The 60,948-nt window shown below is 40.4% G+C and overlaps 5 protein-coding genes across 5 annotated transcripts; all 5 read left to right on the plus strand.

Moving 5' to 3' along the window:
- The first annotated feature begins 8,744 nt into the window (after positions 1-8,744).
- LOC100759941 (olfactory receptor 4D9-like) lies at positions 8,745-9,680 on the plus strand. The gene has a single exon (XM_027406812.1). It carries the CDS (start codon positions 8,745-8,747, stop codon positions 9,678-9,680), a length of 936 nt encoding a protein of 311 aa, XP_027262613.1.
- A 10,402-nt stretch (positions 9,681-20,082) lies between these two features.
- On the plus strand, positions 20,083-21,018 carry LOC100760236 (olfactory receptor 4D10-like). The gene has a single exon (XM_027406813.1). It carries the CDS (start codon positions 20,083-20,085, stop codon positions 21,016-21,018), a length of 936 nt encoding a protein of 311 aa, XP_027262614.1.
- A 12,308-nt stretch (positions 21,019-33,326) lies between these two features.
- LOC100760529 (olfactory receptor 4D10) lies at positions 33,327-34,268 on the plus strand. Its single transcript, XM_027406814.1, has one exon. It carries the CDS (start codon positions 33,327-33,329, stop codon positions 34,266-34,268), a length of 942 nt encoding a protein of 313 aa, XP_027262615.1.
- Positions 34,269-50,513: 16,245 nt separating this feature from the next.
- LOC100763716 (olfactory receptor 4D10) lies at positions 50,514-51,369 on the plus strand. The gene is given in 2 exon segments (XM_027406835.1): positions 50,514-51,259; positions 51,261-51,369. Coding segments are annotated over 2 exon segments (855 nt in total).
- Positions 51,370-59,386: 8,017 nt separating this feature from the next.
- On the plus strand, positions 59,387-60,322 carry LOC100764003 (olfactory receptor 4D11). The gene has a single exon (XM_035441575.1). The coding sequence runs from the start codon at positions 59,387-59,389 to the stop codon at positions 60,320-60,322; it is 936 nt and encodes a 311-aa protein (XP_035297466.1).
- The last annotated feature ends 626 nt before the right edge of the window (positions 60,323-60,948 follow it).

Consider the following 60,948-nt stretch of genomic DNA (forward strand, 5'->3'; position numbering starts at 1 on the left):
AGACCTGTACAATAAGAACTTTGAGACTTTAAAGAAAGAAATTAAAGAAGATACCAGAAAGTGGAAAGATCTCCCGTGCTCTTGGATAGGCAGAATTAACATAGTAAAAATGGCAATTCTACCAAAAGCAATCTACAGATTTAATGCAATCCCCATCAAAATCCCAACACAGTTTTTCACAGACATTGAAAGAACAATACTCAACTTTATATGGAAAAATAAAAAACCTAGGATAGCCAAAACAACTCTTTACAATAAAAGATCCTCTGGAGGCATCACCATCCCTGACTTCAAGGTCTACTATAGAGCCATAGTTCTGAAAACAGCTTGGTATTGGCACAAGAATAGACAGATTGACCAATGGAATCGAATTGAAGACCCAGATATTAACCCACGCACCTACGAACACCTTATTTTTGACAAAGGTGCTAAATCCATACAATGGAAAAAAGATAGCATCTTCAACAAATGGTGCTGGCACAATTGGATTCGAACATGCAGAAAATTGCAGATAGATCCATACCTGTCACCATGCACGAAACTTAAGTGCAAATGGATCAAAGATCTCTCCATAAACCCAGCCACACTGAATCTTTTAGAAGAGAAAGTGGGAACAACCCTTGAACAAATTGGCACAGGAGAACGATTCCTGAACATCACGCCAGAAGCACAGACACTGAGGTCTGCAATTAATAAATGGGACCTCTTGAAACTGAGAAGCTTCTGTAAGGCAAAGGACACAGTCAGTAAGACAAAACGACCACCCACAGAATGGGAAAAAATCTTCACCAGCCCCACATCTGACAGAGGACTGATTTCCAAAATATACAAGGAGCTCAAGAAGCTAGCCACCAAAACACCATACAATGAAATTAAAAAGTGGGGTGCAGAACTAAACAGAGATTTTTCAACAGAGGAATCTGAAATGGCTGAAAGACACTTAAGAAAGTGCTCAAAATCCTTGGCCATCAGAGAAATGCAACTCAAAACAACTCTGAGATACCACCTCACACCTGTCAGAATGGCTAAAATCAAAAATACCAATGACAACCTATGCTGGAGAGGTTGTGGAGAAGAAGGAACACTCCTCCATTGCTGGTGGGAGTGTGAACTTGTAAGACCACTTTGGAAATCAGTATGGCGGTTGCTCAGAAAAATGGGAATCAATCTACCTCAAGATCCAGCCATTCCTCTCTTGGGTATATACCCAAATACTGCTTGTCCATACAACAAGGACATATGTTCAACCATGTTCATAGCAGCATTGTTTGTAATAGCCAGAACCTGGAAACAACCTAGATGCCCCTCAACTGAAGAATGGAAAGAGAAAATGTGGTACATTTATACAATGGAGTACTACTCAGCAGAAAAAAGCAATGGAATCTTGAAATTCGCAGGCAAATGGATGGAACTAGAAGAAACCATCCTGAGTGAGGTAACCCAATCACAAAAAGACAAACATGGTATGTACTCACTCATATATGATTTTTAGACATAGAGCAAAGGTTTACCAGCCTATAATCCTCTACCCCAAGGAAACTAGAAATCATGAATGACTCTAAGGGATAAATGGACCCCAGGAATGGGAAATGGCATGAACTCCCGAGCTAATTGAGAGCATGAGGGTAAGGAAGTGGGTGCTGCCACAATAAGAGCACAAGATGAAGAGTAGAGGAGAAGAAATGGAGGAGCAGATATATTGAGTTGGGGGAAGAATAGAGGAGAGAGAGCAGGATGAGAGATACCATATCAGAGGGAGCACTATAGGTCCGAGAAGAGATCTGGAACTAGGAAGATCTCCAGAGACCTATAAGGATGACACGATCTGACAGTCTGGGCAGTGGAGGAGAATATGGCCTAGAAACCCTTCCCCTAGAATGAGATTGATGAATACTCTCTATGCTATTCTAGAGTCCTCATCCAGTGGCTGATGAGAGCAGAGACAGACATCCACAGAAATACACTGAGCTGAAATCTGGAACTCAGTTGAAGAGAGGGAGGAATGAAGAACGAAGGGTTCTGTACCTGGTTGGAGAAACCCACAGAAACAGTTGGCCTGAAAAAGGGAAAGCATATCGACCCCAGATGCTCTTTGGGAGGACAGTACAGGACTAATCCAGCCCCCTGATCATGGATGCCAATGGGGAGGCCCCTGCACTCCTGGAAGCCTCTGGAGGTGGACTGGCGTTTTGCCCTGGTGGGTGGGAGGGACTTCGAGAGCCCATCCCACTTGAAGGGATTCGCTCTGTCTCTGAACACATGGGGAGGGGCCTAGGCCCAGCACAGGAAGATTTGGTGGACTTGGTGGAACCCTGGTTGGGGGCCCTACCCTGCCTGGGGAGTGGCGGGTGGATGGGGTGTGGGGTAGGTTGGAGGTGGGGGAGAAGGAATGTGGGTGGGGGGAGGGAGAGGGAGAGGGAAAGTACATCTGAAAATATTAATAATTTAATAAAAAAATGCAAAAAAAATCCTCTCCAGAAACAATCAATGCATTGTAAGAATTTAAGATCAGAAATTTTTAAAATCTTAAATTCTCTTAGATCATACAATGCAATCAAAAAGTAAAACTTTATAATTCAAAGAATTTTAGTTGAATTTATGCAACCGATTGAACTATTCCCTAGGCAAACTATAGGCTGAATTTGCCTAATGTTACTATTTACTATGTATCAAAAGCATGCTTTGATATTGTGTTACTTTCAAAATTTTTTTCTTATCTATGTAACTATTATTACATCATATTTCAATAATGTTTAGCTCCTTTTTTTCTAGTCCTTTCCTCCTTTGAATGGTATCTTGTAGTGTCATCTTGATTTGCCATTGAACTTGTGGTAGTGTCAAAACCCTTTGGGTATGCTTTCAGGTGCAGACCTGTTTCATTATAAGGTAGAGTAGGGGCTGGCATAGTCTCTTCTGTTTGAGAGCATGGAAAGGCAGAGACTGCATCTTCTGGAGCACTTCTTTACTCTTACCTGTGTAAGTGCTTCCCCAATAAATACCTATTTATCATTAAAAAAAAAAGAAGAAGGGAGGGATTGGGTCCCATGAACCCCACCTCAATCCATGATTGTCTTTTGTTTTATTTTGGGGGGAAGGCTTTGAAGTTTCAAAGACTTGTCATTCTCAGTGTGTCCTCTGTTTCCCATCTGTGCTTCAAGATGTAAGCTCTCACCTATATCTGCTATCATGCCTTCACTCTGCCACAATAGATTCTAGTTCTCTGTAACCATAAGCCCAATAACATTCTTTCTTATATAAGTTGCCTTGGTCATGACATTTTATTGCAGCAGTAGAAACATAAGTAATATAGCATTCTTGTGGGGGGTGTGTGTGTGTGTGTGTGTGTGTGTGTTTGAACTACTAAGTTTAAAAAACATGCTGTTATGGTAGAAAGGGACTAGTAAAAAGGACAAGGGTAGGAAGGAGACTAGAGAGGGTGGGTGTGAGAATAATCAGAATGCATTATACACGGGTATGAAACTGTCAAAGAACAAACAATAAAAAATAATTTAGAGAGCAAAAATTGTGGACACTTTTACATGCATTTACGTGAGTGATTTGAAAGTAATTACTTAGAAACTCTCTAACAACTCCCACAGGGACCATGGTACTCAGAAGAATGTCCATACTATTTCAATGCTCACATCCAAATTCCCTTTGCTAATTTTCATACTGAATGTGGGGTTCATAAAACAGTGATTATGGGAAAGATAGTTTGGGAATAGGAAGAAAGTCACAACAATGTGACTCCCAAGACTTGAAGGCTAAAGAGATGACATTGAAGCAGGCCATAGATAATCTTCATAAGGCCTTCACCTACAAACACAATGTTTGCCTTCCTCATCTGCACTGAGGCCTAGCAACCCAGGCCTTAATGATATGGGCTCATGATTGGACACTGAAGAATTTAGGTAAGGACATTGAACTATTGGAGTGTGGAAAACTGCAGGATTTGCAGGATAATGACTGTGACATTGCAGAATAAATAGTGGAAGGTTTAACAGCTGTAAATAGAAACATTGTGTTAAGTATTAGGAAGTCGGGAATGCCTTCAGGAGAAGGAGCAACAGACATAGACTTAGCACAGCAAAAGAAAAGGAAGGTTTTACTAGAAAAAAATTAATTGCAAAGAAGGAACAGGTTTTGTTCCAGTTTCAGCCTTAGGATGATCCTTGAGGATCATGAAACCTTTCTCTGCAAAATAATCACCTCCTTTTAAAACCCTACATTCGCTTTTAAAACTGTATCCATTTCAGATGCATATTTGTATGCATCCTTTGCCCATGGCTGACTGCATAAACAGCAATATTCCCAAGCACACAGATCCAGCACCCAAGCCTTTTTTCTGCTTGATCAATCCCCATAAGAACATGCAAACAAAAAGAACAAATTGGCTCAAAGAGAAGTTTTATAGTGAGTCATTTTCCATTTTTGAGTGTCTTTGTATGCATCCCTTCCTTGGTAGGCAAGGAAGATGATGCTTTCAGAACAAAGGAAAAAAACAAGTTAATTGAGAGCCTATTTCATGCTAGGGACTTTACAAACTTTACCATATTTATTCTTTACATAGCTTCATGAAGTAAGTGTTATATACTTTGTCAGCTTACAAAGCAAACTGGGGGAACCTAAAGGATTCCTTCCAGGTAAGAACAAGAAGGAGGAAGAAACAAAATTCCAAGCAAGTGATGCCCTGTTCTTAAGCCCTTGACATGGTCCTGTAGTTAATACAACCAAGAAGCCAAGTATAACATTTCTCAAGGTCAAAGAACTACTTTGTAATCTGCATCAGAGAAAAACATCTCTATCTTGCATCTTTGAGGCCAGAGCAGAAAGATAAGCAAAATAGTTTCTTAGGGTCTGGAACTGCAGCTCAGTGGTAGAGTTATGGCCTTGAATGCTTAAGTACTTAGGTTCAATGACAAGAGATAAGACAGGTGAATTCAAATTCTATATCTACATTATTTTTCAAAGTCATTATTTTCCAAAGCTTTCCCAAGCATGCTTCCTAGCTGGACATTGAACTATATCTCTATGTGAAAGTGCCAGGTAATTACGACAAATTCAGATGCTAAACCTAAATATATCCCCCTCCTGTGAGTAAATGTTTACCCTTTTGTCACCATCATAAGTTTCCCAAGACATTATTGAGGAATTGAAAGGCAAAGACTGACTTCACAACTCACTTGCTAGGTGACTTTCTGCATGTCACTTAAGTCTACAAGAAATAGTATCTTTCTATAATTGATCTTTGAGCTAGAACATATTGCTCAGTCCTCACTGACCTGGAGAAAAATACATTGAAATAAAATTCCCCTCAGTTCCCCCACACACAACTTCATAATAAAAGAATGGACACACTACCGAGGGAAAAGTGGTGGCTTGCATTATGTCCACCTGTGGTAGGATGAAAGCCAGAAATTATAAATCCCAAGTTAAACAGACATTATTTGATATTTCTTCATTGGAAGATCAAAGAAGGAAATTCTCCTTACCAACGGTCTACATCATCCTGGTAATGTTAGGTTTGGGGGAGGAGAAGGAACAGAGGTTTGAGAAAGAGTGGGAGATTTTCTTCAGACAGATCAGCTCACACTGCAGCAGAGCAACATGGCAGGGGTTTGTGTAAGAAGCTCCAGTCCTGACAGGCAAAGAAGGTGTCTGACTTTAAAGGTTTCTTTTTTAAGATTTTAGTTTCTTTTTTTAATTATATGAATATGTTGAGGCTGTCTGTGCTCACATGAGTTCAGAGTCTAGAAGAGGGCATCAGATCTCCTGGGGCTGAAGTTACAGGCAGTTGTGAGCTGCCTGTCATGGGCATTAGGAACTGAACTTGAATCCTCTGCAAGAGCAGCAAATGCTCTTAATCTCCAAGACATCTCTCCAAACTCTGACCTTAACTGTTTCTGCAGGAAGGGGGGGTCATGCAAATTAGGGGTCAGGTCTACTTAATATATGGCTGTATGACCAGATGGGGGAACAGGACATGTGTAACTTAGGATACATGACCGGGGTCTCTCTCACTCTGAACATGGGAGTGGAGCTTGGTTAATGTGTGACCCAAGTAATTTGACAGCAGTCAGGCTTCCTCTGACCCTGGAGTAGCAGGTAACGGGGTATACATCTGCTTTGTTCACAGCCTTATCTGCTAAGGGACTGGTTAAACCTGTATTCCCCTCCTTTTTTTCATGTCTGGACCTTAGCCACTTTCTTCACTAATAAACTCATCTGTACGGCCATTCTTTTTTTTTTTTAACTTTCACAACTGCAATTTATTGGTTGAGGAGCAAAGTACACAGACATTTCAATTCTTAACACATGCACCCAATCTCTGAAGAGTCATACATTGTGTTCATGTACCCCAAGAGTCACGTGTTGTTTCTCTTTGAACTTATTTCAGTGATGTTCCAGCCTCAAACCTGTCAAGTTTTCCCTAAGACCGCACATAAAACCCAAATGCTCACAATCCTCAATTCCACTGACTCACAATTTTATGCCACATACAGCACATACTCAAAATGCCCACCTTTCACAGCATTATTATCACAATTGTTAGGAAAATGGACGGCTATGACCATCAGAGTCAGTTCTGACAAGGAAAGGACCGAGGAGTGGTTTTTTTGGGTTTTGGGGGGGTTTTGGGGTGTTTTGTTTTGTTTTGTTTTGTTTTTTGTTTTTTATTTTTTGGTTTTTAGGAAACAGTTCTGCTAGAAACATGAGACCAGATGTAACTGAAAATACTGCAGACACAAATGCACAACCAAGACCCCAAACCCTTAGTACGCTATATGCTGTAGGATATAAAACTAGCCCCCTCTACAGAATGTTATGGTGACCCCGAGACAGTCACAGCCTCTCCTGATTGAGCATTCTATTTTCTGGTTGTACCAAAAAATAAACAACCAGCAAATGATTTAACCTCTTTAAAAAATCATTTACACTTAAAAAATGGGATGAGGTGAGATTTCCTCCCACTTTTTAAAATGTTTCTAGAGCTACTAAAAAACTCGAATTTGCAAAATAGTTGATAAAAATATTCCTCTGGATTGTACACGAAGAGAGGCAGGAACCACTGACAGACATGACGAATGGTTAGTCGGACTTGGCTTCTTTCTCTTCTACCTCAGAGGCTGGACTCTGGTTCTCCGTTTCTCCGTTCTGTGCAGGCAGATCTGCAGTCTGCTGGTCAGCTGCTTCAGCCTGTTTGCCCTTTGCTCCCCTCTTCCCTTTTGTTTGCACTTTTTGTCTGATGATTTATCCTTTCCTGCTGTGTATGGCCATTCTTTGTCATCTTTTTTCTGTTGCTGTTTAAACCCCATCATTTACCGCCAAAATATGAGAATCCATGAAATGAAATTTAAAACTTAAATGGTATCATTTGTGTGACACAGCATGTAAGAAGTAAAAGAATTCCATTTCCACTGTGAAACAATTAACAATTCCATTGTGATGGGGAGAAGAAAAAGAAAAGGTGATGAAATTCACCCTTGGAAGTGGTTGGGAAAAGTCAGTAAGGAGGTCCTTACATAAATTGTTTTTAGATTTGTGTGTTCTGAAATTGATAGGAGTTGGTGGCAAATGCCTTTAATCCCAGCACTTGGGAGGCAGGAGGATCTCTGTGAGTTAGAGACCAGTCTGGTTTATAAGAGCGAGTTCCAGGACAGCCTCCAAAACCACAGAGAAACCCTGTCTCGAAAAACAAAAACAAAAAAAAGAAGAAAGACACAGGAATGAGGAGGTAGGAGAAATTTGTCTTATTTCTACTCTGCCATTGGCTTTCTATATGACTTTGAGGATTTTATTTTCTTTTATTGTGCTCAATTTGGTATCATTAAATTATAATTAATTTAATTTATATAATTATAATTTAATTATCATTAAATTATAATATCTACCTCAGATATATACCTTAAGCCTCAGAATGATGCTAAGAAACATATTTAAACATGTGGCAGGTTATAAAACAATAATAGCTCTCCATGTGGATCCCTATTGTGACAATTTATTCTAGTGACTTTAAGATAGATGTATAGATAGATGGATGATATATGATAGGTGATAGATAGATAGATAGATAGATAGATAGATAGATAGATAGATAGATGATCGATGGATGGGTGCATGCATAGATGGATGGATAGATAGATAGATAGATAGATAGATAGATAGATAGATAGATAGATATCACACAAATGAGAATACACAAATGATGCCACTGCCAGGGTATGGAGGTCAGAGGACAACTTTAGAAGTTTGTTCTCTCCTTCCATCATGTAGGCTCTGGGAAATAAGCTCAGGTCTTCAGACTTGGTAGAATGTGCCTTTACATGCTGAGCCATATCACCAAGATTTCCGTGTCTTTTAAACTATAGAACCAAAATGTAGTAAAATGAGGTTATGTGGATTTACAGAGCTGGAGCCTAGAACCTGTTCTGTGCACCCATATTTAAGGCTCTCTTTCTTAAAGTTTCTAGAGGCAAGTTTTAACAGAATCCAAAAAACCCACCAAGTTGGATATGAAAACAAATTGTCTAGTCTAAACTACAACTTGTACTAATAATAGAGCTGAGACAAGTAGAATCAAGTGCTTTTCCCAGGTAACAGAGCGGGTTACTGAAGAACATGCTATAGTGACAAAGTGCATACTTCTGCATATTCTGTCTCTTCAGGATGCAAACCTGACTTTATTGTTTCAGTGATACTGGCATTTCCTTCAACAGTGTGCCCAGAAGAAGGAATGTCACTCAATGGCACTGAGAAATCACACCAAGGTGACTGAATTTATTTTTTGTGGCCTTACCCAATCTCAAGAACTGAGCTTACTCTTGTTTTTCTTTTTATTTATGGTTTATTTGCTAACCGTGTTAGCAAATGTCACCATAATGGTCACCGTGACTTCAGATTCCCGCCTCCACACCCCCATGTACTTCCTGCTTCGCAACCTCTCTGTCTTAGACATCTGTTTCTCCTCCATCACTGTTCCAAAAGTCCTAGTGGACCTTCTTTCAATAAGAAAGACCATCTCCTTCAATGGTTGCTTCACTCAGATTTTTTTCTTCCACCTGCTTGGTGGGGCAGACATTTTCTCTCTCTCTGTGATGGCATTTGATCGATACATGGCCATCTTCAAGCCTCTGCACTATGTGACCATCATGAGTACGGGGCGGTGCACAGCCCTCATCGTGGCCTCCTGGGTGGGGGGCTTTGTTCACTCCATTGTGCAGATTTACCTCTTGCTCCCACTTCCTTTCTGTGGACCCAATGTTGTTGATGGTTTCTACTGCGATGTCCCACAGGTTCTCAAACTGGCCTGCGCTGACACCTTTAATCTTGAACTACTGATGATCTCAAACAATGGCCTGATCACTACACTATGGTTTGTTCTTCTCCTTGTATCCTATACAGTCATTTTGACAATGCTGAGGTCACACACAGGGGAGGGGAAGAAAAAAGCCATTTCCACCTGCACCTCCCACATCACCGTGGTCACCCTACACTTTGTGCCCTGCATCTATGTCTATGCCAGGCCTTTCACTGCCCTCCCCATGGACAGAGCTGTCTCAGTTACCCTAAATAGTATTGTTCCTGTTCTGAACCCAATGATCTACAGCCTGAGGAACCAAGAGATGAAGTCAGCCATGAAGAGACTCAAGAAAAGACTCATACTTTCTGAGGTAGAATAATTCTGGTTGTGAGAAAGGGAAACATATAAGTGAGTCTTTTTTTTTAACATTGGGACTTGGCTATGCACAACCAACAATAGTAATGTATACGAAAGATCTGACTCATAAATTGTTTGTAAGCACAGACATCAGTAGAAAACTAAACAAGAAGAATTTAAGCCTTGAAGAGAGACCAGCAGAAAACAGGGACTAAACATGATCTATAGTAGAAGTGCTGAGATGGCCCATCAATTGTCTTAAGGACAGGGTTTGATTTGAGACATATAGGTGTTAACAGGGTCATTTGTCTCAAAATTGCAGGTCTCCAGCACCTATATCTCCATTTACTGGCAGTTATTCTGTGACTTTAAGGGTTCTACTATGAGGTAAACACTGTTAATAATTTTGGCCTTCCTTTTTAAGTCAACATACACTTATTATAAATGGTTTTTAAAGATTTTCTGCTGTCATTCACTCCCTAGGACTCTCAAATTTGACTGTGAATTTGACTTGCAGTCTGTCTTTGTAAAATCTCAATGTATAAATACATAAATGTTGAGAAACTAGAATTACTTTTCCTACATTTAACATCCACCTTGTACATAATTGATTTGAGTGTTTGAAAACATAAAGACATACCCAACACAATAAATAACTTTTTTATTTTCTTATGCATGCTCCTTTGGGGCTTCCTTTACTATGGTATATTAAAATCCAATAAAGTTGTCAAATCAACAGATATAATTGCCCCTTATAGTTTCAATGTCTATATAGAACCCAACCCATTTACTTGTAGTAAATATCACTTAAATTTGTGGGATGGCAGAATCAAAGCCTTGTAAAAATCGATTCCAAACTCAAATCAGTCTTAGACTTTCCTATTTTGAGGATTGAGGTTGATTTTTTGACACAGGGTACCATTTGCTATGCAGGGTGGAGTGGAATGCACTGCCCTCAAACTCACAGTAACAATTCTGTCTCAGCCTCTCAGATGCATGGATTATGGGTGTCAAAAGTTAGACTCAAAAACTTTGCTAGACCTGTGCACACAATGGTATAATTACAATGCAGTCAAGTAGCGTTAGCAGAAATGTCTTCATTCCAAATTTCAAATAGCCTATGTATTGAGTAGAGAGAGCCCTGGAAAGTGAACTGCAGGTAATCACACACAGAAGAGCAAAATCATTTCCTTCTTCCTCCTTCTGTACCATTGTATCCAGAAAGACTGAAGTAAAGGGTCCACTAAAATGTATCTAATAACTAGTAATAGAGATGATCATATCTGATAATAATATGCAATCCATATTAATTTATCAAAAACAGATAGACTTTGGAAATTATAATTTTTGAGAGCTAGAGGATAATACTGTACACCTACTGCATATGATCATCTCTATTACTAGTTATTAGATACACTTTAGTGAATCCTTTACTTCAGTCTTTCTGGATACAATGGTACAGAAGGAGGAAGAAGGAAATGATTTTGCTTTTCTGTGCGTGATTACTTGCAATTCACTTTCCAGGGCTCTCTCTACTCCATACATAGGCTATTTGAAAGTTAGAATGAAGACATTTCTGCTAACACTACTTGACTGCACTATTTCCTTGTGGGAGAAGCTGAAACCAAAACCCTTTGATACTTCCATAGGAAATATGGGGCTAGTCCCAAGATGGATAAAAGTATATACAAATACTATCTGTGAATTCATGTTGTCTCAGATAAAATTGTGCCAAAAAGTTAGGTCAGAGTAAGTTCAAGATTTACTAGCAAGAAATTATGTTAGAGAAATAAGACATAAAAGATAACATAAATGAGCCAGGCGTTGGTGGCTCACACCTTTAATCCCAGCACTCGGGAGGCAGAGGCAGGCAGATCTCTGGGAGTTTGAGGCCATCCTGGCCTCCAGATCGAGTGCCAGGATAGGCTCCAAAGCTACACAGAGAAACCTGTCTCAAAAAAAAAAAAATAACATAAATGTGAAAACTTATGCATAGCTTTTTTAAATCAGTAAAAATGATACTGAAAGCAGTAGATTTATGGTAAGATTACAACAAAACATTTAGAAGTGAAAATTATAATGAACTGAAAACTAAAAAAGGATCACACATGGACAGAGACAGAACAATCGGTGCACGATGTGATTGGTGGACATGTAGAAAAACATAAATGAATGTGATAAATGCTAAGTCTGAGAGAAGTTCCCAAAGAAAATAGTAGTAACGTGGAAATGACATTTTAGGAGATAATAGTTGAAAATGTCCATAACTGATGAATTATACAGATGCCCAGATTCAAAATATATCAAAACCGAATACAAAAACTGAGCTAAAATGAAAAAATCCCTGTGATGACTCAATTGCACAGTTAAGCAAGCAGAAGAAAGAATTAAAATTTTTTAAAACATGGCCACTAAAACCACACTCACAAAGCACACCTGCATTTTTTCTCTAAAGAACCCAAATCTTGGTCCTCATGCTCCCTAGACTGGCACTCTACCAACTAGGCTTATTCCCCAGCTCCTGTAATAGCTTTGTTTCTTTATGAGGCTCATAAAATACACTCTAGGGCAGAAGTGCAGCTCAGCCATACAGCATTTATCCAGCACATATGAGGCCCTCAGTTTGATCCTTAAAGTTGACATAAAAACCAATAGCTGTAAATTAATCTCCTTTGTGCATATTCTTCATTGTCTTTCCATGTACTCAATGAAAACTGCTGTGCTAATGAGCTAATGGATTTACCTCACTGTTCTGGGCTGCCTCCCCACCATCCCACTATACTAATTCCACTTTAGTCAGAGTGGCCAGCTTCTCCCATTCTCCTCATTCTCACAGCTGGATTCTCACAGAGACCCACCGAGTTTGTTTCCCAGATCCCCTGTTGTCCCGGGGGAATCCAAGGCCTCTAGCAGCCACATTCACCTGTATACACACAACCTGTGATTAAAGGTGAAGGGTGGTCCCTACTCTTGCAGAGGATCTGAGGTCTGTTCTCAGCACCAACATTAGTGCCTGAGTGTAGCCACGCCTCCTTAGGGGCTGGCTACAGGTGTGCCTGACCACGCTTGTGAGGGCATGGTCAGAGTGACATAGTGTGACTGCGTTTGCTCTTTCGGTTTCACTTTGGTACTTGCTGCACAGACTGCTGCCACACCGACTGGCTAGGTCGCTCTATAAGTAAGGCTTTTCCCTATTAAATACCTTATATTTCTACCTGACTCCGTATTAGTAATTTCCCACTATACCTGAGCTATAACTTGAGCTCCAATTGGGTATGATGCTGTCTTCCAAATTCCACAAGCACCTACACTCACTCATGTGCACACATTTATAATTTAAAATAAATACTTTTAAAAACCATGCATCGTTACTAAGTTTCTCTCTGTTTTTAACTCTGGTTTGTTGTGTTTATGTTTTATCAACTAAAATAATTCCATAATTTTCTTGGCTTCTTGAGACAGGTCTCTCTATGTAGTCCTGTCTGTCCTCACTATGTAGAACAGACTGGGCTTGAATTCACAGAGATCCCCCTGCCTCTGCCTCCCCAAGTGCTAGGATTAAAGTGTGCCCCCACTCCAAGCTAATTTCATTTATTTTAAAATACCTTTCTCTTCCCACTAGAATGTGCATCTATCTCACTATCTCATTGCTAGTGCCTAGAGGTGTGTGGAAACGGGAATTGATAACATTGGGAAGAGTAGGAATCCTGTAGTTTGGGCTGGTCTCCATCTCACAGTGATGGGAAGGCTACCCGTAAAGTCCCGACCCTTCTACTTCTACCTGGAGTGCTGAGATTACAGGTGTGAACCACCATGCCCATTTTAGGCAATTGAACCCAGAGCACCACATATGCTGGAGAGGTATTCTACCAACTGAGCAATATACCCCGACTTCAGTAATGATATCATTGGATGAATACTAGATTTTACCTTTTCTGCATGCTGAATATAAACTAGAGACACCAGAGTTCCTATACCATTGCTAATGCTTTTCTTGGTTAAATGGCAGTTCCTGCTTCATATTCATTTATTTATTCTTGTTGCAATTTATTTTTTATTTTTTTATTCTTTATGACTTGCTTTTTTCTTTTTTATTAGTTCAAATTAGGAACAAGCTTGTTTCACATGTCAATCCCTTCTCCCTCTCCCTCCACTCACCCTCACCCCTCCTACCCCACCCCGATCTACCCCCGACCCCATTCACCCTCCACTCCCCAGGCAGAGTAGGGCCCTCCACAGGTGCTCCACAAAGTCCACCACATCATCCTGGGCTGGGCCTAGGCCCTCCCCCATGTGTCCAGGACAAGAGTGCATCTCTTCATGTGGGATGGACTCTTAAATTCCCTTCTTACACCAGGGAAAAATACTAATCCACTACCAGGGGCCCCCTAGAGTGCAGAGGCCTCCTCATTGACATCCATGTTCAGGGGTCTGGATCAGTCCTGTACTGGCCTCCCCAACAGCATCTAGGGTCAATGTGTTCCCCCTTGTTCAGGCCAGCTGTTTCTGTGGGTTTTACCAGCTGGTACTGACCCCTTCGATCTTCATTCCTCCCTCTCTGCAACTAAGTTCCAGAATTCAGTTCAGTGTATAACTGTGGATGTCTGCCTCTGCTTCCATCAGTCACTGGATGAGGGCTCTATGATGGCATAAAAAGTAGTCATCAATCTCATTTTAGGGGAAGGGCATTTAGGTTATCCTCTCCACCATTGCCTGGATTAACCTTCACAATATCCACAAGCAACATAAAATATCTTGGGATAACGCTAACGTAAAAGTGAAAGACCTGTACAGTAAGAACTTTGAGTCTTTAAAGAAGAAATTAAAGAAGATACCAGAAAATGGAAAGATCTCCCATGCTCTTGGATAGGTAGAATCAACATAGTAAAAATGGCAATCTTGCCAAAAGTAATCTACAGAGTCAATGCAATCCCCATCAAAATCCCAACACAGTTCTTCACAGAACTTGAAAGAACAATACTCAACTTTATATAGAAAAACAAAAAAACCAAGATAGCCAAAACAATGCTGTACAATAAAGGATCTTCTGGTGGCATCACTATCCCTGACTTCAAGCTCTATTATAGAGCCATAGTTCTGAAAACAGCTTGGCATTGGCACAAAAATAGACAGATAGAACAATGGAATCAAATTGAAAACCCTGATATTAACCCACACACTTATGAACACCTTATTTTTGACAAAGATGCTAAATCTGTACAATGGAAAAAGGATAGCATCTTCAACAAATGGTGCTGGCACAACTGGATTAGGACATGCAGAAGATTGTAGATAGATCCATACCTGTCACCATGCACAAAACTTCAGTGCAAATGGATCAAAGATCTCACCATAAATCCAGCCACACTGAATCTTCTAGAAGAGAAAGTGGGAGATACCCTTGAATGAACTGGCACAGGAGACGGCTTCCTGAACATTACACCAGTAGCACATACATTGAGATCTACAATTAATAAATGGGACCTCCTGAAACTGAGGAGCTTCTGTAAGGCAAAGGACACAGTCAGTCAGACAAAACGATAGCCCACAGAATGGGAAAAGATATTCACCAACCCCACATCTGACAGAGGGCTAATATCTAAAATATACAATGAACTCAAGAAGCTAGCCACCAAAACACCAAACAATGAAATTAAAAAGTGGGGTGCAGAACTAAATAGAGAATTCTCAACAGAGGAATCTGAAATGGCTGAAAGACACTTAAGAAAGTGCTCAAAATCATTGGCATCAGGGAAATGCAACTCAAAACAACTCTGAGATACCACCTCACACCTGTCAGAATGTCAAAATCAAAAATACCAATGACAATCTATGCTGGAGAGGGTGTGGAGAAAAAGGAACACTCCTCCATTGCTTGTGGGAGTGCAAACTTGTAAGACCACTCTGAAAATCAGTATGGTGGTTGATCAGAAAAATGGGAATCAGTCTACCTCAAGATCCAGCCATTCCTCTCTTGAGCATATGCCCAAATAATGCACATTCATACAACAAGGACATATGTTCAACCATGTTCATAGCAGCATTGTTTGTAATAGCCAGAACCTGGAAGCAGCCTAGATGCCCCTCAACTGAAGAATGGATAGAGAAAATGTGGTATATTTATACAATGGAGTACTACTCAGCAGAAAAAAGCAATGGAATCTTGAAATTCACAGGCAAATGGATGGAACTAGAGGAAACCATCCTGAGTGAGGTAACCCAGTCACAAAAAGACAAACATGGTATGTACTCACTCATATATGAATTTTAGAGCAAAGGATTACCAGCCTCCAATCCTCTTCACCAAAGAAATTAGGAAACATGAAGGACTCTAGGTGATAAATGCATGGACCCCAGGAATGGGAAGGGGCAAGAACTCCTGAGCTAATTGGGAGTATGAGGGTAGGGGAGAGGGAGCTGCCAGAATGAGAGCAGGAGAAGAGGAGAGGAGAGGAGGAAATGGAGGAGCAGAAATATTGAGTTGGGGGAAGAATAGAGGAGAACAGGACGAGAGATACCATATTAGAGGGAGCCATTATAGGTCTGAGGAGAGATCTGGCACTAGGGACATTTCCAGAGACCTACAAAGATGACGCAAACTGACAATCCAATTTTATTTTTATCTTCAAATTCCAAATCTTATATAACAAAATATATTGGCAGGCTTATTCAAATTCTTCAACAAGGTGTATTGCTTGACCTAAAGGCTCCTCTTACTGTCATATTATACTTAATTTATGAAACCATAAATCTCTTTGACAAAGAGGTACCCTAGTCTCTTCTCCCTGTGTTGATCCTACTTCTCTGTTCATATAAGCTGCTTTTTCATTAAATATGATAGATGATGTCTGGGAAAGAAAGAAAAAAGTCAAACTAAGTGTTCATTTAGCCCTGGATCACTTTGATGGGACAGAGTCCATGACCCTAGAAGTAGCAACAGATTCAAGAGCCTCTAATGTTTTATTGCTTAATGAAGAATTATGAGACCACTAGAGGTCCAGTCTTTCTCACTTCTTCACAGCTTGTTTCCATATAGATATATACATATGTATGTATAATATATATATATATATGTATATGTATATATATATATATAATTGGCATGCTTTAACAGAGCATAATAGACTGAGAATTAGGGGATTTGATTGCTCTCCTACCATTAGATAACCTGGATATGGACTACATAGTTTTTATGGGGTTTTTCCATAACAGGGTGCTGTTTCTTTACACATCAGTGTATCTGTCAGCAACCATTTAATAATTACCACTGAAATTCCACCACGACCAGAAAAACTAGCCTCTTCAATTCCACACCCTTGCCTAACAGCTACCCTCTGCCTAGCTCTCATAAAAGGCCTGTGACTCTTAGGGATCAGGACACAACACTGGTTCCCAGTGCAAAACATTGAATATACAATCAAATAGCTTCTTCCATGGCCTCTAAGAAATTTGTACACCAGCCAAAATGTGCCGGGCATGTGTGCACGCACATGCGAGTTTTGACAGCATTTTAATGAATCCCATTGAAACTACATCATCAAAACTAGAATCAGTTACAGCTGCTTCCCTGTCCAATGATATTTCCCTTGTCATTCTTACATTAAGCCTGAGGTTAAGGGATTTGAGCATAAGACAGGAACACTGTCCAAGTCCAAGAACCTCAAATAGGCAAATCCTTGAGTTTGCCGTCTCTCTCCTGAAAATGGAGCAAGGACACTGAAATCTTCAGTAGCACATTTTCTTTCAAGAATTAATGTTGTTGCATGCTGCACCTAATTGCGTTATTATTTTCACTTGAAGTTTTAGGACTAAAGACAATGAAGACATTTAGCAGGTATCTGGCAGTAAGGTTGTGTGTGCTGAAATTCAAATGCTGTCATTGATTATGTTTAACCAAGTTGACTTTGAATATTTTCCAGGGCTATCAGATATTTCAGACCACAGATGATCATCTCACCGACAAACTCATCAGAGGTAGGTTTGGAAATGAGGGTGTGTTTAAAAGGAAGCAGGATGTGGCACACTACATAAAAGCCATCTGGAATTGAGAGCCCTTTGGTTGCTTACTGTGTGGCTGCTACATGTTAAAACTGATGTAAGGAGTTTCTGTCAAATGAGCTTCTTCAGCCAGATGTTTTCAAAGGCCACTGTAAAACAATATGTGAAACTATAGAGCCTGAATTTGGAGGGGAGGGACAATGCATCTCTATTCTGTTTCCATCTTCTCTTGATTATGCAAGCCTGCTTGCATGAGATACAGACTTAGGAGATAGTAGGGCATAAATCAATCATTCATTTATCAAAAAATACCAAAGAGCCGCAGAATGCAACAATGAAACATGTATGAATGAGGCAATGAGGCAAGGGATCATCTGTTACCTAGAGAAGTGCTTTCATTGCACTCTTCCCTACACTGAGAGATTGCACAGCTTTTTTTTTTTTTTGCGTTCTCTGTGTGACTGTGACATTTCACCACTGACTGCTGTTATTTTTCCACCTCTGTTATTCTTCCAGAATGTAACAGTCTTTGTCTCCTCTAGGAGCCCTCCCCATACCAGCCCTAGATAGAATGCCGCTGTGGTTCCCATGGCTGTGGATACACTGAAATACTTGTATTTCCACCAGATTGAACATCTCTCCAGAGTGAAACCTTTGCTGCACTTGTGTCTGTGTTGTGAGTATAAATCCAACCCCGATGGTGCTGCAAGCACCACCAAATGTGTGAGAAAGGACTGAAGGATTGAATGTATACCTCTGAAACTCCTAATCAATTCAGTGTATACCTCTGAAATTCCTAATCAACACTGTGAGCAATGTGATTGACTGTGACTTGAGGAAGACTGGTCCCATTTTCTGAACATGGTCTCTGCTGCACAGCCTTATTGGGACTCCTGCAGATATGTAACACACCAGGTTTTTTTTGTTCTGACTCCATATTTATCTTACAACTGTTTAAACTGATAACTCATTTGAGACTTTTTTTTCTACTACCTTTACTCTAAAATTGAATTAAAGAAATAACACAATCCTGCTGAATCATTGTACAATTATTGTTGTGAGACATCAGATTGCTTTGGAAAGTAACATAATCATACTGAATTTTAGTTTCATAGTGTAGCAATGTATTGAGGTTGGGGAAATTAGTTCACCTCTCTTTCTTCAAGTACTAAAAATAATTAAAATCCCCTTCTTTGTAGGAACACACAAGAGAGTCGGTGACACGATACCTCCACCTTTGAGATGAGAAGACTGTCAAGAAACCCTAATTCCACAACTGCTCTTCCTCAGCAAACTCCAAATGAATATGATGGTGATGATGCAGACAGGAGAGGAGAATGAGGATAGTAACAGGACAGGGAAGCAGTTCTCCAGGTGGCGCCTTTCCTTTGGTAGAGGCTGAAGTGGGGAACCCACAGTAAGACACAGGAAGCTACATCTTTCTTCAGTCCTTGGCCTTTCGTGTGAGCCTCCCCTTGACCCAGCTTCCTCCTTCTCCCTGACTGCTCAGACCAATATGGTCCATATAGTTCACAGATGAGAATTCAGAACTCCTTTTGTTCAGCTAATCAGTGGCAGAACATGAAGGAATAAATCCAGTGCTACACTGTCCTAGTGCAGTGTATGTACTTTCCCCCCTTCTCTACAAGTACCGCTCACCTTTTAGGGAAAAAAATCGTGTTTCAGGTGTCCAAAACTTCCACCTGTCCTGTGTTCAAATGTGATCTATACAATGTAGAAAATGAATAATAATGTTAACACAATGGGGACACTTAAACACAAGAACCCAATGATGGTACTTACATTTCATGTTCTTAAAAAGTCAGCCTGTAGCTACCAATGTAAGATGAGTGGCCAAGAGACTTGAATAGAATTTTTTTAATTTTAATTGTGCCCTTGTGTTTAATCCATTTACATGAAATAGTTTCCTGTGCCCAAGATGGTAGATAAGTACCTCAGTAATGAATAGTGATTTTCTTTTTCATTAATTGAATTTTTTGTTTATTTTACATACCGACCAGTTTCTGCTCCTTCCCCTCCTCCTATTCCCTCCCCCTGCCTTCCTTCTACCCCTGCCCATCCACTTCTCCTCAATCTCCATTTCAATAGAATTTATTAAAGCAGAAAACTCATAAAGCACTAGACTTTACCTCAGTAATGTTTTCTTTTTAAAATATGTTGCTTAAGTGTCACTACCTATTATATTTTCTTTCTTAACATTGCTCTGTAGGGAAATAAGTAATGACTCCTTTCGCAAGTGGCAGTTTGATTTGATCACTAAATTGATTACAGTATAAAATGTGGAAACCTTGACCACTTTTAAGCATTATGGCAAAACAAAAGAACACAGTTTCATCCTAGGAGGCTAGAAAGGTAAGATAAACAGAGGGTTGAAACTGCCCAGAAAGGCAGTGATTTAATTGGAGATGGAAAATTACACCAGAGTCAAAGAACTTATTTTCCTTGGCCTGACCCAGAGTCAAGAAGTGAGTGTATTGCTGTTTCTTTTCCTTCTCCTGGTGTATGTGACAACTCTGCTGGGGAACCTTCTCATCATGGTCACCGTGACCTGCGAGCCTCGCCTTCACACCCCCATGTATTTCTTGCTCAGGAATTTGTCCATTGCTGACATCTGCTTTTCCTCCATCACTGCACCCAAGGTTCTGCTGGACCTTCTCTCACACAGAAAGACCATCTCTTTCAATGGCTGTCTCACTCAGATGTTTTTCTTCCACCTTATTGGAGGGGTGGATGTGTTTTCTCTCTCAGTGATGGCTCTAGATCGATATGTGGCCATCTCTAAGCCCCTGCACTATGTGACCATCATGAGCAGAGGCCGTTGCATTGGGTTAATAGTGGCCTCCTGGGCGGGAGGCTTTGTCCACTCCATCGTGCAGATTTCTCTCTTGCTGACACTTCCGTTTTGTGGACCCAATGTTCTTGACACTTTCTACTGTGATGTCCCCCAGGTCATCAAACTTGCCTGCACAGACATCTTTGTCCTGGAGATGTTGATGATTTCCAATAATGGCTTGGTTGCTACTCTGTGGTTTATGTTGTTATTGGTGTCATACACAGTCATTCTGATGATGCTTAGGTCTCAGTCAGGAGAGGGCAGGAGGAAAGCCATTTCCACATGCACCTCCCACATCACTGTGGTCACCCTGCACTTTGTGCCCTGCATCTATGTCTATGCCCGGCCATTCACTGCCCTCCCCACAGATAAAGCCATCTCTGTCACCTTCACAGTCATCTCCCCTCTGCTCAACCCCTTGATCTACACTCTGAGGAACCAGGAGATGAAGTCGGCCATGAGGAGACTCAGGAAAAGATTTAGGCCTTCTGGTAGAGAAGAGCAATAGCTCCTCCTTATAACCATGTTTGGAAACATTTGTATGTGAAATAAGATTTATTCTTTATACTGGTCATTTCCCTTCTCACAGTGGTCTAACACAGCCTCAAATTAATAGTTCTAATTCTCCTGTATACTTTCAGTTTGTCAAATATTATCTCATAGAATCACCATGCAAATTTCAATGTAATTTGTGAAATATGAAGAAAGAGATACATGGAAAAGATTATTGCACACTGTAATCATACTAAGGTTTTGCTTTGGTTTTTGTTTTGTTTTCTGAGACAAATTTCATTCTGCAGGCCTGTCTACTGTAGATAGAAATAACTGAGTCAGAAAGTGCTATGATTCCACACTCATGGCCCAGGTTCCATGTGTCTAAATCAACAATTAGAATTAAAAAAAAAAACACTGTTAGAATCTATCCACACAATAGTATAATTACAGTGCAGTCAAGTAGTATTTGTAGAAACATTTCAAGTTCCAATCAGCCTATCTTGTCCATACATGTGATATGCCCTGGATGCCTGACTCAGTATAATCATATACAGAAGAGCAAACTGTACTTCCTCCTTCCTCTGTATCATTGTACCTGAGAAGACTGGGGTAAAGGATTCAGCAAAGGATCCAAAACATCTAATATCAAATATTGCTACAATAGTTCAGGAAAGAATAAATTTTACTATAAAAGACTCTAAGTACTAGAATAATGAATTAGATAACATAAATATAAATGTTTAAAGAAAAATTTAAAAGAATCTTCTGTAGAAAGCTGTTCTGGTTACTTTTTATCAGCTTGGCCCAAGCTAGGGTCATCTGGAAAGAGGAAATCTTGATTGAGAAAAATGTTCTCATAAAACTGGCCTCTAAGCAAGTCTGTGGGACATACTCTTACTGATTGATGTGGGAGGGTCCAGACCACTGTGGCCTTGCCACATCTGAGAAGATGGTCCAGAGTTGTTTAAAAAGACAAACTGAGGGAACTATGAAGAATAGTCCAGTAACCAGAAACCCTCCAAATGGTCTCTGTTTCAGTTCTGTTTCTCCGGGTTCCCACCTTGAGTTCCTGTCCTAACTTTCCTCAATGATGGACTTTGATTAAGAAATGGAAGCCAAATAAACCCTTTCCTCCCCAAGTTGCTTCTGGTCAGAGTGTGTTTTTTTTTTTGAAGACTTTTTATTATTATTTTTATTTTATTAGTTCAAATTAGGAACAAGCTTGCTTCAGATGTCAATCCCTTCTCCCTCTCCCTCCCCTCCCCCCAACATCCCACCTGCCCCTAGCCATCCCCCCTCCACTCCCCAGGCAGGGTAAGGCCCTCAAAAGGGGCTCCCCAAAGTCTACCACATCATCCTGGGCCAGGCCTAGGCCCTTCCCCATGTGTCCAGGTCAAGAGAGCATCCCTTCATATGGGATGGGCTCTCAAAATCCCTTCTTTTTTTTAAGACCTTACATATTTAATACAGTGCATTACCCCTGTACAAATGGAAAAAAATTAAGTTCAACATTTCTAGAACAATATGGCTGTTAATTTTTGTACAATGCCAACTCAACAAGGTAAACTGGGATACTTTTTTCCAAAGTTGACAGCACAGCTAAAGTTTCCAAAAATTTAAATTATATATATATATATATATATATATATATATATATATATAGAGAGAGAGAGAGAGAGAGAGAGAGAGAGAGAGAGCAATAATGGCAGTATGTTATGCACCAATAGCAGCAACAGCTTTTCCAGGTTCTGCAGTCATTTAAACAAAATTGTAGAGACATCCAGCACTCTCCATTAAAAAAAAAGTAAAAAATAAAATCACAGAAAAACAGCACAGTTCTGTTACTCTTGTGGTACCTGGCACCATTTTTTTTAATTAGCTTCTCAATCAACATCTGGAAGGAAACCATTCTGAGCAACATCATTAAAAACAGCTCTGATAAAGCACGGTCACTACTATGTATCATAAAGCAGGTCCACATATGAGTGAGTACATATCATGTTTGTCTTTTTGTGATTGGGTTACCTCACTCAGAATGGTTTCTTCGAGTTCCATCCATTTTCCTGCAAATTTCAAGATTCCATTGTTTTTTTTCTGCTGAGTAGTACTCCATTGTGTAAATGTACCACATTTTCTCTATCCATTCTTCAGTTGAGGGGCATCTAGGCTGCTTCCAGTTTCTGGCTATTACAAATAGTGCTGCTATGAACATGGTTGAACAGATGTCCTTGTTATATGAATGTGCTTCTTTTGGGTATATGCCTAGGAGTGGAATTGCTGGATCTTGTGGTAGACTGATTCCCATTTTCTTGAGGAGTCGCCATACTGATTTCCAAAGTGGCTATACAAGTTGGCACTCCCACCAGCAGTGGAGAAGTGTTCCTCTTTCTCCACATCCTCTCCAGCATAAACTGTCATTGGTATTTTTGATTTTAGCCATTCTGACAGGAGTAAGATGGTATCTCAGAGTTGTTTTGATTTGCATTTCCCTGATGGCTAAGGATGTTGAACACTTTCTCATCTGTCTTTCAGCCATTTTAGATTCCTCTATTGAGAATTGTCTATTTAGTTCTGTACCCCATTTTTTAATTGGATTGTTTGGTGTTTTCGAGAATAGCTTCCTGAGTTCTTTGTATATTTTGGAGATCAGCCCTCTGTCAGATGTGGGGTTGGTGAATATCTTTTCCCAGTCAGAGTGTTTTCATCCCAGCAACAGAAAGCAAACTGGGACAAATGTGAACCAGTATAACCTGAAAGCAGAGGTAGACAAAAAAGAACAAAATGGAACATCTAGAAATGAAAACTATAATGAACTGAAGGCTGAACAGGGATAGAATAATACACAAAAAGGTGGTTAATGAACATGGAGAAGAAAGTAATGCTGAGCATAACAAGAGTTTCTGCAGAACATGATAAGGATGAAGAAATGCTGTTTTAGGAGATAATAGCTTAGAACTTTTCACAACTGATGAATTATACAAATGCAAAACATATGAAAACAGAATCCAGAAATGAGATGGTCTCTGTGAGGATTCAATTGCACAGTTAAGCAGGCAAAAGAAAAATTAAGAAACTTGAAAGCAAGTCCATTGAAATTATATGGTCTGGATTTGATAGGCACACCCACATTTAATCTCTGAAGATCCCAACCATGCAGACACCACAATGATCTTACATTATTACCTTAGTTGATTAGATGAAAGATGTACAGGCATCTTTTCAACTGGCCCAGACCTAGTGAGAGGGAATGCCACAGGACCACTCAGACATAGATGCAGCATCACCTCTACTCTATTGCACAAACTTGAGAAAGTGGCTAAAGCTCATTGAGGAGATGGGCATGATTACAAAGTGGAATGATATTAACACTATAAAGAATCAAATATGCATGAGTATAAAATTCACAGGTTCAATGAAGTAAAGTACTAAACCAGAAGTGAAGGCCTGTGTAAAATCATCCTAGAGACATAGCTGGTGATTGGGCTTTCAGAGCTTTGCTTCAGTCAACAATTATTTAGTACTTGCTGTATACCATGATAATAAATCAATCAATACTTTGAGAGAAAACATAAATTGTATAATCTGAGAAACAAAGAGATAAGCAAAAAAGAAATGAAGAGAGTCATAGACACTTGTGAGATACCATGAAGCAAAACAACCTATGCACGGCAAGAGTCCTAGGATAAAAGTAACAGGAGAAAGGAAAAGGGAATATTTAAATAAGTAATGGACTGAAACTCCCAACTTTTCTTATACATCTATAATATATATATATATATTATATATATACCAACTTTTGTATTATATATATATTTATACACACACTGCATACACACACACACACACACACACACACACACACACACACACATATATATATATATCATGGATAGCAACAAACATGGCATATCAAGTTGCAGTGAGACTAAGCACCTCCCCATGTTAAGGCTGGGCAAGGCAATCCAGTATGAGGGGTAGGGTCCCCAAAGCCAGTAAAAGAGTCTGAGACAGCCCTTTCCTCCACTTTTGGGAGTGCCACGAGAGAATCAAGCTACACAACTGTAACATATAAGCAGAGTGCCTAGGTCTGTCCCATGCAGGCAACCTGGTTTTCAGTTCAGTTTCTGTGAGCCCCCATGAACCCAGGTTAGTTGATTCTGAGAGTTTTCTTGTGGTATACTTGACCCCTCTGGCTCCTACAATCCTTTCTTCTCCTCTTCTTCGGGATCCTCTAAACTCCACATAATGTTTGGCTGTGGGCATCTGCATCTGTTGCCATCAGTTGCTGGATGACTCCTCTCTGATGACAACTGGGCTATGCACCAATCTGGTCACAGGAGATTGCCAGTTCAGGCTACATATCTGCTATTGCTAGGGGTCGAAGCCGAGTCTTCCTTATACATTCCTGGGAGACTTCCTTGCACCAGGTTTTTACCTGACCCCAAAATGCCCTTTCCAGGTGGCAGGAAATAATCAAACTGAGGGCTGAAATTAATAACATAGAAACAAAGGGATAAAGACTTTCTAATAAAATTCTGGTTGTTTGAGAAGTACAAAAACATTCAATACTTTGAAATTTATAAAGCAGAAAGGCTTTTGTAAAGCAAAGGAAATGGCCAACTGAGTGAAGAGGCTGCAAACATGATGGCAAAGAAACATTACTAGCCATAATCTGTCAACGCATTAATATATCCAGAATGCACAAAGAAATAAAAAAACTAAACACCAAGAAAATATGTGGGCCAGGTATGTTGGCACATGCTTTTAATCCCAAATATCGGAGGCAGTGGCAAGTGGAGGCAGTGACAAGTGGAGGCAGTGACAAGTGGAGGCAGTGACAAGTGGATCTCTGTGAATTCAAGGATAGCCTGCTCTACATAGTTCCAGAACAGCCAGGGCTACATGGAGAGATCTGTCTCAAAAAAAATAGAAAGATAGAGAAAGAAATAAACTAAACAAATACCCCCATAAATAATACAAATGACAAGTAAATACTTTAAATAAAAACTGTTCAATATCCCTAACCATCAGGAAACTGTGAATCAAAACTATTTTGAGAGCCCTTCTCACCCAGTAAGAGCAGCCTTCATTAAGAAATTAAGTGACCACCTGGGCAGCCAGGTGAGCTGGCCCTGAGGGTATGAGTTCAGAAGAGCTGGCCCCATCCATTGTCAGCTGTGTGGTGGCAAGGGCATGGGAGATATGTCCCCCCTCTGCCCCTCACTGCTGGAGAGCTGGCCCTGAAAGTGGGAGAGCTGGCCCTACCCTTCACTTGGGCAAAGCAGGAGAGCTGGTCCTGGTAGAGTGGGTACAGGAAACAGTCATGCTGACCAACTCAGCTACCATCTACCCCATCTAAGAACTGCTGGAGCATGTGAGAGGGGCAGTCCTGTAGAACCAAAGCTGCAGGATCTCCATGACACAGGGCAACAATAGGATATCTGAGAGGAGTCCCAGAGAGGATCCAGTATTAATATGGTAGCAGAAGCCAGAGGCCTTGAACCACACCTTTGCAAGTAAAGCTATCTGGGCAAACGAATATAGTGGATGATACACTGTGATGCACTGCAGGTTCCACGTTGAGATTCTGTTTGTCTTCTTTTTGTGGGGGCAGGGTGAGAGGGTGGGGGGAAGATTTAGAGGGATGGGGAGATGAGTGAGAGAGGGTACATGATGTAAATTCACAAAGAATCGATAAAAGTCAAAAAATAAAAGAAATCAAGGAGTCTAAACTAGTACCATCCCTCTGGAAATCAGTGTGGCAAGTCATCAAACAGCTAAACATAGATCTTCCATATGACCAGTTGTACCACTCTGAGACATATACTCTGTACCTTACAATAGAGACACCTACACATCCATGTTCATTGCTGCCCTCTAGCTAGGAAATGGACTCAATCTAGATGCCCACTAAACTATGAGTGGATAATAAAAACGCAGTACCTTTACACAGTGAAGTTTCATTCAACCATGAAGAAATAATGAAATGTGCAGGGAAATGGAGGGAACTGGAAAACATTATGCTGAGTGAGATAGCCCAGGCCGAGAAAGGCAGGGATCACATGAAAGAGAGTAAGAACTCTCTTCATATGTGTATTTTAATTTATCTTTGGGTTTAACTTCAAATGTTTCTGCAGACCACAAAAGATCTGCTTTGAGGAAATGAAAAGAAAGATGCTAAAGAGAGATAGGCAGTAGAGATGAAAGCAGAAGGGGGAATCCTTGGCCAATAAGGATTAAATGAGGAAGAGGATGAGGGAGATGAAGGAAAAGGTGAGGTGAATAGTAACCAAAACTAAGTATACAAGAGGATATATAGAAACCTACAAGTCTATAGCCTAATTTTAAAACACATTCTAAGTTTGAACAGAGGGACACTACACAAGTAAATACTGCCAATTCCAGAAGCGATGGGTGACTAAATGAACATCCCAGTACCAGCTGCAGAGTATCTCCCTCTGAGTTAGGTTAGGATGGCTTCAGAGGCTCCCAAAACAACACAGGACAACACCATTGCCCTTGTTTGCCCACAACTACATGGTAAGATCCTATTGCTGCAAACAGCATGCACCAAGATTGTAGAACATAATGAAGTCAAGCTGGAACTGAACTGTAAGATCATTCCCTGATGCCTACTGCACATAATACAAGAAAGTGCTGTGGAAGCTTCTGGGGGAAAAGTTATTAATAATCTTCTACAACTTTGAAGCCTGTGACCTAAAATACTAACCTGCCAGTCAAGATGTGTCCACTGATACAATAGTGGCATGACTATTGTGGAGGTAACTGACCACTCTTGGCTTGAACAGGGAGGGATTCCCTCATGATATTGTAAACATGGTCAAAACCCAAGCTTGGTCCATCATAGGCCCTGGGAGTGGAAATTGCTGCTAACATTTCACTAATTTGACATGTTGTTAAAATTCCCTTCTAAATATTTTTGTGTATATCCTTAGACAGACGCTACTCTAACCATAATCAAAGAGGCATCTCCTTATAGTGAATAAGAGTGAATTCAGAGATTTACTAACTTCTCAAGGTGCTGAAAATAAGTGGAAGTTGAGGTGTTAGCCCTAAATAAGCCATTTATACCACCCTTTAAGGTTAAGGGAGCATCACAGAAGAGGGAAGTAGCAGAAAGAAACTAAAAGCCAATGGTGGGAAGAAAGGCTGCAACAGGTTACCTTCTAGACAATTTCAATCACAAGCTGGAAGCAACTGCTGTCACTTGCACTGGTCTGGAACAGGACTGGACTTGTCAACAATCAGTCATAAACTGGGGTGGATGAGGTGGGAATCATAGGACATTAACCCTCCCTGGCAAACTATTGGCTCTTATGGATGGTAGAAGGAGAGGAAGTCACTGTCTTTGTGTGCACCCTAGTGAGTTCATCAGGCTCTAATAGATAATTGACACCCGTGATCATGCAGATGACCCTGGTTGAACTCAGTAGGTCACAAAACAAAAAGACACAAATGAAGGAAATGGACTTTACAGTGGCTTTGACTGGGGTGGGAAGGAGATAAGAAGGAATGGATGATTACAATTATAATATTATGTGTATTATTAAATTGTCAAATGATATTCTTAATTAATAAAAAAAGAAAGCCAGACACACTGATGCACATCTTTAATTATAGTGCCTCTCCTCTGGAAGGAGAGGCACTCAGATATTTGTGAGTTCCAGGTCAGCTTAATTACATAGCACATTCCATAGCAGCCAGGGATACATAACCAGACCCTGTCTCAAGCAAATAAATTAAAATAAAATTTAAATTTAAAAAGACAATGTGATGGGACTGGAGAGACAGTTCAGCAGTTATATTCTTAAACACTGAGCCATCTCTCTATCCCCAGAAATTATTTTATTTGTTTGTTTGTTTATTTTATATGAGGGTTTGCCTGCCTGTTATGTCTGTGCACTCTCTGCATGTGTAGAGGCAAGAAGAGGGCATTGGATCCCCAGAGGCTGGCTATGAGCCTCCATGTGAGTTCCAGGAATCAAATGCAGGTCCTGGAAGAACAACCAATGCTCTTGTTTGCTGAGCCATCAATTTTACATTTTCTGCCTGTTCCTTGCTGTCATGACTTCCCCAGAATGGACTGTACCCTGCAGGTCTAAGCCCAAACAAATCCTCCCTTCTTAAGTTGTTTCTGTCAGGGATTTTGATACAACAATAATACAATTAACTAGACAGCTTCCATACTTTATGAGAATAGTAATTACCCAAAATATACTTTCTTGCAAGGTCACATTTATCTCTACCCTATATTGGTCCTTTTCTTCTTTTTGTGTCTGCTGTTTTTCATTTAAGTTGCTACCTGATAACAGAGACAGGAAAAGTAGGACTAAGGATTCACTTACCCTTGGATCACTGTGGGAAAGCAGGCTTCACAGCCTTTGAAAGAACAACCAAAGATTCACATCTCAGCTGTGTTCCAGGGCATCTTAGCACTCAATTCTGTGGAGCAGTACATTAACACAAAGCAAGTGCTATTGTGTGGACAGTTGCTGTCTGTGTTGCCACTTACATACTTAGCTTTGTCTATCTCTCTCCTAAGTAGATGGTTTTACATGGTATAATGATGGGAAAGGGTAGACAGGTGTGTCTTTCAGTGAAATCGAGAAGAGGTGGACACCCTGGCTCAAGAGCCTTTTGTTCTATGCTTGATGAGGAAACTAAGTGACATGAAACTGCTTGAGATCCAGTTCTGTTTTTTTAACTTCTTGACTTTTATCCATGAAAGAAATATGGGCACTTTGGGGCTGGAGAGATTGCTCAGTGTTAAGAGTACTAGATGCTCTTCCAGAAGACCCAATTTCAATCCCCAGCACCCAGATGGTAGCTCATGTAACTCATCTGTAACTCCAGTTCTAGGGGGTCTGGCACCCTCACACAGATGTACATGCAAGCAAAACACCAATGCATTTAAAAATAATTTTAAAAGGAAATATGGACATTCAAATATACAAAAATTCATACTTCTAAAGACACAAAGAGTGAGCCTGGAAATGTTCTAAAACACAAACTGGAATGTTTTAACAAAGAGCTGCTTAAGCTTTAGAATAAGGGCATTCAATTTCTGTCTTAGTAGCCTGAATAAAAACATTGCTTTTTTCCATAATAGTCTCTGTTTACACGTGGGTGTTTACACATGGGTGACAACAATTTAATAATCCCCACTGAAACTACACCAGCAGCGGTGGAACTGGCCAGCTGATTTCCACTACCTTGCCCAACTGTATATTTAGCTCTCATAATGAGCCTGAGACTAAGGGACCATGACATGACACAGGAGCCCAGGGCAAAATTTTAAAGATAGAAATCCAAGAGATTTCTTGTATTGCCTCTAAAGCATTTGGACACCAGCCAGCATATGTCAATATGTGTGAATATGTGTATCTGCATGCTTTGATAACATTTTAATGACTCCCATTGAAATAGCATGATCAAAGCTACAGTCAATTACTCCTGCTTCCCTGTCCAGTGACATTCCCTTTGCCAGGTTTACATTAAACCTGAGGCTGAGGGATTCAAGTATAAGACAGGAGCACAGCAGAAGAACCTTAAAGATGTAACTCCCTGAGTTTGCTGTCAAGGCAAATGGATCAAGGACACTAAGATAGTCAATCAATCAAAAACACATCTTTTAAAGACTAATGTCAACAATTGTTGTACCCTGGACCCAATATATCATTTTATCTTTAGTTTTAAGGTAAAGGAAGTAGGTAAAGATACTCGGCTGCTAGTTAAGATTGTGTGCATATTGAAATAGAGATGCTGTAGTTGATTGTGTTTAACTAATTTAAATATTTTCCAGGGATACTAACTATTTCAGACCAAAGACAATCTTCTCGATGACAAGCAACAAAGGTAGGTGTCAAGTACTGGAAGGGGACTTTGTGTTAAGAATTCAGATGGTAGCCTGGGTCTGAGACAAGTCATTAGGCAAGTGTTGAGAGCTTTTCAATTGTTTAGTGTGTGGCTGCCACATGTTAAAATCAATGCCAAAAGAGCTTTCTGATAAATGCAGTTCTTCAGATTTTTTTTTAGATGACCTCATAATACAACATGTAAAGATACATGTGTTGAACTGGAGGGAAGAGAGAACAATGTTTCTCCAGTGTGTTTCTGTATCCTCCTGCTTATAAACTCTTCCTTTCACAAAATACAAACTCAGTAAGTAGTATGCTTAGATCAACCATTCATTGAGGTGACAACACCTGAGAACCATGGACTTCAATCATGAAACAATTACTGCTGGTGTAAGGAGGCAAGGAATGATGTTATTAACAAAAGTCCGCTTTCACTCCACACTCACCCCTACCTCACTAGTCCACTGAAATGCATTTCTCTGTGCTCTCTGTGTGGCTGTCATTTCACCAGGTATTGGTATTATTTCTCTGCTTCTATTATTGGAATGCATCCAGACAGTGACAAATTTTTGTCTCCACTGTTAAAATTTAAAGCTTCCTGTAACAGCCCAAAATAAAGCCCTACTGTGCTTTCTCTGGCACTGGGACATCATTGGTTGGTCCCTATGGCTGTTGATACACTGAAGTATTCGTATTTCCATCAGACTGAACATTGCTCCAGAATAAGCCCTTGGCTGCGCTTGTGTGCAATATAGCTATCATAAGTACAGTCCCAACTGTCCTGAAAGGACTCAAAAACTGTATGAGAAAAGACTAAAGGACGTATTGATTAAATGTGTATTTTTGAAATTCTTAATAAACTCAGTGTCAGGAACACAATCAAAACTAATTCGGGGGAGTCTGGCTCTATTTTTTGAACATGAGCTTTTGGTGCACAGTTTTAGGGGTGCTGCAGATGTGTGAGTAAGTGGAGTTGTCTATGATGTAGCCAAGTTTATCTGGAAACTTTGTGACTTTTCAATTAAATAGCCAGTCAGGAAGTGTTTTTCTAATGTCTTCACACTAAAATTGAGATGGAGAAATCTTCTTCATCAGCTTGCTGAGTGCCTAAAGAGTGATTGTTCCAATGGCTCTGGAGCTAGATGTAACTACATTTAAAACTGAATCCCAACATACAAGTGTTGCATTTTGGTGAAAGTGTAGTCTCTTTTCATCTCTTCGTCATCTACAGGGACTAAGTAAACACTGCTTCATCAAGAATGCATAAAAGAACCAACCATTCACCTGAAAACTTAGGCTTGAGACAAATAGACCTTCCGGGTCATCATGAGTCTCCTACTGCTTTTTCCCAAAACCTACAAATGGACCTGCTGATGATGCCAACTGGAGAGAGGGAGCAGAAACAGAAAAGGGAAGAGTCGATTTCTAGTTGATTCCTATGTTTTTGACAGAGGCTAAAATTGGGAACCTGTATTCAGACCCAGGAAGTTTTATCTTTTTCAGTCCTATAGTATGTCACATGAGTCTCCCCCTACTACCTCCTACACAAACACAGATTCGCACACACACCACAAGCACACACACCACAGACACACACATATACACCATACACACATGCACATACACCACAAATACACACTCACACCACAAACACACACACAAACCACAGACACATACACATGCACCACACACATGCATACACACAGTTTCCTCCTCTTCCCTATTTGCTCAAACTGATACTGTTGACAGCTCACAGTTCACAGTCCCATCATTCATTTGGTTAATGACAAAATGAGAAGGGGGGGTGAAACTACTCCTTCAGCCCTCTCACAGTAGAGGGCTCAGCACTCCCTGTCACTAAGCACATAAACCCTGCCTTTAGCAAAAAACTAAATGATCTTTCAGGAGAATTGCAGACTTCCTATATGTTCATATCCAGTAGTCTCCCTGTACGATGTAGAATACAGCGGCTTAATAATAATAATAACAAATTAGGTAAGGATAACTTGAAAGTGGTCCTTCCACTTTTTCTTAGGGAAACCAGAATCTTTGACCCTCAAGTAACAAAACTGACAAAGAGAATTACTAAGATCTCATTAAAGCAAAAAAAAAAAAAAATGAGGGGAGAAAGGGTTTAAACCATTGGAAGTTTGATGCCAAAAGCATCAAAATGAACCATGGTTAATTTTTCTAACTATTCTAAGTGTCACAACTTAATAGGTTTGCTTTTTCAATGTTGCTCTCTAGAGAAAAAATACTAAATGATTTCTATGGGTTAGTTTAATTATCAAATTAACTGCAATATTTAGAATGTGGACAACAATCTATTTCAGGTGCTATAGCCACGAAGAAACGCTTCTGATTGTATCCTAGGAGCTTAGGAAGACAAGATAAATAGCCTTAGGCTTAAAAAAAGAAAAAAAGAAAGAAAAAGGGTAATTCAATGGAGATGGAAAACTATACCAGAGTCAAAGAACTTATTTTCCTTGGCCTGACCCAGAGTCAAGAAGTGAGTGTATTACTGTTTCTTTTCTTTCTCCTGGTGTATGTGACAACTCTGCTGGGGAACCTTCTCATCATGGTCACCGTGACCTTCGAGCCTCGCCTTCACACCCCCATGTATTTCTTGCTCAGGAATTTGTCCATTGCCGACATCTGCTTTTCCTCCATCACTGCACCCAAGGTTCTGCTGGACCTTCTCTCACACAGAAAGACCATCTCTTTCAATGGCTGTCTCACTCAGATGTTTTTCTTCCACCTTATTGGAGGGGTGGATGTGTTTTCTCTCTCAGTGATGGCTCTAGATCGATATGTGGCCATCTCTAAGCCCCTGCACTATGTGACCATCATGAGCAGAGGCCGTTGCATTGGGTTAATAGTGGCCTCCTGGGCGGGAGGCTTTGTCCACTCCATCGTGCAGATTTCTCTCTTGCTGACACTTCCGTTTTGTGGACCCAATGTTCTTGACACTTTCTACTGTGATGTCCCCCAGGTCATCAAACTTGCCTGCACAGACATCTTTGTCCTGGAGATGTTGATGATTTCCAATAATGGGATGCTCACCACACTGTGGTTTTTCTTGCTCCTGGTGTCCTACATGGTCATATTACTATTGCTGAGGTCTCAGTCAGGAGAGGGCAGGAAGAAAGCCTTCTCCACCTGCACCTCCCACATCACCGTAATAACTCTGCACTTCGTGCCCTGCATCTACGTCTATGCCCGGCCATTCACTGCCCTCCCCACAGATAAAGCCATCTCTGTCACCTTCACAGTCATCTCCCCTCTGCTCAACCCCTTGATCTACACTCTGAGGAACCAGGAGATGAAGTCGGCCATGAGGAGACTCAGGAAAAGACTTGGCCCTTCTGATGGAATAGAGAAGTAACATCTGCCTGTTGCCACTTTAAATGTTTCTAGCATAAATAAACTCTATTTTCTATGTTGCCTTCTCATTTCTCTTATTCTGATATATTAAGACACCAGAAAAAAATTGTCAAGTTGATAGGTCTAGTTCTCCTTTACATTTTTGGTGTTTGGAATCATGCCTAAACCACTGAGGCTGTAAGTAAATCTTGCTGAAATCTGTAGTATTGAAGGATATAAACAAATGTTGAGTATGATTCCAAAGTCTAGTAAAGTCTTTAGCATTCATTTCTTTTCTTTTGTTTTATTTTTTGACATAGGAACTCATTCTGTTGACCAGGCTAGACTGATACTCACTATGTAACCCAGGGTATCTTCAAAACATCAACCTTCTTGTACTTGCTACCAAGTGCTAATGCTGTAGGTGTGTGCCAAAACATAAATATAGTTTCAATTACTTAACTCCAACTTTGTTTTTGTGTGCCAATGGGGCTTTATTTATAGACACTAAAATCTGAATTTCATAGAACTTTCATGTATCAATTTTAGTTTTTAAACAGAAATTTCTTTAGGGAAACCAAAATAACTAGAATTGATTAATCAAGGTGTGCTGCAATTTTACCTACCTGAGGATCGTTGTGCATCTATCTTTATGATGTTACAATCAAAAGAGAGACTCAAAAACTTTGTTAGAACTCAGTTGCAGCCCAAAGCAAAATTAAGGCTTCTCAAAACTCATTTCTTCCAAGCTCTAATCATCCTATTTTATAACAATGTGCAGACAGATATCTACAGAGTATTCCAATTAAACATCAAAGAATATACATTCTACTCTGCCAAAGAATGTACATACTATACTGCAAGTCATGGAAGCTTTCCCAAAATATACCACATCCTGAGACATGAAAAAATCTTACAAATTGAGAGAAATTTGTAAAATACATGAAATAACATGTATCTTATCTGACCACAATACCATAAAATTTAAAATCAACAGCAAATAAATCTCTAGTAAATTTAAAAACTCATGGAGATCAAACAACACATTTCTGAATGACAAATGGGCCAAACACAAAGATATTAAAATTTTCCTGGAAATGAAAGAAAATGAAAACACAATGCAACAAAATCTCTGGGACACATTAAAAACAGTTCTATGAGGGAATGTGTAGCTCTAAACATTTACATTTAAAAATCAGAAAGGGCGTAAATAAATGACTTCATGGTGAAACTCAAGAATTTGGAAAAATAACAATCCAAACCCAAATCCAGAAGATTGTAAGAGATAATAAAAAACAATCAAAGCAGGAATTAATGAATTGGAAACAAAGAAAACAATACAAAGAATCAATAAATCTAAGAGCTGATTCTTCGAGAGATAAACAAGCTCAAGCAACCTTTGACCCAAGTACCCAAAAGAAAGAGAGGACTCAAATTAACAGGGAAACATTAAATGAACAGGGAAACATTACAAGAGACACCAAAGAAATTCAGAATATTATAGAGATATACTATGCTCCATTAAGTAGAAAATCTAAACAAAATGGATAAATTTCAAGATTCATACAAACTATCAAAGTTAAACCAAGAAGAGATCAACAACCTAAACAGACCCATAACAAATGAGGAGATTGAAAACCTAATAAAAGCTTCCCAACTGAATAAAATTCCAGACCCAGGTGGATTCACAGCAGAATTATACTGAACTTTCAAAAAAGATCTGCAACTAATATTTCTTATTCAAAATAATCTCAAGCCGGGCGTTGGTGGTGCACGCCTTTAATCCCAGCACTTGGGAGGCAGAGGCAGGCGGATCTCTGTGAGTTCGAGACCAGCCTGGTCTACAAGAGCTAGTTCCAGGATAGCCTCCAAAGCCACAGAGAAACCCTGTCTTGAAAAATAATAATAATAATAATAATAATAATAATAATCTCATTTTAATGAATGGTTATTTAAAATTTGAATATCTATAACTTCTATAACCCCAGTTCCAAGAGATTTTACTCTTCCTCTGTCCTCCATACACACCAAACATGGAGGAAAAATACATAAAACAAAAATAGATGAATCTTTTTCTAAAAAGAATAACAGGTTTAAAATACCAATACCTACTTTTTCAATATACAAAGATTATGGAAGGAATATATTTTAAATACCAAAATATAAAATTTGAAATAATTAAACATTACTAATTAATTTGAAAATAAAACATATAAATGATTTTCTTTAAAAAGTCAGTGTAGTATTATTTTCGGATGCTGAGAGAAATGATTTTCAGCTCATGAGTCTGAGTGGGCAGAACTATGTTTTGGGAAGGAAAAATGTTTGATGAGGTGGCAGTAGACTGCTCTCCTTTAAGACTCATGACCCCCATGCACAAAACTTAAGTGCAAATGGATCAAAGATCTCAGCATAAATCCAGCCACACTGAATCTTCTAAAAGAGAAAGTGGGAATTACCCTTGAACAAATTGGCACAGGAGACCGCTTTCTGAACATTACACCAGTAGCATAGACATTGAGGCCTGCAATTAATAAATGGGACCTCCTGAAACTGAGAAGCTTCTGCAAGGCAAAGGAAACAGTCAGTAGGACAAAACGACCACCCACAGAATGGGAAAAGATCTTCACCGATCCCACATCTGACAGAGGACTGATTTCCAAAATATATAAGGAGCTCAAGAAGCTAGCCACCAAAACACCAAACAATGAAATTAAAAAGTGGGGTGCAGAAATAGAGAATTCTCAACAGAGGAATCTGAAATGGCTGAAAGACACTTAAGAAAGTGCTCAAAATCATTGGCCATCAGAGAACTGCAACTCAAAACAACTCTGAGATACCACCTCACACCTGTCAGAATGGCTAAAATCAAAAATACCAATGACAATCTATGCTGGAGAGGATGTGGAGAAAAAGGAACACTCCTCCATTGCTGGTGGGAGTGCAAACTTGTAAGACCACTCTGGAAATCAGTATGGCGGTATAGTAGGAAATTACCAATATGGAGTCAGGTAGAAATATAAGGGTATTTAATAGGGAAAAGCCTTACTTACAGAGCGAACCAGCCAGCCGGTGGTAGTCTGTACAGCAAGCAGCAAAAAGAAGCCGAAACCGAAAATGCAGACCCCCTACTCACTCTGACCACACCCTCACAAGCCCTCAGGTACTCCTGTAGCCAGCCCCTAAGAAGGCGTGGCTACAGCTTCCCCTACATGGCGGTTGCTCAGAAAAATGGGAATCAGTCTACCTCAAGATCCAGCCATTCCTCTTTTGGGTATATACCCAAAAAGTGTATGTTCATACAAGGACATATGTTCAACCATGTTCATAGCAGCATTGGTTGTAATAGCCAGAACCTGGAAGCAACCTAGATGCCCCTCAACTGAAGAATGGATAGAGAAAATGTGGTACATTTACACAATAGAGTACTACTCAGCAGAAAAAAGTAATGGAATCTTGAAATTCGCAGGCAAATGGGTGGAACCAGAAGAAACCATCCTGAGTGAGGTAACCCAGTCACAAAAAGACAAACATGGTATGTACTCACTCATATATGAATTTTAGACATAGAGCAAAGGATTACCAGCCTATAATCCTCTTCACCAAAGAAACTAGGAAACATGAAGGACTCTAAGGGATAAATGGTCCCCAGGAATGGAAGTGGCATGAACTCCTGAACTAATTGGGAGCATGAGGGTAGGGGGGAGGGAGCTGCTACAATAAGGGCAAGAGAAGAGGAGTAGATGAGAGGAAATGGAGGAGCAGAAATATTGAGTTTGGGGAAGGATAGAGGAGAAAGAGCAGGATGAGAGATACCATATCACAGGGAGCCACTATAGGTCCGAGAAGAGATCTGGAACCAGGGAGATCTCCAGAGACCTACAAGGATGACACGATCTGACAATCCAGGCAATGGTGGAGAGGATAATCTAAAAGCCCTTCCCCTAAAATGAGATTGATGACTTCTCTTTATGCCATGCTAGAGCCCTCATCCAGTGGCTGATGGAAGCAGAGACAGACATCCACAGATATACACTGAGCTGAAATGTGGAATTTAGTTGAAGAGAGGGAGGAATGAAGAGTGAAGGGGTCTGTACCAGGTTGGAGAAACCCACAGGAACAGGTGACCTGAACAAGGGAGAGCACATCGACCCCAGATGCTGTCTGGGAGGCCAGTACAAGACTGATCCAGACCCCTGAACATGGATGTCAATAAGGAGGCCTCTGCACTCCAGGGAGCCTCTGGTGGTGGATTAGTATTTTTCCCTGGTGTAAGAAGGGAATTTAAGAGTCCATCCCACGTGAAGGGTTACACTCTGGCCCTGAACACATGGGGAAGGGCCCAGGACCAGCACAGGAAGACTTGGTGGACTTTGCAGAGCCCCCACTGAGGGTCCTACCCTGCCTGGGGAGTGGTGGGTGGATGGGGTGGGGGTAGGCTGAGGGTAGGGAAGGAGGGATGGGGGGAGGGGAGGGAGAGGGAGAAGGGACTTACATGTGAAACAAGCTTGTTCCCTAACTAGAACTAATAAATAAATTTAAAAAAAAAAAAAAGACTCATGACCTTACTAGTACCGAGAATTGGAGTAAGCTCCTGTGTCAGGCATGATTTCCCTCCTATTGAGCAAGCCTTAAGTCCAATTAGACAGCTGTTGATACTGCCAAGATATCAATGCCACCATTGCGCTCTTAGTACTGTCTTATCATTCTTGTCACTGTTTTGTATCACAGTCTACCAATAGCTAGGTAGGACTACTGATTCACAATTCCCACACCAAAGGCTCAGGGAACATCTCAGAAGAAGAGGTGGAAAGATTGGAAGAGCCAGAAGACTAGGAAATCTGCTGTGAGACGGTGTCTCCTAGAAATGACCGGGAAGCTGCACCCATGATACCTCAACAGTGTGACTGACTAAAACAGACCCGAACAAGTCCAACACCAATAGACATGCTAATGTGAAAACAGGGAATTTCATAGGGTTCCACCAATGCCAATTACTCAACCCTGAAATCACATACACATGAGTAACTCTTAACTTGCTGAACAAGTTGTATTTAAATATCTATTCATATATATGTGTCAATAATAATTAATAAAAAAGAGGGCATGAATCTGAGAAGGAATGGCAGAAGGAACACGGGAAGGGCTAAAGGAAGGAAAGGGAAGAAGGAAATAATGTAAAAAATGCTGTAAAATGTAAATTGAATTCAGTGTGTTATCCGAAAGAAAAAAAAAAAAGAGGCTGTGGAATCGAGAAAGAGCAATGTATTCGGGGCAAATCCTGGGAAAGTTGGACTGAGGGGATCAGGGATGAATATGATCAACATGCTCTGTATACATGTATGGAATTTTTATAGATTTTTTAATTGTATATTTTAGAAAACACAAAGTGCAATGCACTACAAAGTATAAATGGAGGACAAAATAGTATGTTTCAAGATAACAAGAATCAAGAAAATGGTTTCCCATTAACTCTTGAGTAATGAGGAGAAGAGTTGGCTTTCATTAAAGAAATGCTGTAATTCTCCTACCTGTTTTTCAGGAAGGGAGTTGAAGAATAAATATGTTGATTCTATTGCTCCTGCTCTATTTTGGAGTGGGTGGTATTTTAGGTTTTTGTTTGTTTGTTGGCAGGGTCTCTATGTAGCGATGGCTGTTCTGGAACTCATTATATAGACCAGGCTAGCCTTGAGCTCACAGAGATCTGCCTGGTTCTACTTCCCAAGTGCTGTGATTGAAGGTGAGTGTCTCTGTGCTCTGCCATTGATTTTGTTTTAAGAGGTAGCAGTGGAGGAGACATTTATAGGTAAATTTGATCCCTTCACGTCTTCTTCTATATAACAATGGAACATAGGCTGTTCACCATCTCAACTGTGGTACTGGTTTCACAAGTGTCTAAATATTTCCACACTTATCAATTCTATACAATAAAAATGTACTTTTTCTTTATATGGTAATAGGACCCTAAACATGAGTAAAATAGATCTGTGGTTCTCAACCTGTGGGTCATGACCCCTTTGGGGGTCACAAATCAGATATCCTGCATGTCAGATATTTGCATTATGATTTATAACTAGCAAAGTTACAAATATGAAGTAGCAATGAAATAATTTTATGATTGGGAGTCATTGCATGAGGAAATGTATTAAAAGGTAGCAGCATTGGGAAGGTTGAGAACTACCTGCTGATGAAAATTTGCATATAGTAAGAAGTGAACAAATAATATTTTTAACTTCATGTAAGCTCTATATTCAAGTCTTGCAGGGGAGTTATCTCAGGATAAAGAGAGGAGGATACACTAGAAATGTTCTTGAGCTTGGAATAGCCTTCTTTTTCTCATTTTGTTTTGTTGTTGTTGTTGTTGCTGCTGCTGTTGTTGTTGTTGTTTTTACTTTTTGAGACAAGGTGTCATGTGAGCCAAGCTGGCCTCATACTCATTAGGTAGTCCAGTATGATGACCTTAAACCTCTGACCCCTCCTGCCTCCCAAATGCTGGGATTACAGGTGTACGCCACCACACCTAGTCTACATACCACTACATTCAGTTTATGGAGTGCTGGGCACTGAACCCAGGTCCTCATGTAAGCAAGGTAGGACTCTATCAACACAGCTACACCTACAGTCCCTGTTACAGTTACTTACTTTTCAGATCTAGAACTAAATTGTGTTCATAAAAGAAACTCAGGGGCTAAGGTTTAGCTCAGTCATACAGCACTTGCCCAGCATGGGTGAAGCTCTCAGTTTTACCACCGGCACCAACCAATAAATAATAATAAACTGTACAATTCAATCTCTATAGAGCATTTTCTCAATGGCAGGCGTATGGCCCAACCTTGCCCCCTTCTGCTGTCTGAACACTCTCTGTGAGCAGATCACATCAGTCCTCTTCTCTAACACCCAAGTGTCTCTTCCTGTACTCGAAGAGGAAAAACCTTGCACGAAAAGACCATTTGATGGCTCTAAGGAAAATGGCCCCCCATAGGCTCATATGCTGGAATGCTTGGTCCCCCAGTTGGTGAAAGGATTTTGGGAGAGATTAGGAGCTGTGACCTAGTGGAGGAGGAGTGTCACTAGATGTGGGCTTTGCAGCTGGTTTCAAATGCCCCCGGCCATTCCCAGTAAGCTTTCTGCCTCATGCTTGTGGATCAAGATGTGCACCCTTAGCTGCTGCTCTCACGCTATGTCTGCCCGCCTGCTGCCTCCCGCCATGATGACCATGGACTCTAGCCCTCTGAAACTGGAAGTCACCAGATAAACTCTTCTGAGGGTTGCCGTGGTCATAGTGTCATATCATGGCAATACAAAAGCAACTTAATACAATTCACATGGCTGTGCCTTCTTGCCTCCATACAGTCTTTCCATGTGTTCTTCCCACACAAACACCACCTCAGTCAGAGTGGCCACATTCCTACCAAGTTTCACCATTCTTTTACTACACTTTGGGACAATAGCTTACTACTAAGTTACCTTCTATTCTTACTCTGGTCTATTCTTCTTTATAATGCTTTTTATCTTCTGAAATAGCCCAGAATCGTTTTTATCTTAGCAGATACTTGTATCTTCACACTGGAATGTCAGTGACATGAAGTCAAGGCTATCTGACTCACTGTCTCATGTCTGGCATCTAGAGGTGTATAATAAATAGTCGTCAATGGCGTTTTGCTTTTTAGTGAAAACTAGATTTTACACATTCTGCATGGTTTTGCTGCCATGACTTTTTTCACCATGGTGGATCCTCTCCTCAAAGTGTGAGACAATGAAACCCTTTCTTCTTTAAGCTGTTTGTTTCAGGTGTTTTGGTGTAGCAACAGGACAAGCAAGTTGAGAGTTTCTATATTTTGTGAAATTATTACTTAACGTTTGGACTGTTTTTGAGTTATCTCTACCCTGTATTTTTCCTGTTCCTCTTTTTTAATCTATTTCTTTTTCCATTTGAATGTAGTATATGACTAATGCTCTATTTTCATTTCCATTGCTATGATTAGCCTGACAAACTTAGAAGAAACAGGGTTTATTTCAGCATAAAATTCCAGGTTACAGTTCATAATTTTGAGGAAGTTGAACAAGGAACGTCAAACAGCTTGTCATATCACTTCCACATCTAAGAGCAGAGAGAAATGAATACATGCCTGCTCACTTGCTTGCTTACCTGTGCTCACCTCAAATTCCCCCACTCTTATGTAAGTCAGGACTCCCTGACTAGTGCATGGTACCACCTACAGTGGTCTTCCCACATTAATTAATAAAACAGTCGCCCACAGACATACCCACAGGCCAACCCAATATAGCCAACCCTTCATTGAGACCATTTTCCTAGGTGATCTAGATTGTGCCAATTGACAATTAAAACTAACACACTTTACCATTTGTCAGTTTGACACACAAACACATCACTTTTGCACAACAACCTTTAACTGCTTGTCCCCACAGTCTCAGAAGTTTTTTTTTTTTTTTCATAATGCAAAATATAGTCCAACCATAAAAAGCCAAATTTTCTCTAAAATTCCAAGTTGCTTAACTGTGGCCTCCTATAAAACTTTTAAAAATTATATAATTCTAACATATGATGGCACAGAGTAATATTCTTATTTCAAAAGGGAAGAATTGGGGCATCACAAGGAACAATAAGAGCAAAACAAAGTCAACTCTAGCAGGGCAAATACCAAGTCCTATAGCTCAGTGCCCAGCATCTGAGGCTTGTTTCCTGGGCTCCAAGCAGCTTGTATTATTCCAGTAAAGTATGGGACATTTCATGTCACTGGTCTTCTTCAATACCAGCCTGATTAACACACAGGTTCTTAGCCAAAGTATCATGTGAACAGCCCTTGTCTCTGTTCCTGATAGACTCTCCATTGCTTTCTAAAAGCCCATGAACCAGGAATGAACTGTCCACATTTATCTCATGATTCTTATATTTCAAGATCCTACTAAAATGGCCCATTAAGCATGGTTTCCAATATTCACTGGGTTTTCCACCACATACCAAATACTTCCACATTCTTCTCAGAAAAAAAAAATAGTTCAAGCGGGAACTGGGGAGATGGATCAATTATTAAGAGCACATGCTGCTCTTGCAGATGAGCTGGGTTTGATTCCCAGCATGGCACAGCGAAATCTGACAGGAACGGCCAAAGTCATAAAGCCAACACAGTTGCTTGACAAAGATCCAGCAAAGCTGAGCAATATGATGGCTGCTGTGCCACTTTTGGTTTTGATCTCTGCATGTTGCATGCTTGTGGGGCTTTTGATATTTGTATAACTTTTGGGATATTGGATTGGTGGGAAATTTCTTATGAATCATTTATGCCTTCTCCTAGAAATACTGCTTCTAGGCTTCCCCAGGAAAGTCCTGAGCATACTACCCAACTCATTTGAGGGAGATATCCTTATCTACTTGAAGGTCTTCCTTACCCCTTTATTATTATTCTGCACAGCAGTAGAGTTAGTAACAGTAGAGTTAGTTGAACAATTGTATCAACTTATCTGTATCAGAATATAAACTTAGGTCTACCTGACTCTCCCCAAATGATAGATTTAAATGGGAAAAATGGGTGAGAAATGGTTGACAGGTGTATCCTTATAAGCACGATGTATAACAACTTGAATAGACATACATAAAAGTTCAAGAACCAGAACTATTTTCTGCTTGTTAAGGAAATAAAGATCTCTGAGACTGTTTAGGGCTCAATTTTCTTTTCTCATATCCGGACAGCCTCATTCATGATATCCATCACAACATATATACATACATATACATGCGTACATGTAGATTCAGACATGTATATTCAAATATACAATTTTATGTATTTGAAATAATGAAATAAGACCCTGGAATGTTTTTAGTCACACAACCTGACATGTTTCAATAAGAGCCAATTAAGCTAAGAATAAGGGGGGTTGATATCTCAATTGGATACAGACCAAAATGTTGCTTTTTTTCGTATAAGTTTTCTGTGTGTTTACATGTATGCATTACTTTAGCAAATTTTAATAATGCCCACTGAAACTCCATCACCACCAGGGGAAGTAGCCAGTTGATTTCCACATTCTTGCCCAACAGTAATCCTCTGCCTAGCTCTTATAATAAGACTGGGACTAAGGGACCAGGACACTACACAGAGGCCCAGTGCAAAAAAATTAAAAGGTAAAAATCAAATATTCTTTTATTGCCTCTAAAGAATTCTGAACACCAGACAAAATATACCAATGTGCTCACATGATTGTTTGATAACACTTTAATGAATCCCATTAAAACAACATCACCAAAACTACCATCAGTCTGATGCTGTTACTTGGCTGTCAAGTAATATCCCCTTTGCCATTCTTACATTAGGTCTGTAGCTGAGGGATTTGAACATAAGACAGGGACACATTGGCAGAACCTTAAAGATGTTCCTTGTGTTTGCCCTTTCTCTCCTGAAAATGGAGAAAGACACTAAAACACCCAATCACCCAAAGATCTTTTCCTTCAGAAGTACATTTTTAAATAATTAACCATATCAATTGTTTTGCACTGTACCTAATATAAAATTTCTCAGTGAAATTTTAAGAGCAAAGGAAATTGATAAAGACATGAAATTTCTAGCTAGGTTTAAGGTCATACATATTAAAATTGAGATACCATTGCTGTGTTTTAATACTCGGATTTTGAGTGTTTTCTAGAGATAGTAAATACTTCAGACCAAAAATGATCATTTCACTGACAAAACAAAGATGACTGTTAAGTACTGAAAGGGAGAGGTATTAAGAAGAAAGCAGAACTATAATGCACTAAGTATAAGGAGTCTTTTTTTTTTTTTTTGGAGTCTTTCTGTATTTGTTGAAAGCCTTTGAGTTGCATAGCTCTGTGGCTGACACGTTAAAATCAATGTAAAAAGAGTTTCTTCCAAATGATATTCTTCAAATGCTCTTGTGATACAAGAGGAGAAACTACATCGATTGAGTCTGTGCAGCGGGGAGAAAACAATATGTCTTCCATTCTATTAGAGTTTGGGAGAGAAGCCACAAGACAAGCAAGCTATAACTCCTGGCAACTGCAGGAAGAAATGATAAGAGAGCAAGACAGAGTCATGCCTTTGAGTTAGAGCAAGCCATGGAGGGCTGCATGGGGATCTTCAGAGAAAAGTGTGGGAAACCCTGAGTGTCAGAAGAAGCATGCTTAGGGTCTTGGTCAGCCTCCAAACACAGAGCAGAAAGGAGGAAGAGGCAAGTTATGATTCCTGACTTAGAAGTTAAAAAGCAGGCAGGCTTAGCAGCAAAATCTGCAAAGTAACATAAAGATACATCATGCGTTATATCTTTAAATGTGCACAAATCATTCTCTTAAACTACAAACACACCAGCAATATCATCAAATTTATGTTTAAACATCTTAATTTTAACATATATTAATTATACTTATTAATGGGATTTAATGTGGTAACACAAAAGCTTGCAGCATGCATTAAGTCCAGCCTCCTTTTTTTTCTATTTTTTTATTTTATTTTTTTCTCCCTTTCCCTCCCCTTACCCCCATTCCTTCTCCCCCACCTCCAACCTACCCCCCACCCCATCCACCCACCACTCCCCAGGCAGGGTAGGGCCCCCAACCGGGGCTCCACCAAGTCCACCAAATCTTCCTGTGCTGGGCCTAGGTCCCTCCCCATGTGTTCAGAGACAGAGTGCATCCCTTCAAGTGGGATGGGCTCTCGAAGTCCCCCACATACACCAGGGCAAAACGCCAGTCCACCTCCGGAGGCTCCCAGGAGTGCAGGGGCCTCCCCATTGGCATCCATGATCAGGGGGCTGGATCAGTCCCATACTGGCCTCCCAAAGAGCGTCTGGGGTCGATATGCTTTCCCTTTTTCAGGCCAACTGTTTCTGTGGGTTTCTCCAACCTGGTACAGACCCCTTCGTTCTTCATTCCTCCCTCTCTTCAACTAGGTTCCAGAATTCAGCTCAGTGTATTTCTGTGGATGTCTGTCTCTGCTTCCATCAGCCACTGGATGAGGGCTCTAGGATAGCATAGAGAGTAGTCATCAATCTCATTCTAGAGGAAGGGCTTCTAGGCCATCCTCTCCTCCACTGCCCGAAGTCCAGCCTCCTTTTATCTACCTTTAATACACACAAACACACACATACACATGTGTGCACATGCGCACACACAGCCCTCTCAACCTCCATTAATAACTATTCTACTTTCAGAACATTTTTTTACCTTTTATACCCAAAAGGTAGAACATGATTGTTGTGGTTTGAATGAAAATGGCCCCCAGAAGCCCATAGGGAGCAACACTATTAGGAGGTATGGTCTTGTTGAGGTAGGTGTGACTTTGTTGGAGGAAGTATGTCACTGGGGGTGGAATTTGAGGTGTCAGAAGCTCAAGCCAGGTCCAATGGCTTACTCTGTCCTCCTGCTGCCTGCAGATCCAGATGTAGAACTCTCTGCTACCCCTCCAGCACCATATCTGCCCGCATGCCACCATGCTTCCTACCATGATGATACTGGACTAAACCTCTGAACTGTAGGCTAGCCCCAATTAAAGTTTTTCCTTATAAGAATTGTCGTGGTCGTGGTGTCTCTTCACAGAATACAAACCCTATCTAAGTCAATGACCCACTCAGCTTTCTGGGTCTGGTTTATTTTGCTTAGCATAATTTTGTCCATTTCCATCCAGCTATCTAAATATATTTGAACATTTCAAAAATATTCTGTGTACAAGGAAGAAAACTACTACAATCCTAAAACTTCCTTAATGCTGAGTGTGGTAATATAACCCTCTAATACCAATATCTGAGAGGCTGAAACAGGAGGGTGGAAATTTCAGAGCCACACGGGGCTTCATACATAGTATGACTCTATAATTCTCAGATATCACCAATAACATCTTATAAAAACAAACATTATTCTCTACTAAGACTTATTATAATTTATTTGTGCGTCTGTGTGTGTGGGCATATGTGTATGAGTGGCCATGGGACCATGAGAAAGCACTGAACCCCTGGAGTTAACATTACAGGTGTTTGTGAGCTGCCCAATTAGATGCTGAGAACCAGACTCAGGTCCTTTTCAAGAGCAATATACACCTTTAACTGCTGAACCATCTCTCCATCCCCCAGCCATTAGCTTATTCAATGCCCCTTACTTATTATGACCCCATCACCATAGCAGCCCCATCCAAAGAGGAAAAGAGGAAGAAGCATGGCCAGGACAGTATGGTGCAGTAGGTCACTCTCCTTTTCTGGTCTCCATCCTCAAACAAGAAGTGCAAAATTCCATCACAGTTCTCAGGACATTCTCCACCATCTGCTCCCAAACACGAGTCAGAGTTGAGGGCCAAGTTATCAAGGGAATCCATTGTTCCCTCTCCCCATGAAGAAACATTTTACAGTCTTGCATGAAACCAGAGTCCAGTAGGCTTTGATCAGTTGTTCATCAACAAAACAATACCTAAGAACCACAGAATGTAATAATAACACACTTACTACTGAGTTAATAAGGCAAGTCATTGTCTGTGACTAACAAAACTAAAATCTCCTTTCACCCCACACTATCCTATACTACAACTGCATGACAGGTTTGGTGTTCTGTCCATAGTCATGTTATTCACAACTGGATCAGCCTTCTATGAATTCTTTTCTTTGTATTATACATTTCTGCCCCTGTTCCTAGTAAGTTAGCCAGCCTATAAGGAAAATGTTATCTCAATCAGCATCCTTTCAGAACCAGCCCTAGATAAGGCTCTGCTGCACCAATGCACTGGGCCAGCATTGGTTCCAACAGCTATTGGTGCATTTGAATATTGGTATTTTCCATCAGACTGAATGTGTGTGTGTGTGTGTGTGTGTGTGTGTGTGTGTGTGTGTGTGTGTGTCTGTCTCTGTCTCTGTCTCTGTCTCTGTCTCTGTGTTGCTAGAATACGTCCTGTCCCGACCTTGCTGTTAAGCATAATAAACTGTGAGAAAGGAGTGAAGGGCTCATTGAATGTATGCATTCCCACTCTCTAATAAACATGCATCAGGAATGCAACTGAACCAAACTCAGGAAACATCAGTTTCTTCTGCAGTGTTACTGCCGTGCTACAGATGGGTGAGAGAGCAGGTTGTGCCAGGTCCGAGTCTATCTGGAACATTGCGACTTTTTAAACAAATAGCTCATCTTGGACTGTTTTCTGCTGTCTTTTCTCTAAACTTGAGATGAAAATTTAGTTAAATCCTGCTGGACTGTAAGAAGTGCAATGAATGGCTTTGGAGCTAAACAATCACATCTTTAATTCAGTCTCCCAGTGTACTATTGTTTTGAGTTTGGAGAAATGAGCTTGCTTTTCATCTTTCTCTCCTTATTTATGGAATAAGTAAAAGCCTCTTCTTCATACAGACATATGTACTACAACCATTCCCAAGACACCTTAGCCTTTGACATGAAGAGACTCCCAAGGGCAATACACACCCACATTAGAGCCATGAAGCTACACCTTTCTGTCCTGCTGCTCTCTTGTGAGTCTCCTCAACCCCTGTCCCCTTGATTGATGTCATCTACAGGTTCACAGTCAATGAAAGCCCCCATTCAGTGAGCTGAGGGCAGAAGAGGGAAGAGGTTTTTTAAAAGTGCTCCAATGTCTCCTACCAACATCTCTGTGCTGCTTCTCCCACTCTGTGCAAACTTAGACTCTCCCTTTAATGAAAATAAATCATCTTCCAGAGAATTTGCAGAATCTCCTGTGTTTTTCTCCAAGTGCCTTCCTGGACGATGTAGAAAACAACTGATAATAATTTCAACAAATGAGGGATAGTTAACCTAAAGATGGTCTTTTCACTTCAAGCTCCTAGGAAAGCCAGAGCCTTTGACCCTGAATATAGTGTAACTCACTAGGAGAGTTGAAAAGATCTTACTAAAGCAAAATGGAGACAAGGTTCAGTTCGTGCTTTGGAAGTTTGACACCAAAGCATCAAATTAAACCTTTGTCACCTTGTGGTGAGAGGAGAGCATGAACGACAGTGGCCAGATACACATGGATGGCAGAGGCCAGAACAAGATGTCTTATGTTTTCCTCTATTGCTCTCTGCCTTATTGCCTTGAGAAAGCAGTCTCTTGGTGAATAGGAAACTCTACATAGCCATCAGAATTCACCTGTCTCCACCCCCAATGCTTGAGCTACAGGCACTAACAGACATTTCTGCCTTTTTATGTAGGTCTTGGGAATTAAACTTGGGTTCTCACCAATAAGGCATCACCCCAGCCACTAATGCCTTTGATAATTTTTATTTTGTACAAATGCTACCTAAGGATGACACGATCTGACAGTTGGGGCAGTGGAGGAGAGGATGGCCTAGAAGCCCTTCCCCTAGAATGAGAGTGATGACTACTTTCTATGCTATCCTAGAGTCCTCATCCAGTGGCTGATGGAAGCAGAGACAGACATCCACAGAAATACACTGAGCTGAAATCTGGAACCTAGTTGAAGAGAGGGAGGAATGAAGAACAAAGGGGTCTGTACCAGGTTGGAGAAACCCACATAAACAGTTGGCCTGAAAAAGGGAAAGCATATCGACCCCAGACGCTCTTTGGGAGGCCAGTATGGGACTAATCCAGCCTCCTGATCATGGATGCCATCGGGGAGGCCCCTGCACTCCTGGGAGCCTCCGAGGTGGACTGGCGTCTTGCCCTGGTGTATGTGGGGGTCTTCGAGAGCCCATCCCACTTGAAGGGATGCACTCTGTCTCTGAACACATGGGGAGGGACCTAGGCCCAGCACAGGAAGATTTGGTGGACTTGGTGGAGCCCCGGTTGGGGGCCCTACCCTGCCTGGGGAGTGGTGGGTGGATGGGGTGGGGGGTAGGTTGGAGGTGGGGGAGAAGGAATGGGGGTGAGGGGAGGGAGAGGGAGAGGGGAATTACATGTGAAACAAGCCTGTTCCCTAACTTGAATTAATAATAATAATAATAATAAGAGAAAAAAAAAACAAATGCTACCTAAGTGTCACTATATACTATATTTTCATTCCCAACAGTGCTCAGTAAAAAAATGATTCTGCATACAATAAGTTGATGTGATCACCAAATTACTTGCATTCTTTAAAATGTAGACAACTACACTAATTTCAGTATATAAATTAAAGTTATTGACTCAATATAATTAAATATTCATGTATTGAATATAATATATTGAAATATATTGTATATACTGAAATACATTCAATATAACTGAGTAATTATATATTGAAATAATTGATTCAATATATTGAACATATATACATACATGTGTGTATATGTATGTATGTATGTATGTATGTATGTATGTATGTATATGACCCAGAGTCAAGAAGTGAGTATATTGCTGTTTCTTTTCTTTCTCCTGGTGTATGTGACAACTCTGCTGGGGAACCTTCTCATCATGGTCACCGTGACCTTCGAGCCTCGCCTTCACACCCCCATGTATTTCTTGCTCAGGAATTTGTCTGTTGCCGACATCTGCTTTTCCTCCATCACTGCACCCAAGGTTCTGCTGGACCTTCTCTCACACAGAAAGACCATCTCTTTCAATGGCTGTCTCACTCAGATGTTTTTCTTCCACCTTATTGGAGGGGTGGATGTGTTTTCTCTCTCAGTGATGGCTCTAGATCGATATGTGGCCATCTCTAAGCCCCTGCACTATGTGACCATCATGAGCAGAGGCCGTTGCATTGGGTTAATAGTGGCCTCCTGGGCGGGAGGCTTTGTCCACTCCATCGTGCAGATTTCTCTCTTGCTGACACTTCCGTTTTGTGGACCCAATGTTCTTGACACTTTCTACTGTGATGTCCCCCAGGTCATCAAACTTGCCTGCACAGACATCTTTGTCCTGGAGATGTTGATGATTTCCAATAATGGGATGCTCACCACACTGTGGTTTTTCTTGCTCCTGGTGTCCTACATGGTCATATTACTATTGCTGAAGTCTCAGTCAGGAGAGGGCAGGAAGAAAGCCTTCTCCACCTGCACCTCCTACATCACCATAATGACCCTATACTTTGTGCCCTGCATCATTGTGTTTGTCCTCCCCTCTGCTCAATCCCTTGATTTACACTCTGAGGAACCAGAAGATGAAGTCAGCCATGAGGAGACTCAGGAAAAGACTTGAACATTATGATGGAACAGACAAATAAACAGCTCCTGCCTGTCACCATGTTTGACAATGTTTGCACCTCACACACATACAATCTACTGATTTCTGCTTTTACTAAGATACACTTGACTTTCAAAGATCTCATTGGTATGATATTTCATGTTACAAAAGAAAATTTTAAATTAAATTGTTAGCTGGGAATTTGATATTTCTTTGCAATACAGCCTTGGAAGAAATAGAGGAAACTGAATCAAACAACACATTCCAGCACTGTGACCAGGAAAGCAATTAAGACACATATTAGAAGCACAATGTACCAGGGGCTCTAGAACTTTGCAGTGTCTTCCGTGAAGTTATCACATCTATGAAGCAACAAATTCAAATTTCTCCTACAAATCACTGTCAATTGAAGACTTTTAATGTAAAGCCCACTGTGATGATTAGCTTTATCCCAAGCTAGACTCACTCTCGAAGAGAGTCTCAGTGATACATTGTTCAATGATGCAACTAGAGACAACCTAAGCAACCTAAACAGCAAAAACATTTTGGATTATTGCTCAAAGCAGAAAATACCTTTGAGTCCATACAGATATAAATATTTGATATGTAAGTAAATTCAGGTGCTTGTGTGCAGGGTTTCAAATAATTTACGAAGATTCCTTGGAGGCGGGACTAGAATGTCTCCCTACAATTCTCCACCTGAAAGGCTTTGTGATCTAACTCCCAACTCCACAGGTGACAGTTAGGGATAATCTCCTCCTGATGTAGACAAAAGGGTAGCAATGAAAGTAAAGACCTGAAGAAGCCTGAAAAACATTACCTGTATCTGGAATTTAAAGTTAAAAGCATCATTGATAAACTTTGGCCACAGTGTATGTGCCCTTTGATATGATTGGATAAGAATTATATTATATGCCTTACCCCAAGATTCATCACTTCTGTCTAACTAAAAGAAAATAAACCTGACACTAACTCTGATTTAGAGACATTCTACAAAACCCCTGAGCAGCACTCTCTGATGCTGTCTAGCAAAAAAAAAAAAAAAAAAAAAAAAAAAAAAAAAAAAAAAGTCTGAGAAACTGTCTGAGCCTCATAGAGCTAAAGTGACATGGCCACTATGAGTAATCTGGTATCCTGGATATGATCCTGAGTTAGAAAAGAACTAAGGAAACCTAAATAATGTGTGTTTCCTAAATAAGGAAACCTTTAATGAGTCATGCAGGTGTAGAGAAAACACCTGTGTTGTTGTGATCGGGTTAATCCTGAATCTAATCTCTTCTTCAACAAATATTCCTGCAAAGGTAAGGACTCCATCTGATGACCTGGGACACTGCTGCATCTTCTGGATTAAATTCTGATTGCAACTGGGAAGCAACAGCTGGGTCTGGACTCTGAGTAAAATTCAGGGACATTTCCAGCCATAGAAAGAAATTGAGCCATGCTGCCTGGAGGCTGGCTGGGGCCAAAGGAAGGGGAAGCCATGAGGCAGTTCTGTGCTGTTGACCTACAAGGAAAGCAATTACTGCCAACAATTAGGGTAAAGGGCCTTAAAACTGAACCTTAAACCTACAGATTTTGCCAAGCATGGTGATGCACGCCTTTAATCCCAGCACTCAAGAGAAAGAGGCAGACAGATCTCTGTAAGTTCCAGGCCAGCCTGGTCCACATAGTGAGTTTCAGGACCTATGCAAGGCCACTGTCCAAAAAATTTAGATCCTAAAGGTAGCCAAACAATCAAGATATCTATTGAATGGGCTCATATTTGTTGCTAACATGCTTTATTAATTTTTTCTTAGTCTAAGTAGCCCCTGTTGTGGAATATTTGTTTATACTGTGAAGACATGTCTTTATCAATGCACCTTCTGATTGGTTTAATAAAGAGATGAATGGCCAATAGCTAGCAAGAAGAGAGATTAGGTAGGACTTCTGGAGACAAAGACGACTCTGAGAAGAAGAAAGTCAGAGTCACCAGCCAGACATGGAAGATGGAAGAGAGGTAACACCACGTGGCAGAACATAGACTTTAAAACATGGGTTCATTTGAGCTATAAGAGCTAGTTGAGGGCTGGAGAGATGGCTCAGAGGTTAAGAGCATTGGTTGCTCTTCCAGAGGTCCTGAGTTCAATTCCCAGCAATCACATGATGGCTCACAACCATCCATAATGAGATCGGGTGCCCTCTTCTGACCTGCAGGGATACATGTAGACAGAACACTGTATACATAATAAATAAATAAACTTTTTTAGGAGCTAGTTGAGACAAGCCTAAGCTAAATGCCAAGCTTTCATAATTAATAATAGTCTCTGGGTCATTCTTTGTGGGCTGGTGGTCCAAAGATAGTCCAACAGGAAAGCTTTCTACAAGTCCCCATCCTGCTTCAACCTCTTCCCAACACAAAGGATGCCTTTGAACAAAAACTGCTGAGTTGGCCTTCTCCCAAACTTCTCCTCTTTTTTTATTGGAGTTGGGACACAGAGAACTCACGCTTTTAGATACACTATGCAAAATGTGTATTCAAAGCATCCTTTGCTGAGTAGCATCTTAATTACTCCCACTGAAACAACCTCACCATCAGCAGAACTTTTACACGGTCACATCCACTATAACCCCCCTGATAATTCTCATGTTGTTTATGGGACTTAAATGTCAGCAATTCTGATGGAACACAGTATAGCAGTGTGGAAGATCCAAGAAAATGTCATTCTTAGAGTCTGCCCTTTGTCACATCAATAAAAGGGGAGGTCACTGAAATCAGTGGCCTTCAGAAGGTTCCTAAGAGAGCCTTCTGAAGCAAATAATCTCCAGGGCTCATGTGAACATTGCTTAAGATGTTGGAGTTCTTGAAAAAAGTTCAAAGATCTTAGGTAAGTAATGGAATTCTATAGCTCCGTGAGCCTGTGGTGTCCTGTGTGTACAAACAGGGGTGAGAAAGGAAGAGTGAGATATGTTAAAATCTGAATGTAAACCCCTGAACGATGTGTGTACAAAAGAGCCTACATTAGTAATTAACACAGGTTAGAAATATTTACACTGAAATAAGACACATGGAGAGGAAATTGGTTCAGAACGTGGTGAAAGTTATTCTTTGTTGCAAAAAACTTCTTGAGCTGTATTGGGATGTTTTTTCCTCAGGCATTTTATTTGTCTGTGTAGGTGGATCTCGTCTGACTGAAATCTACAGAGGTAATTCTTATACTAAATTTTAACCTAAAAACAAAAATAATATATCTCAAACCTTCAAACAACTTGAAAGACTAATACAAGAAGCCAGAGAGATGGCTCAGCAGGTAAAGGCACCTTCCTGTGCAAGCCCAATGACTTAAATTCAATCCCCAGAACCCACAGAAAAGTGGAGGGAGAGAAGCTGCTCCACAAAGTTATTCCCTTGCCTCCACTTGTTACAGTGCACACACACACACACACACACACACACACACACACACACACACACACACACCAACGATAAGTAAATAGTTAAAAAGAAATAATTTTTTAAAAACTAATAAAAATAACAGCTACAGCCCTTAAAATTTGCAAAAAGAAAAAATATTACAGCACTGAATACCTTTGTGTTCAAACCATTTCTACCCAGAAAAAACTCCAGTCCACAAGAAGCTTTCAGTACCCAAACTGTCCCCGTGCCCACCTTCTTCCCATTCCCATGGGTCTCAATACAGTCATCACCTCCTCCATGCAGTTTTCGGAGCCCACTAGTGAAAACCCCTCCTTCTGTCACACATAGTGACTCATCTATCTTAAGGTGGCCCCTTCACTCCCAAATAACTGTTAGGTTTTCATTATTTTTCCCACTATGTATAGATTCTATTCTTTTTCTTGAATAACCTAGAATTCTGCCAAGGCTCCATCAATAAATGCCAAATAATTAAGTGGATTAAAAATCACAGGATGGAGCACAAGTTGGAGGAGGTTAAAGAAAAACTGGTTCTGAACATAAAACTTAAATCCTTAATTTGAATTATGGCCTGCCTTCTTGCTTCCCACGGACCATGGTGTGCTGTGTAGACGGAGGCCAGAATGGAAGGTTCTGATGGCTAAGTTGGTCTCCTTTATGTCTCTGTTAACTATGCAGAGTTGGTATTTTCTAGTGACCATCTCTCTTAAGCCAAGCATTTATAGCTCAGCTACCACTTGGCTGAGCTAAGTTAATCAGCATAGCCTATATGTGAAGACCTTTACATATTACTCTAATCCCCACCGACAGCTTCCCTTCATCATGATCTGCATTCCACACAAATGGACTCTCAGTGAGGCCACACACTTGCCTGTCTCTCACAGACAAAACCAGGTCGTAAGCCGTAGTGACTTTTGCTCCAGCGGCCCTGAAACTAAGCATGTGTTCTTTTCATATGTGATGCCCACCACAATTCGTAGCATCCACTGCCTCTGAAGGAAGTGTATGTCCTAACTTCCTTACGAGGGTGTGCTCTGATAAAGTTGTTTGAGGATACATACCCAGAGAAACACACAGTTCCTCTAAGACATTGGTATGTTTAAAGAAGTGTACGAATGGGAATGGTAAGCACAGGTTTTCTTTTACATACATAATCCCATTTCCTGTCAATTAGGTATACTTTAAACACTGTCTTATGTGAATTAATTCATTTAATACTCATGAAAATGATACAAAGAGGGTATCGTTGCTGGCAAATGACAAATGCAGAGACTGAGGCCAGATGAGTAAAGTTACTTGGTTGTGTTGTGACAGTAAGTGTCCCACTGTGGCCAGTCAGTGTGGTGTGGGAATGTACCACCTCTCAGTTAGGACACCTCGGGTAGTTTGTTTTCAGTCTTCTGAATTAAATTGGCTTCAGAGAATATTGCATGAAGAAGAAAAAGAAACTTGAAGGGAAAGTGAGTTAGTTATATGGAAACAAAAATCTTCATTGGAACTGAAAAACATACTCCAAAATAGAAGGAAAAATGACCTTTGCCTCTCTTTCCTTCTTTCTTTCTTCATTTCTTTCTATAGTAAGAGGAAAATGAAGATAAATTCAGAAGAAAGAAATTAAGGACAATTACAAGATTTTCTCAAATAAAAAAAGAAACAACTAAAAAAGCAACACAATTATATGGTAAGCATATATTTTATATTTAAAGAAACTACCAGTTTTATTTTTCCTTTTTTATTTAAATTAGAAAAAAAGCTTCTTTCACATGTCAATCCCAGTTCCCTCTCCCTCTCCTCCTCCCCTGCCCTCAACCAACCCCCTATCCCATCCAATTTCTGCTCCCCAGGGAGGGTGAAGCCTTCCTTGGGGATCTTCAAAGTCTGTTATATCATTTGGAGCAGGGCCTAGGCCCTCCCCCATGTATATAGGCTGAGAGAGTATCCTCTATGTGGATTGGGCTCCCAAAGTCCATTCGTGTACTAAAGATAAATTCTGATCCACTTCCAGAGGTCCCAAAAATTGCAGACCTCCAAACTGACATCCTCGTTCAGGGTGTCTGGATCAGTCCCATGCTGGTTTCCCAGATATCAGTCTGGGGTCCATGAGCAACCCCTGTTCAGGTCAGCTGTTTCTGTGGGTTTCTCCAGCCTGGTCTTGACCCCTTTGCTCATCATTCCTCCCTCTCTTCAACTGGATTCCAGAGTTCAGCTCAATGTTTAGCTGTCGGTATCTGCTTCTGCTTCCATCAGCTACTGGATGAAGGCTCTAGGATGGCATATAAGCTAGTCATCAATCTCATTATTGGAGAAGGGCATTTAAGGTAGCATCTCCACTATTGCTTAGATTGTTAATTGAGGTCAACCTTGTAGATCTCTGAACATTTCTGTAGGGAGACACCGTAACCACACCTCCTAAGGGCTGGCTACAGGTATGCCTGACCATGCCTGTCAAGGTGTGGTCAAGGTGAGGTCAGAATGACGAGGCTCTTAAGCGACCACGAGCAGATGGAATGCCCTCTTCCCCTTCTGCTGTCCCTTCTCTCTGTCCTCCCTGCCTTGCTGCCCCTGGGCACGCTCTGGCTTGCGTTTGGCTTTTATTTATCTGAATAAAGGTATCTTGAATCTACAGGCTTTTTCCTTCACATTTCCCTAGTGCCAGATTTCTCTTTAACCCTATAATGACTCCCTCTATTATGGTATCTCTCATCCTGTTCTCCTCTATTCTTGCCCTGACTCCATCTTCCTGCTCTCTCCTGTCCTCCTATCCCCTCCTCTTCTCCCCTTCTCTTTCTTCTACCTCCCTCTCCCCTATGCCCATGCTCCCAATTTTCTCAGGAGATCTTGACCCTTCCCCTTCTCCATGTATGTCTCTCTTAGAAAACCACCCGTTTTCAAAAGCAGTCTTACCATTTCACATTCCCACCATGATTCCAGCCCACTCTTGATATGTCAGTCTTTTCTATATTAGTAATTCTAATGGATGTGTATTGCTTATATTTATACCATGATTTCATTCACACTGTAGTTTTAACTCACTTTTTTTTAGAGGGCCTCACTATGTAACCACAGATAGCCTGGAACATTCTATATCGAAAATTCACTGAGATGTACCGCCTCTGCCACTGCTTCCCAAGTGCTGCAACTAAAGACATGCACCACCATACTCACCTCATTTGCCCTACTTTTTAAATTGGGTTGGTTGATTTCCTACTCATGAATTTTAAGAATTATATCCAGGGGCTGGAGAGATGGCTCAGAGGTTAAGAGCACTGACTGCTCTTCCAGAGGTCCTGAGTTCAATTCCCAGCAACCACATGGTGGCTCACAACCATCTATAATGAGATCTGGTGCCCTCTTCTGGTGTGCAGATATACATGGAAGCAGAATGTTGTATACATAATAAATAAATAAAATCTTAAAAAAAAAAGAATTATAGCCAGTCCATCCCAAGCTACTTGTCTAAGAAAACTAGAAGTATATTTACCTAAGGCCACACAGCTCATAGCAGCTATATGTATAACATTCAAAAAACTAGACCAGAAATGTTCATCAAGGAAATATCAAGGAAATCCTTACATACACTGTGCTGTGTCCACATGATAAAAATGAAAAAAAAAAAAAACACAGTCATGTACACAAACTGGGGTGGGGGAGGGTGGTTCATGAGTGAAAGAAGCCAGGGAAAACAAATGGGTACAAATGGTGAATTCAATTTACAGAAAATTCTAGAAATGCAAACTGATTTATAACAACAGAGCACAGTGATTGGAAGAGAAGAGATAGTGACTGATTACAGGAAGATCACAAAGTCTCTTCTGACATGCTAGATATGCTCACTGTCTTAACTGTTGTGATCATGACATGGCATAAATCAAAGCTTAAGAAGTACACCACAGATATGTGCAGGCCACTGTGCAACAATGACAGATCAAGAAAAGAATTAATCATAAGGAAGCAGCTAAAATAATGAATAAAAGAACTCAAAATAGCATTGTTTTCCCATAGCCGAGGAGCTACTCCGCCACCTAAGCTAATTGAAAGTAAAGAAGAAAATAATGAATTGCTCCTAAGGAAGAAAGATAAAGGAGAATGAAGACCTTAATTTTTTTCTAATTTGTCATGGAATGAAATTCATGATTAATTCTTGTAGAATTCAACTCAAAGGGCATTGTCTGGTAAGTAGAAGTCCTTGGGGCTATTCATTAATTGAAGTATTCAATCTAGAAAAAATCCTTAGGAATACAAAATGTTTTAGTTGTACAAAACAGTCACTGCTTTATTACATACAAAATAAAATTTACTCTCTATCTCTCATACTACAAATAACCCATATCTAAATATTCATCATCCACCTCTATTTACTTGAATACTTATAGCTTATATAAAAAAAACATTTTTATACATCCTAAAAATATTTGTGATTAACAGATGAAAATAATTTAATGCATGCTTGTGTAATGCCATTCATTCAGGACATATTACAGTGAAAATTACAATAACCCTGAAGTGGCAATCCATGTGACAATGGCATCTTGTGGCCTTTTAATTCTGATACTGGCCTCTAAGAATCTGAACTTAGTAAGGAAAAGGTGTAACACTTGTTAAATAATATCCTTAATTTTTCCAAGATGTACAAGAAAGGAAAATCATGATTCAATGGAGAAATGACACCAGAGTAAAAGAATTTATATTTCTGGGTCTTACTCAGTCCCAACACCTGAGCCTGGTCTTATTCCTTGTCTTGTGTTTTGTGTACATCACAACTCTTCTGGGGAATCTCCTCATCATGATCACCGTGACCTTTGAGTCCCGTCTCCACACACCCATGTACTTCCTGCTCAGAAACCTTGCCATCCTGGACATCTGCTTCTCCTCCATCACAGCCCCTAAGGTTTTGGTGGACCTTCTATCAAAGAAAAAGACAATTTCCTACACAAAGTGCATGACACAGATATTTTTCTTCCACCTGCTTGGTGGGGCAGACATTTTCTCTCTCTCTGTGATGGCATTTGATCGTTACCTGGCCATCTCAAAGCCCCTTCACTATGTGACCATCATGAGTAGTAGGTGGTGCACAGCCCTCATTGCGGCCTCCTGGGTGGGGGGATTTGTTCACTCCATTGTGCAAATCTCCCTCTTGCTCCCACTCCCCTTCTGTGGACCCAATGTTCTTGATACTTTCTACTGCGATGTCCCACAGGTTCTCAAACTCGCTTGCACTGACACTTTTGTCCTTGAGCTCCTGATGATCTCAAACAACGGCCTGGTAACTACCCTATGGTTTATCTTCCTGCTGGTGTCCTACATGGTCATCCTGATGATGTTGAGGTCTCAGGCAGGGGAGGATAGGAGGAAAGCCATCTCCACCTGCACCTCCCATATCACTGTGGTCACCCTACATTTTGTGCCCTGCATCTATGTCTATGCCCGGCCCTTCACTGCCCTCCCCACAGATAAAGCCATCTCAGTCACCTTCACAGTCATCTCCCCTCTGTTGAACCCCTTGATCTACACTCTGAGGAACCAGGAGATGAAGTCAGCCATGAGGAGACTAAAAAGAAAACTCACACCTCTTGAAAAATAATAGAAAAAGAAAACCCACTCTTGCCACAAAGAACTCTTTGCATTGTATTTTCTGTTTTTATATAATCAAATAACTGCCAATTAACCAACTAGACTTTCTAAGGAAACCATTTGATTTTCTGATTATATTAATAGTACTTAATCAGCCAAATTTCTATATGGTACAAAGTAAATAGTCTTACAGGATTGGGCTGATTAACTTATTTGTTATTTAGTTGATTGGCTTTGAGACAAGGTCTCTGTAGCCCTGGCTGCCTCCCAAGTGCTATGATTAAAAGCATGAGACACCAGACTTAGTCTATTTTCTTTTTATTAAAGAGTTGTTTGTTTTATTATTGTGTATATGGGTGGTTTGTCGGGATGTGGATTGTGGACCATGTGCATGCATGATGCCTATGGAGGCTAGAGGAAGGCATTGGATCCCCCAGAAGTAGAGTTACACATGGTTGTGAGCTGCTATGTGAGTACAAGAAACCAAACCAGGGTTTCCTGCAGGAGCAAGCAAGTGCTCTTAACCACTGAGCCATCTCTCCAGCCCTAATTAGTATGTTTTCAATCAAAGTTACAATATGTCAAAAAAAAGTTACAATATGTCAACCAAAACAACTATGTCATTAAGTTCAACTC

Source organism: Cricetulus griseus, chromosome 3 (assembly GCF_003668045.3).
Source record: "Cricetulus griseus strain 17A/GY chromosome 3, alternate assembly CriGri-PICRH-1.0, whole genome shotgun sequence".
NCBI classification, from domain to species: Eukaryota; Metazoa; Chordata; class Mammalia; order Rodentia; family Cricetidae; genus Cricetulus; species Cricetulus griseus.

What these genes read in the sequence shown, in the direction of transcription:
- LOC100760236 (XM_027406813.1), top strand. Translation starts at nt 20,083, where the DNA reads ATGGAAAATTACACCAGAGTCAAAGAACTTATTTTCCTTGGCCTGACC.
- LOC100760529 (XM_027406814.1), top strand. Translation starts at nt 33,327, where the DNA reads ATGGAGATGGAAAACTATACCAGAGTCAAAGAACTTATTTTCCTTGGC.
- LOC100764003 (XM_035441575.1), top strand. Translation starts at nt 59,387, where the DNA reads ATGATTCAATGGAGAAATGACACCAGAGTAAAAGAATTTATATTTCTG.
- LOC100759941 (XM_027406812.1), top strand. Translation starts at nt 8,745, where the DNA reads ATGGCACTGAGAAATCACACCAAGGTGACTGAATTTATTTTTTGTGGC.